Source organism: Lytechinus pictus, chromosome 14 (assembly GCF_037042905.1).
Source record: "Lytechinus pictus isolate F3 Inbred chromosome 14, Lp3.0, whole genome shotgun sequence".
NCBI classification, from domain to species: domain Eukaryota; kingdom Metazoa; phylum Echinodermata; class Echinoidea; order Temnopleuroida; family Toxopneustidae; genus Lytechinus; species Lytechinus pictus.
In genome coordinates, this window is record NC_087258.1 from 21,409,109 (window position 1) to 21,476,555 (window position 67,447).

The window sequence follows — 67,447 nt, forward strand, 5'->3', positions numbered from 1 at the left end:
AGGTGTCTTTTTTACGTTTTATCTATTTGCCTGATTTCTTACCTGAAATTAAACCCAAAATAAATATTTAAAAAAATCAGATCAGTTGGAATCAGAGATATTCAGCATTTGTGATTATTATGACTAATCGTGTTCAATTGTTCTATGAAAACTTAGAATGAGGGCAAGTTTACAAATTTTCTGATGTATAAATGCATAGCCAAACGGGAGGTTTTGGGTGCAAGCCCCCCCCCCCCCCCATTTGTCATGATGCAGAAGGCGCCGCTAAACAAAAACAAAAAAGGAAAAAAGAAGAAAGTGAGAGAACAGGAGAAAGAGCAATATAAAAGAGAAAGAAAAAGTTATTAACGTAAGATAAAGAAGAAAATATTTCGGAAACCTGGAGAGAAGGGGGGATTTTCTGAAGGTAATTGTCTGGGGGGTAATTGTCCGGGGTGTAGTTGTCCGGGGGGGTAATTGTCCGGGGGGTAATTGTCCGGGGGGTAATTGTCCGGGGGGTAGTTATCCGGGGGGTAGTTGTCCGGGGGGTAGTTGTCCGGGGGGTAGTTGTCCGGGGGGGGTAATTGTCCCGGGGGTAGTTATCCGGGGGGTAGTTGTCCGGGGGGTAGTTGTCCGGGGGGTAGTTGTCCGGGGGGTAGTTGTCCGGGGGGTAATTGTCCGGGGGGTAATTGTCCTCGGGGGGTAGTTGTCCTCGGGGGGTAATTGTCCGGGGGGTAATTGTCCGGGGGGTAATTGTCCTCGGGGGGTAATTGTCCGGGGGGTAGTTGTCCGGGGGGTGATTGTCCAGGGGGTAGTTGTCCTAGAACCCATCAAATGATAAAGAAGTTATGCCCGATAACACTTACCTGAATGGGCACTGACATAGCTGCTGTAGTTTATATGTTTGATCTACAGGAGCTATTTTTTTTTCTCCGATTCTCAGAATAGGTTTACCGTTATCTGCATTTATTACATTTTTCCTGAAATACAAGTTCCACCTGTCCAGAGTTTCGCTTTCTATTTCAATGCATAACAAAGTTAAAGGGTGGGGGGCTACTACATACAGATGCATGTAGCATTAGCAATTGTTTTTTGTTTTTTTTAATTACTCATCAAATTTCGTGTTTTTGAGGAACGAATTCCTTTTTTTTCTTCTCCTGTATTTCTTTCAAATTCCATATCTCAACCCCTTTATCCCTCCCCGTCTCTTTCTGCCTCAAATATTGATATGTGTATATATATATATATATATATATATATATATATATACATATAAACAGTTGTTTTTTCACGACTGTTTCAGAAACGGAATTTGAATTCTCTTTTTTTTTTGTCACATCATGGGCACCGACGAAGAGTGTGACTTTACCTTTCATTTTTTAGAGCTATGCTCCTTTTAAAATCTACTATTTTATTTCTACTGCATTTTCTAAACTATTTGTGATTATTTTATTCCATATGCCGAAGCAGACTATTTCTATTTTACTTATATATATATATATATATATATATATATATATTTGTTTTATCCCGATGGTTCAATACGTGTGTATCTTGCAAATATAAGCGGACCATAGAGATATACGCAGCTATGTACATGTATATACCAGCAAAGCTACCTACGTCTTACTCGTTAGTTCGCCTGTGATTCTTGCCAAAACAGCAATGAATCTTGAACATTAGACTTTAATAGGATTTCAACAAACATTTCACAAAGTCGTAACTAAACAGGACTCATCGGGCACGTTTTAACAAGTCTTGTTTTATCTGACAGTTGCCATAGTAACATTGCTTCCCAGCCAATCATAGTCCAGGAAAGTTGTCAGACCCGACAACTGTGACAAAAATGTTGATGAAACGCCTTCAGTTTGTAATTTCATTGGGAAAACCCCCATCACACTCCTCCATTGCACATCACAGTACCACACTACAGCCAACTTTCGACTCCTTCTTTTGGAGAGAGTCAAAAGCCGGAGGGAGGGTCTCAAGTAAGGACTTGTTGGACTTTTAATCTGACAAGTCCTCGTTAATCCGACAGTTACCATAGTTAAAGTGCTTCTAAGCCAATCAAAATCAAGGAAATTTGTCCAATCAAAAAACTTGTCGGACCAAAAATACTGATGAAATGCTTCTACGATCAAGACAACACTAGCATTGTTTTTGTTTCGCAACCCTTTGTTGCCCATCAATGAAAATATCAACATGTGAAATATAGATAACCATTCCTCGCTAGTAATATGTTAGCAGAAGGGTGCAGCCAGGGTAATAATATCCAAGTCCTTTGGAAGCGCAAAGGGACGTTATGGACATAATGCAATGTGCGCTATATACAAGAACTGTGTTTTTATTATCATTATGCATGTCCAAACCCACGGCCCCTGGAAGAAGGGGATGCTGAAGCACCACCCAAGCAGGGTGCTGCCTATGTTACACACCATAAGCAGCACCCCATGGGAATCAAATTTAAAAATGTAGAGCTGTGACCAAAATCAACTTCATGTTGAACTGAAAACCTCCACCGCCTTCTCCCTTTATATATATATATATATATACATGTGTGTGTGTGTGTGAGATTATACATGTACAACAGCTTTGGCAACTCTTTTATTTAAATATTTTGTGAAAGAAATGGATGAAGAGAACAGTGGTAGGCGTAGCTTAAATCAAGGTTCCCCAGAGCTATCTGCCCTTTGGAAAAACTGGTAATGCCGAAAAAATGTCTCTGCCTGGAATCGAACCCGGGCCCCAGCTTGGAACGCCGGTGCCTTAACCACTAGACCCGGGGGCCCGGGTTCGATTACCGGCAGAGACATTTTTTCGGCATTACCAGTTTTTCCAAAGGGCAGATAGCTCTGGGGAACCTTGATTTAAGCTACGCCTACCATTGTTCTCTTCATCCATTTCTTTCACAAAATATTTAAATAAAAAAGAGTTGCCAAAGCTGTCGTACATGTATAATCTCACACATATGTATACTTTCTCCCATACTTGTACGGTATAAAAGCAATAGCTTTGATCCAGCTGAGGCATGGCATGGCGGCTTGTCATTGTTCAAAACCCACCTACACCCGACAAAGTAAATTATAATTGGTATAGTGTCGAAAATCTGTCTGACGGTCAATCGGATCGGGGTCGCCCTAGCCACTAAAGCCCCCATCACACTTATTCGGAATCAGCAGGAATCAAGCAGAAGCTGGAAAGAAAAAAATATTCAAAAAATCTAGAAATTTTTGGGAGGAACTTATGAATTCACCAAACTGGAGTTGAAATTCAGTAAATTGACCACGTGTATCATCATACACTAGTCAAAATGAACCGCAATGGAGTCAGATTGATAATTCGTGCTACGTTCTTGGACATTCTAGGGGCATTCTAAATATCCTGACTGCATTCTGAGTGCATTCGAAATATTTTTGCCATTTCTTTTGGCCGTCCCGAAGGTTTTGGTCATGTTCAAAACATTCCAGGGATATTTTCGAACGGTGTTCGAAGTAGATTTAAATGACCAACTGGTGGTCAAACTATAGTCCTTTCATTCAGGCCAATTCTGCTTGATTCGGAATAAGTGTGATGGGGGCTTAACCCGTCTCTGTGGTCTAGTGGTTAAGGCACCGACGTTCAAAGCTGGGGGCCCGGGCTCGATTCCCGGCAGAGACATTTTTTCGGCATTACCAGTTTTTCCAAAGGGCAGATAGCTCTGGGAAACCTTGATTTAAGCTACGCCTACCACTGTTCTCTCTCTCTCTCTACATATATATACATACATACTAGCAAACCTACCAGTCTTGCTTGTTAATTCACTTGTGATTCTTATCATAACAGCAATGAATCTTGAACATTTGTCTTGTAAATAGTATTTCAACAAACATTTCACAAATTCGTAACTAAACATAATTGTTGGAACTGTAGGCCCTTCCATGCATTTATTTAGTCTAAATCCGGGGAGCGTTTAATCATAATGAAAGGCCCCGTCACAGATTTTTTTCTGACAAGTCCCATTTTATCTGACAGTTACCATAGTAACATTGGCTCTCAGCCAATCGTATTCCAGGAAAGTTGTCAGACCCGACAACTTGTCGGACGAAAATGTTGAGAATGAAACGCCCCGTAGTTTGTAATTTCATTGGGGAAGACCCCACCAGTCATTCATTGCACATCACAGTACACACTACAACCACCTCTCGACTCCCTCTTCTGGAGTTAAAAGCCGGAGGGAGTGTCTCAAGTAAGGACTTTTTGGACACTTGAACTTTAATCTGACAAGTCCTCGTTTATCCGATAGTTACCATAGTTACAGTGCTTCTAAGCCAATCAAAATCAAGGAAATTTGTCATATATCAAACAACTTGTCGGACCAAAAATACTGATGAAATGCTCCAACGATCAAGACATCATTAGCACTGATCTTGTTTCGCAATCTTTTGTTGCCCATCAATGAAAATATCAACATGTGAAATATAGATAACCATTCCTCGCTAGTAATATGTTAGCAGAAGGGTGCAGCCAGGGTAATAATATCCAAGTCCTTTGGAAGCGCATAGGGACGTTATGGACATAATGCAATATGCGCTATATACAAGAACTGCGTTTTTATTATTATGCATGTCCAAACCCACGCGGCCCTAATCTGGCAAAAGGGTCTATCTGCACATTCGCCCTCGAAAAACTTTCTGAGAAAATCAGCTTTGAAGTTTGAGCATTTAATTTACTTGTAGAATACTTGAGAGTTAATTTTAGCTGGTGGACTCTATTCTATCACTTAGTTTATCTTTGAAAAATTATTTTTAGTCCCTTTTTATTATTTTAATCCCTTTACTTTTCTTGTAAGATCCAATTTAATGCAGATAGACCCTTTTGCCAGATTAATCTCGGGAGCAAAGACAGTGATATTTATCTGGCAAAAGGGTCTATCTGCACATAAACCCTATAAAAATTGGCTGTAATCTGGCAAAAGGGTCTATCTGCACATAGACCTTTTTGCCAGATTAAATGATGGCAGATAATATGTTTATTTTATCAGGCAAACGGGGTCTATCTGCAGATACACCCTGTTACAGAGGGAAATTGTGTTAATTTAACCAGGCAGAAAGGTATATCTGCACGGTTGGTAAACTATTATAATATTGGACAGGCTGCGCAGGACTCTCAACTTCATGGTCTACAACCACTTGGTTTACTATCCATTTTGTCCAAAACCATTTGTTCTACTGACCGTTTGGTCCATAACCATTTGGTCTACTAGGCATTTGTTACAAAACCATTTGGTCTACTAGGCGTTTGGTCCACAACTAAAGGCGTTGTTACAAAACCATTTGGTCTAATAGGCGTTTGGTCCACAACCATTTGGTCTACTAGGCGTTTGGTCCACAACCATTTGGTCTACTAGGTGTTTGGTCCATAAGCATTTGGTCTACTAGGCATTGATATATAGTATTTGGAAAGAGGTCGGATTTTTCCTTTAAGATTTACTTACAAGAGTTGGACGAAGAGGGTGTAAAGTGTTTGTCTTATCACAACATTGAAATGTACATCTCAGAACAAATAGTTCCATTTTTGTAAAGTTATTATATTGAATATGGACTGTTATTAGAAATGAAAATTATATATAATTATGTAAATTGCTTGGGATAAAGTATACTTCCTTTTTTATGAAATTATATTACGGAATGGTGTTATAACTTAGTAAAGAGGAAGGATCTTGTGAAAGTGATTATGTTACGCGGGAAGAAAACCCGCTTGGTCAGTAGAGATCGATTGTTTTGAGGTCATTGGTCAAGCTACTCAGTGAGGAGAGCGATCAGTCAGAGAGTCCTGTAGGATCCAGATAATTTAGATCTCAATCCTGTCGAGGTATGTTGATTGATATGTGCTATTTTATAAGAGAAGGATATCTATGTTTTGGAATATATTATCTCTAAATCATGAACTAGAATTAGAGCATTGAATCGTAATTTTTCTGTTAGGTCAAGGATACCTACTACGTGGCATGTTACGTAACAATGAATGTGTGTATATATGTATCGGGTACCTATCGATTCAAGATGGTATCACTCTTTCCTTTTTGTCTTGGAATTGCCGAATTGGAGGAATATATTTATGTAAATGTTTTTCTTTAACGCTCGATAAATTATTTACCTGGTGTATGTAATTAGACGAGGAGGAGAATTATCAATGTGAATAATTCGTAAACCGGGAGATTTGGTAAATGGTAGCCTCAAGGTTAGGCAAGGTCAAATCGTTTCGTACTGATGGTTTCGATTAATTATCGATTTAACTTAATATTTTCGCCAGTTCAGTTATATATTTTAGATTTTAAAATGATACGTGATCAATTGATATTATACAATCATATATATTAAGGATTGGTGTATCGTTTATTTATTTAGGAGTTCGAATGTTCATTTGTTGATGGAACTAGCTGGATTGTGATGATTTCTGGGTTTTCTACGAAGGTACGAAAAGTTATGAATTTTCCTTGTAATTTAATGACTGTGTTGTTCGAAGTGATATCTTATAATATTAGGATAAGAATGATTGGTGAATTTGATTTTTTTCCTTCGAGCATTGAAGGCTTAAATGATAACTTTTTCATTAGATCACGGTGTTTGAATTAATAATTCTAATTTTTTGTCAATATGATGTTAAGACATTTACAGTTAATCGATTGTAATTTCCCTGTAAGATGTATAGAAACCTAAAAGGTATTATGATATAGTTGAATAGTTACTCATGCAAATGTATGTTATTATTTATTTTAGATTGCAGTGTTGGGTACCGGAATCTGACCCTAGAAAGTGATTGTTTTGGTCCTTGGTATGGTTTTTAACCTGTATCTGCCCTAGTCGGGTGAGTCAAGATGGCCGTACTTATAAGATTGAGACGTGCAGTATTTTTACCAAAATTAACGGTGTTTTGTGATCGATTACGAAAGTTTGAATTGGTGACATATATAAAAGATTGATATATTTGGAAGAATGTTTCCAAAGTTTGCTATATAAATTGTGAATTCATGTATTTTACAATGAAAGAAAGTATTGCAAAAGAGGTCGATTTAAGCTTAGAAACATATAATATCTATGATATTTGTGACTATTTAATTATCGATAGTTGTATTAATAACTTGTTATAAATATTATTACTTTTCGCATATTATCGAGCGCAGACTGACATCATATCATATGATTGCAGATCAGTTTTAAAAAATTACACACATTGTAGTGACCTGCTCAGTGATCGTAAAGTGTACTCGTAATATTAAGAGTATATATTCTGTCTTGACATGTAAATGCTTTATTTCATGCTGTAATGATAATTTGAACATTATTCTCATGTTCTTTATTGTTTCTCTCTTTTCTGCTTGCAGAGGTTTTCTTTTCCAATTTGTTATATACTGAACAACTGTTGTGCTCAAGTGGGAAATTAAATTCCGCTCACAACCTACAACTCTCGTCGTATCGTGTCTTGTGTTCTGGAGTGTCCTGACAACTTCCCCCAAAAATCCAGAATACTACAAGTGGTGTCAGAAGTGGGATAGAACTTGAGCATCGATAGACGGCAACTAAGAAGCAAGAAAAGAAGAACATCATTAGACGGAAACCAAGAAGCAAGAAAGAAAACCTCCGACTTTGGTTGTATGGTAAACGTAGTGTAATTTTACTGTGGAAGAAAATACTACTTTTGAAACAAATGCCATAGTTTTTTTTCCTAATTGTAGACAGCAGGTTCCATTTGTTTGAATCATACTTACTGAGTGAGGATGCCAAGGAACACTAACTCAGAGGATGATGCTCCAAGGGGAGCTACGGCCCAGCCCTTAGCTCCAGGTCTAGCTGAAATGATGGCAGCATTGACGGGGGCTTTCCAAAGTCTGCAATCACCGAGGGGTTTACCAGCGGTAAAGCTGAGTAAGTTTGGTGGGTTCCCCCGGAAACATGGAGACCCGACAATCAATGAATGGCTCCAAGAATTTGATGAATATTGTAGCTATTATCAACTGAAGAGGAAAGAAGAGGCTCAGGTACTATTGACTCATCTGACAGATTCGGCCAAAGACGAAGCGAGGCTGTATGACTCTACGGTCAGGGAGGACAGTACGGCATTGAAGCAGGCTTTGAAGTCTCGTTATGGCCTAAAGGAGACTGTACAACCATTGACCACGGAATTACATGCCAGAGTACAAAGGCCAGGTGAAACGTTGGCAGATTTCAGTAGTGCACTTATTCGCTTGCACGATCGAATGGAAGCTGCAGCGACAGGTGATGAGCGATCAGCATTGATCATGCTGAGGAACAATACATTGAAAGAACGGTTTGTAACTGGTGTGAGAGACAAACAGATTCAGAGGGAGATTCGACGTATCATGTTTAGCACTGAGGATAAATCCTTTATTGATATGCGAAGAGAAGTTCTGCGAATGTTCCAGGATGAGGACACAGTTTCTCCTAAAGCTAGTATTAGGGAATGTGAAGTAGAGGCGGCGAGAGCATCGGTAAATACTGAGGATCAGACAATTCAAAACATGAAAAGTGAGATCACCGAGTTAAAGGAGACTTTGAAAGAGGTTGTTCAAGTGATGAAAGGCATGAAAAGCAATCCTAAACAAAACTCACCACCTTTTTGCTACAACTGTAATAAGAAAGGACACTTGAAAAGAGAATGTCGCTCACCTCCTCTCTGCTATGGATGTAAGCAAGTAGGTCACATGAGAAAGGACTGCCCCAATGGGTCAGGTACACGACAAAATCAAAGAAGTCCTCAAGGAGCAGACATGATGCCTCAAGAAGAACAAGTTCAAGGAAATGTCAGAAGCTTGTCAGCTGGTGGGAATGAGAAAACACTCAGCTTGGTATCATCGTGTCCAAAGTCAGTAGTTGGAATAGCAGGGATACCCACAGGCTGTATTCTAGACACAGGAGCAGAAGCTAGTCTTATTCCGGTATCCTACTATGAAGGGAAACTGAGGGAAGTTATTGGTCCTCTTGATGGTAGTGGCGATGGTATTAGAGTTGTTGGGATCCATGATAGCGTAGTACCGGTGGTAGGATACATCCATACCACCATGACCCTGAATGGCGAATCCTTTGAAGTAGGCTTTCTGGTCGTCAATGACGAGTTGCAAACCAAGAAGAAGACAGACTATCCTGTTCTCCTCGGCTGCAATGCACTTTGGCCAGTAGTCAAGAAGAAAGTCTACAAAGATGATGATGAGAACTGGAAACTTGTTGAGGTGGCTCTCAAGTTGTCACGTGAGAACCGAGAGGTTGCTACCCCAAACACACTCTTGACCTCCAAAGAAAGGAGAATCCTCCCGCCGTTGACAGTTCATCGAGTAGAATGCCTGATGAATGATGCACCTTCCTTTGAGTATACTGAGAAGAGTATTCTGATAGGCACAGACTGTCAGGTCAACAATATCAATCCTCTAGTAGGGAAAGGACTGGATGTCTATGACACTTGTTTGGAAGCTGACGGACAAGACCTTCAAGTAACTGTTGCAAATAGGTCCACTCAACAATTAGAGATCACTCAGGGCATGGTTCTTGCATCGGCTACTCAAGTGAAGGAGCGTGATGAAATAATTATGCAGGAGAAAAACGGACTTATCGAAGTTGACATCATGAAGGTGATGGTTGAGTCAGGAGCCAATGTAGCTGTGATTGAGAGAGAAACTCAAATCCAATCTCATCAGGAAGGTGTTGATCACCTTTGCATGGATGGGAAGAGTGTGAAATTACCAGTTGGAGTGAAGATTGAACATCTCTCAGGTGAAGAAGCTGATACTATTGCTAACCTCCTGTCGAATCATAAGTCAACTTTTGCCGAGAGTGATATGGATCTGGGAAACTGTACCGCAATACCACATCAGATCCGGACATCAGAAGGACCACCATTCCGACTGCCCTATCGTCGAATCCCCCCAAACCATATCCCAGAGTTAAAGGCACTCCTTCAAGAAATGTTGGATAAAGGAATTATCCAACAATCGACCAGCCCTTATGCGAGCCCGGTGGTGCCAGTCCGCAAGAAAGATGGGACGATGAGAGTTTGCATTGACTATCGTCAGCTGAACGCCAGGACGGTTCGGGACTCATTCCCCTTGCCAAGAATAGATGAAACACTGGAAGCCCTCGGAGGAGCTAAGTTCTTTAGCTCTCTTGACCTTGCTAATGGCTATTTTCAGATAGCAATGGATGAACGCTCGATCGAGAAGACAGCTTTTAGAGTCCCCTGGGGCTTGTTTGAATTTCTACGTATGCCCCAAGGCTTGGTGAATAGCCCAAGTACGTTCCAGAGAGTCATGGAGCTGGTGTTAGGCGATCTAAATTTAGCACAGTTAGTGATTTACCTTGATGACATACTTGTTTTCTCAAGTACCCTGGAGGAACATTTAACCAGATTGGAAGCAGTCTTCAGACGTCTAACAGAGTATGGCCTGAAATTAAAGGGAAAGAAATGTCAGTTCCTTCAACGAAAATTCCACCATCTTGGACATGTTGTCACTGCTTCAGGAATATCAGTTGACCCAAAGAAGATTGACACAATCAAAACCTGGCCTGTACCGAAGACTGCCACTGAGTTGAGGTCCTTCCTTGGACTGGCCTCATATTATCGCCGGTTTGTTAAGGGATTCGCAAGCATTGCTGCTCCCTTGCATGCTTTGCTTGGTAATTGTCTTCCACCTTCTAAGAAATCAAAGAAGAGACATGGCAACATGGCTGGTAGACTGAAAGAATTCGTCTGGTCAGAGAAGGCAGACGAGGCATTCCGTAAGCTTAAAGACGCCTTGACGTCTACACCTGTTCTTGGATATCCACAGTTTGGGAAGAAATTTGTAGTTGAGATTGATGCCTCGCTAAAAGGACTGGGTGCTTGTTTTTCTCAACATGGAGATGATGGAAAACTTCACCCTGTGGTGTACGCAAGTCGGGGACTACGCAATGCCGAAAGAAGTTATCCCGATTACTCTAGCTTCAAGTTAGAGCTCCTGGGCTTGAAGTGGGCGATTGCTGACAAATTCCGGGAATACCTCATAGGAAGCCAAGTTGAAGTTCTCACAGATCACAACCCACTGGCTCATCTGGAAACAGCAAAACTAGGGGCAACCGAACAGAGATGGGTCGCTCAACTCGCCCCGTTCGATCTTCAGATTAAGTATAGACCAGGAAAAACCAATAAGTGTGCGGACGCTCTCAGTCGTCGACCTATGGTTTGTGATGTCATGGACACCTTACAGCCCGTTGTTGAACAAGTACTTCAGTGTTCAGTAATGCCAATAGAAGTAGAGCAAGAAATAAACGTCAATCGATTGGACATGGATGTAATGGCACCTGGTGTGTTCCCTTCCTACGATCTTAAACAGTTATCAGATCTGCAACAGAATGACAAAGGGTTGAGTGTCATCTTCAAGATGCGGAAAGCTGGATGGAAACCAGGAGAACCAACACCAGATGACAGTCCTGAAGTAAAGAGTTGGCTTCGAGAGTGGAAACAACTCGTAGAGAAGGATCAAGTGCTATTTCGCCGAATCGAGGTGCAGGGGGATGTTGTTGACCAACTTCTCATTCCAGCTAGCATCAGGCATACTATCCTACAGGCTACACATGAAGGATGGGGCCATCAAGGTGTGACTCGGACACTCGGATTGTTACGCACAAGATGCTTTTGGCCTGGTCTTCAAGAGGACGTTCGACGACATATAAAGAAATGCTTCAACTGCACAGTGGTAAAGGCGCCTACTCCTACAGTGAAGACGCCGATGAGACACCTTCTTGCCTTCAGACCTTTAGAAGTCCTTGCAATTGATTTCCTTAAGATGGATCGTGGAAAAGGAGGCTACGAGGACATACTCGTCATGTCAGATGTGTACACCAAGTATGATCAAGCGATCCCATGCAAAGACCAAACTGCCCAGACGGTAGCAAGAGCCCTCAGAGACAACTGGTTTGTCCACCATGGAATACCCCACAGACTCCATTCGGACCAAGGAAGAGATTTCGAAGGAAACCTTGTCCAAGAACTATGTCGGTTGTATGGTGTCAAGAAGTCAAGGACCACCCCATACCACCCAGAGGGGAATGGACAGGTTGAACGTTTTAATAGAACGTTGTGTAGCATGATTCGATCGATGGATCCCTCAGAGAGAAGAAAATGGCCAGAGACAATATCCCATCTAGTGTTCATTTATAACACTACTCCCCATCGATCGACTGGATTCTCACCATACAGGTTGATGTATGGAAGAGAACCATCTCTACCCCTCGATCAGCTGTTGTCTCGTACCCGACGGTCATGGGATGAGGATTTCGTAGAGACACAAGCTGCTGCTCTGAGCAAGATGAACGATCTTGTTGAGAAGAATCTCAATGCCAATGCAGAGGAGAATAAAACCAAGCATGATAGACGGGTACAGTCCTCTCCCCTTGTAATTGGGCAGAGCGTATTGTTGAAGAGGATGGCATTCTCAACAAGACATAAGTTGAAAGACAAATACTTTAGGGAACCTTATGTCGTTGTTGACATCAACAAGGAAGGCGACGTCTACAGTATCCGTCCACTCCATGGAGGAACACTCAAGACTGTTAACCGAAAACTACTGATAGCTGATCCACGGACCCAGGAGCTCTGTGACTTGGCAGATAGCCATCCTAATCACATTCGTCAGTCTAGTGATGAAACTGGAAGTCTTTCCTCGGAGAGTGAAACTGGTGAATTCAATAGTGATGATGACGGGGACGATTGGTTCCAATACCATCCTCCATCTTTCAATACTGAAGAGAATGCACGACCAGAAAATTATCAGAATCTACGTCGGTCAAGTAGAGTTACTAAGGGCGTACATAGAAATCCTTATCACCTACCGAGATCAACACTCTCGAATTGAAGAAAAAAAAGAGATAAATACACATGCATATATCAGATGAATCGTTGTCATTTTTCTTTTTCTTCCTTGTATATGAAGCCTTCTCAGCATTTTGCTATTCGCCTCCTATTTGATATTTTATCCAAACTTAGTGGAAGCTATTAAATATTTATAACTTATGTGTCAAAGTATTATAATTCAATTGATGATATTATTGAGGACAATATGGTTTTGTCAGGATGGATTATAGTATTTGGAAAGAGGTCGGATTTTTCCTTTAAGATTTACTTACAAGAGTTGGACGAAGAGGGTGTAAAGTGTTTGTCTTATCACAACATTGAAATGTACATCTCAGAACAAATAGTTCCATTTTTGTAAAGTTATTATATTGAATATGGACTGTTATTAGAAATGAAAATTATATATAATTATGTAAATTGCTTGGGATAAAGTATACTTCCTTTTGTATGAAATTATATTACGGAATGGTGTTATAACTTAGTAAAGAGGAAGGATCTTGTGAAAGTGATTATGTTACGCGGGAAGAAAACCCGCTTGGTCAGTAGAGATCGATTGTTTTGAGGTCATTGGTCAAGCTACTCAGTGAGGAGAGCGATCAGTCAGAGAGTCCTGTAGGATCCAGATAATTTAGATCTCAATCCTGTCGAGGTATGTTGATTGATATGTGCTATTTTATAAGAGAAGGATATCTATGTTTTGGAATATATTATCTCTAAATCATGAACTAGAATTAGAGCATTGAATCGTAATTTTTCTGTTAGGTCAAGGATACCTACTACGTGGCATGTTACGTAACAATGAATGTGTGTATATATGTATCGGGTACCTATCGATTCAAGATGGTATCACTCTTTCCTTTTTGTCTTGGAATTGCCGAATTGGAGGAATATATTTATGTAAATGTTTTTCTTTAACGCTCGATAAATTATTTACCTGGTGTATGTAATTAGACGAGGAGGAGAATTATCAATGTGAATAATTCGTAAACCGGGAGATTTGGTAAATGGTAGCCTCAAGGTTAGGCAAGGTCAAATCGTTTCGTACTGATGGTTTCGATTAATTATCGATTTAACTTAATATTTTCGCCAGTTCAGTTATATATTTTAGATTTTAAAATGATACGTGATCAATTGATATTATACAATCATATATATTAAGGATTGGTGTATCGTTTATTTATTTAGGAGTTCGAATGTTCATTTGTTGATGGAACTAGCTGGATTGTGATGATTTCTGGGTTTTCTACGAAGGTACGAAAAGTTATGAAAATTCCTTGTAATTTAATGACTGTGTTGTTCGAAGTGATATCTTATAATATTAGGATAAGAATGATTGGTGAATTTGATTTTTTTCCTTCGAGCATTGAAGGCTTAAATGATAACTTTTTCATTAGATCACGGTGTTTGAATTAATAATTCTAATTTTTTGTCAATATGATGTTAAGACATTTACAGATAATCGATTGTAATTTCCCTGTAAGATGTATAGAAACCTAAAAGGTATTATGATATAGTTGAATAGTTACTCATGCAAATGTATGTTATTATTTATTTTAGATTGCAGTGTTGGGTACCGGAATCTGACCCTAGAAAGTGATTGTTTTGGTCCTTGGTATGGTTTTTAACCTGTATCTGCCCTAGTCGGGTGAGTCAAGATGGCCGTACTTATAAGATTGAGACGTGCAGTATTTTTACCAAAATTAACGGTGTTTTGTGATCGATTACGAAAGTTTGAATTGGTGACATATATAAAAGATTGATATATTTGGAAGAATGTTTCCAAAGTTTGCTATATAAATTGTGAATTCATGTATTTTACAATGAAAGAAAGTATTGCAAAAGAGGTCGATTTAAGCTTAGAAACATATAATATCTATGATATTTGTGACTATTTAATTATCGATAGTTGTATTAATAACTTGTTATAAATATTATTACTTTTCGCATATTATCGAGCGCAGACTGACATCATATCAGATGATTGCAGATCAGTTTTAAAAAAATACACACATTGTAGTGACCTGCTCAGTGATCGTAAAGTGTACTCGTAATATTAAGAGTATATATTCTGTCTTGACATGTAAATGCTTTATTTCATGCTGTAATGATAATTTGAACATTATTCTCATGTTCTTTATTGTTTCTCTCTTTTCTGCTTGCAGAGGTTTTCTTTTCCAATTTGTTATATACTGAACAACTGTTGTGCTCAAGTGGGAAATTAAATTCCGCTCACAACCTACAACTCTCGTCGTATCGTGTCTTGTGTTCTGGAGTGTCCTGACAACTTCCCCCAAAAATCCAGAATACTACAAGTGGTGTCAGAAGTGGGATAGAACTTGAGCATCGATAGACGGCAACTAAGAAGCAAGAAAAGAAGAACATCATTAGACGGAAACCAAGAAGCAAGAAAGAAAACCTCCGACTTTGGTTGTATGGTAAACGTAGTGTAATTTTACTGTGGAAGAAAATACTACTTTTGAAACAAATGCCATAGTTTTTTTTCCTAATTGTAGACAGCAGGTTCCATTTGTTTGAATCATACTTACTGAGTGAGGATGCCAAGGAACACTAACTCAGAGGATGATGCTCCAAGGGGAGCTACGGCCCAGCCCTTAGCTCCAGGTCTAGCTGAAATGATGGCAGCATTGACGGGGGCTTTCCAAAGTCTGCAATCACCGAGGGGTTTACCAGCGGTAAAGCTGAGTAAGTTTGGTGGGTTCCCCCGGAAACATGGAGACCCGACAATCAATGAATGGCTCCAAGAATTTGATGAATATTGTAGCTATTATCAACTGAAGAGGAAAGAAGAGGCTCAGGTACTATTGACTCATCTGACAGATTCGGCCAAAGACGAAGCGAGGCTGTATGACTCTACGGTCAGGGAGGACAGTACGGCATTGAAGCAGGCTTTGAAGTCTCGTTATGGCCTAAAGGAGACTGTACAACCATTGACCACGGAATTACATGCCAGAGTACAAAGGCCAGGTGAAACGTTGGCAGATTTCAGTAGTGCACTTATTCGCTTGCACGATCGAATGGAAGCTGCAGCGACAGGTGATGAGCGATCAGCATTGATCATGCTGAGGAACAATACATTGAAAGAACGGTTTGTAACTGGTGTGAGAGACAAACAGATTCAGAGGGAGATTCGACGTATCATGTTTAGCACTGAGGATAAATCCTTTATTGATATGCGAAGAGAAGTTCTGCGAATGTTCCAGGATGAGGACACAGTTTCTCCTAAAGCTAGTATTAGGGAATGTGAAGTAGAGGCGGCGAGAGCATCGGTAAATACTGAGGATCAGACAATTCAAAACATGAAAAGTGAGATCACCGAGTTAAAGGAGACTTTGAAAGAGGTTGTTCAAGTGATGAAAGGCATGAAAAGCAATCCTAAACAAAACTCACCACCTTTTTGCTACAACTGTAATAAGAAAGGACACTTGAAAAGAGAATGTCGCTCACCTCCTCTCTGCTATGGATGTAAGCAAGTAGGTCACATGAGAAAGGACTGCCCCAATGGGTCAGGTACACGACAAAATCAAAGAAGTCCTCAAGGAGCAGACATGATGCCTCAAGAAGAACAAGTTCAAGGAAATGTCAGAAGCTTGTCAGCTGGTGGGAATGAGAAAACACTCAGCTTGGTATCATCGTGTCCAAAGTCAGTAGTTGGAATAGCAGGGATACCCACAGGCTGTATTCTAGACACAGGAGCAGAAGCTAGTCTTATTCCGGTATCCTACTATGAAGGGAAACTGAGGGAAGTTATTGGTCCTCTTGATGGTAGTGGCGATGGTATTAGAGTTGTTGGGATCCATGATTGCGTAGTACCGGTGGTAGGATACATCCATACCACCATGACCCTGAATGGCGAATCCTTTGAAGTAGGCTTTCTGGTCGTCAATGACGAGTTGCAAACCAAGAAGAAGACAGACTATCCTGTTCTCCTCGGCTGCAATGCACTTTGGCCAGTAGTCAAGAAGAAAGTCTACAAAGATGATGATGAGAACTGGAAACTTGTTGAGGTGGCTCTCAAGTTGTCACGTGAGAACCGAGAGGTTGCTACCCCAAACACACTCTTGACCTCCAAAGAAAGGAGAATCCTCCCGCCGTTGACAGTTCATCGAGTAGAATGCCTGATGAATGATGCACCTTCCTTTGAGTATACTGAGAAGAGTATTCTGATAGGCACAGACTGTCAGGTCAACAATATCAATCCTCTAGTAGGGAAAGGACTGGATGTCTATGACACTTGTTTGGAAGCTGACGGACAAGACCTTCAAGTAACTGTTGCAAATAGGTCCACTCAACAATTAGAGATCACTCAGGGCATGGTTCTTGCATCGGCTACTCAAGTGAAGGAGCGTGATGAAATAATTATGCAGGAGAAAAACGGACTTATCGAAGTTGACATCATGAAGGTGATGGTTGAGTCAGGAGCCAATGTAGCTGTGATTGAGAGAGAAACTCAAATCCAATCTCATCAGGAAGGTGTTGATCACCTTTGCATGGATGGGAAGAGTGTGAAATTACCAGTTGGAGTGAAGATTGAACATCTCTCAGGTGAAGAAGCTGATACTATTGCTAACCTCCTGTCGAATCATAAGTCAACTTTTGCCGAGAGTGATATGGATCTGGGAAACTGTACCGCAATACCACATCAGATCCGGACATCAGAAGGACCACCATTCCGACTGCCCTATCGTCGAATCCCCCCAAACCATATCCCAGAGTTAAAGGCACTCCTTCAAGAAATGTTGGATAAAGGAATTATCCAACAATCGACCAGCCCTTATGCGAGCCCGGTGGTGCCAGTCCGCAAGAAAGATGGGACGATGAGAGTTTGCATTGACTATCGTCAGCTGAACGCCAGGACGGTTCGGGACTCATTCCCCTTGCCAAGAATAGATGAAACACTGGAAGCCCTCGGAGGAGCTAAGTTCTTTAGCTCTCTTGACCTTGCTAATGGCTATTTTCAGATAGCAATGGATGAACGCTCGATCGAGAAGACAGCTTTTAGAGTCCCCTGGGGCTTGTTTGAATTTCTACGTATGCCCCAAGGCTTGGTGAATAGCCCAAGTACGTTCCAGAGAGTCATGGAGCTGGTGTTAGGCGATCTAAATTTAGCACAGTTAGTGATTTACCTTGATGACATACTTGTTTTCTCAAGTACCCTGGAGGAACATTTAACCAGATTGGAAGCAGTCTTCAGACGTCTAACAGAGTATGGCCTGAAATTAAAGGGAAAGAAATGTCAGTTCCTTCAACGAAAATTCCACCATCTTGGACATGTTGTCACTGCTTCAGGAATATCAGTTGACCCAAAGAAGATTGACACAATCAAAACCTGGCCTGTACCGAAGACTGCCACTGAGTTGAGGTCCTTCCTTGGACTGGCCTCATATTATCGCCGGTTTGTTCAGGGATTCGCAAGCATTGCTGCTCCCTTGCATGCTTTGCTTGGTAATTGTCTTCCACCTTCTAAGAAATCAAAGAAGAGACATGGCAACATGGCTGGTAGACTGAAAGAATTCGTCTGGTCAGAGAAGGCAGACGAGGCATTCCGTAAGCTTAAAGACGCCTTGACGTCTACACCTGTTCTTGGATATCCACAGTTTGGGAAGAAATTTGTAGTTGAGATTGATGCCTCGCTAAAAGGACTGGGTGCTTGTTTTTCTCAACATGGAGATGATGGAAAACTTCACCCTGTGGTGTACGCAAGTCGGGGACTACGCAATGCCGAAAGAAGTTATCCCGATTACTCTAGCTTCAAGTTAGAGCTCCTGGGCTTGAAGTGGGCGATTGCTGACAAATTCCGGGAATACCTCATAGGAAGCCAAGTTGAAGTTCTCACAGATCACAACCCACTGGCTCATCTGGAAACAGCAAAACTAGGGGCAACCGAACAGAGATGGGTCGCTCAACTCGCCCCGTTCGATCTTCAGATTAAGTATAGACCAGGAAAAACCAATAAGTGTGCGGACGCTCTCAGTCGTCGACCTATGGTTTGTGATGTCATGGACACCTTACAGCCCGTTGTTGAACAAGTACTTCAGTGTTCAGTAATGCCAATAGAAGTAGAGCAAGAAATAAACGTCAATCGATTGGACATGGATGTAATGGCACCTGGTGTGTTCCCTTCCTACGATCTTAAACAGTTATCAGATCTGCAACAGAATGACAAAGGGTTGAGTGTCATCTTCAAGATGCGGAAAGCTGGATGGAAACCAGGAGAACCAACACCAGATGACAGTCCTGAAGTAAAGAGTTGGCTTCGAGAGTGGAAACAACTCGTAGAGAAGGATCAAGTGCTATTTCGCCGAATCGAGGTGCAGGGGGATGTTGTTGACCAACTTCTCATTCCAGCTAGCATCAGGCATACTATCCTACAGGCTACACATGAAGGATGGGGCCATCAAGGTGTGACTCGGACACTCGGATTGTTACGCACAAGATGCTTTTGGCCTGGTCTTCAAGAGGACGTTCGACGACATATAAAGAAATGCTTCAACTGCACAGTGGTAAAGGCGCCTACTCCTACAGTGAAGACGCCGATGAGACACCTTCTTGCCTTCAGACCTTTAGAAGTCCTTGCAATTGATTTCCTTAAGATGGATCGTGGAAAAGGAGGCTACGAGGACATACTCGTCATGTCAGATGTGTACACCAAGTATGATCAAGCGATCCCATGCAAAGACCAAACTGCCCAGACGGTAGCAAGAGCCCTCAGAGACAACTGGTTTGTCCACCATGGAATACCCCACAGACTCCATTCGGACCAAGGAAGAGATTTCGAAGGAAACCTTGTCCAAGAACTATGTCGGTTGTATGGTGTCAAGAAGTCAAGGACCACCCCATACCACCCAGAGGGGAATGGACAGGTTGAACGTTTTAATAGAACGTTGTGTAGCATGATTCGATCGATGGATCCCTCAGAGAGAAGAAAATGGCCAGAGACAATATCCCATCTAGTGTTCATTTATAACACTACTCCCCATCGATCGACTGGATTCTCACCATACAGGTTGATGTATGGAAGAGAACCATCTCTACCCCTCGATCAGCTGTTGTCTCGTACCCGACGGTCATGGGATGAGGATTTCGTAGAGACACAAGCTGCTGCTCTGAGCAAGATGAACGATCTTGTTGAGAAGAATCTCAATGCCAATGCAGAGGAGAATAAAACCAAGCATGATAGACGGGTACAGTCCTCTCCCCTTGTAATTGGGCAGAGCGTATTGTTGAAGAGGATGGCATTCTCAACAAGACATAAGTTGAAAGACAAATACTTTAGGGAACCTTATGTCGTTGTTGACATCAACAAGGAAGGCGACGTCTACAGTATCCGTCCACTCCATGGAGGAACACTCAAGACTGTTAACCGAAAACTACTGATAGCTGATCCACGGACCCAGGAGCTCTGTGACTTGGCAGATAGCCATCCTAATCACATTCGTCAGTCTAGTGATGAAACTGGAAGTCTTTCCTCGGAGAGTGAAACTGGTGAATTCAATAGTGATGATGACGGGGACGATTGGTTCCAATACCATCCTCCATCTTTCAATACTGAAGAGAATGCACGACCAGAAAATTATCAGAATCTACGTCGGTCAAGTAGAGTTACTAAGGGCGTACATAGAAATCCTTATCACCTACCGAGATCAACACTCTCGAATTGAAGAAAAAAAAGAGATAAATACACATGCATATATCAGATGAATCGTTGTCATTTTTCTTTTTCTTCCTTGTATATGAAGCCTTCTCAGCATTTTGCTATTCGCCTCCTATTTGATATTTTATCCAAACTTAGTGGAAGCTATTAAATATTTATAACTTATGTGTCAAAGTATTATAATTCAATTGATGATATTATTGAGGACAATATGGTTTTGTCAGGATGGATTATAGTATTTGGAAAGAGGTCGGATTTTTCCTTTAAGATTTACTTACAAGAGTTGGACGAAGAGGGTGTAAAGTGTTTGTCTTATCACAACATTGAAATGTACATCTCAGAACAAATAGTTCCATTTTTGTAAAGTTATTATATTGAATATGGACTGTTATTAGAAATGAAAATTATATATAATTATGTAAATTGCTTGGGATAAAGTATACTTCCTTTTGTATGAAATTATATTACGGAATGGTGTTATAACTTAGTAAAGAGGAAGGATCTTGTGAAAGTGATTATGTTACGCGGGAAGAAAACCCGCTTGGTCAGTAGAGATCGATTGTTTTGAGGTCATTGGTCAAGCTACTCAGTGAGGAGAGCGATCAGTCAGAGAGTCCTGTAGGATCCAGATAATTTAGATCTCAATCCTGTCGAGGTATGTTGATTGATATGTGCTATTTTATAAGAGAAGGATATCTATGTTTTGGAATATATTATCTCTAAATCATGAACTAGAATTAGAGCATTGAATCGTAATTTTTCTGTTAGGTCAAGGATACCTACTACGTGGCATGTTACGTAACAATGAATGTGTGTATATATGTATCGGGTACCTATCGATTCAAGATGGTATCACTCTTTCCTTTTTGTCTTGGAATTGCCGAATTGGAGGAATATATTTATGTAAATGTTTTTCTTTAACGCTCGATAAATTATTTACCTGGTGTATGTAATTAGACGAGGAGGAGAATTATCAATGTGAATAATTCGTAAACCGGGAGATTTGGTAAATGGTAGCCTCAAGGTTAGGCAAGGTCAAATCGTTTCGTACTGATGGTTTCGATTAATTATCGATTTAACTTAATATTTTCGCCAGTTCAGTTATATATTTTAGATTTTAAAATGATACGTGATCAATTGATATTATACAATCATATATATTAAGGATTGGTGTATCGTTTATTTATTTAGGAGTTCGAATGTTCATTTGTTGATGGAACTAGCTGGATTGTGATGATTTCTGGGTTTTCTACGAAGGTACGAAAAGTTATGAAAATTCCTTGTAATTTAATGACTGTGTTGTTCGAAGTGATATCTTATAATATTAGGATAAGAATGATTGGTGAATTTGATTTTTTTCCTTCGAGCATTGAAGGCTTAAATGATAACTTTTTCATTAGATCACGGTGTTTGAATTAATAATTCTAATTTTTTGTCAATATGATGTTAAGACATTTACAGTTAATCGATTGTAATTTCCCTGTAAGATGTATAGAAACCTAAAAGGTATTATGATATAGTTGAATAGTTACTCATGCAAATGTATGTTATTATTTATTTTAGATTGCAGTGTTGGGTACCGGAATCTGACCCTAGAAAGTGATTGTTTTGGTCCTTGGTATGGTTTTTAACCTGTATCTGCCCTAGTCGGGTGAGTCAAGATGGCCGTACTTATAAGATTGAGACGTGCAGTATTTTTACCAAAATTAACGGTGTTTTGTGATCGATTACGAAAGTTTGAATTGGTGACATATATAAAAGATTGATATATTTGGAAGAATGTTTCCAAAGTTTGCTATATAAATTGTGAATTCATGTATTTTACAATGAAAGAAAGTATTGCAAAAGAGGTCGATTTAAGCTTAGAAACATATAATATCTATGATATTTGTGACTATTTAATTATCGATAGTTGTATTAATAACTTGTTATAAATATTATTACTTTTCGCATATTATCGAGCGCAGACTGACATCAAATCATATGATTACAGATCAGTTTTAAAAAAATACACACATTGTAGTGACCTGCTCAGTGATCGAAAAGTGTACTCGTAATATTAAGAGTATATATTCTGTCTTGACATGTAAATGCTTTATTTCATGCTGTAATGATAATTTGAACATTATTCTCATGTTCTTTATTGTTTCTCTCTTTTCTGCTTGCAGAGGTTTTCTTTTCCAATTTGTTATATACTGAACAACTGTTGTGCTCAAGTGGGAAATTAAATTCCGCTCACAACCTACAACTCTCGTCGTATCGTGTCTTGTGTTCTGGAGTGTCCTGACAACTTCCCCCAAAAATCCAGAATACTACAGATACAAAAAAAAACTATTTGGTCTACTATGCGTTTGGTCCACAAGCATTTGGTCTTCTAGGTGTTTGGTCCACAACCATTTGGTCTAAGAAGTCATTTCATTTGGTCCACAACCATTTGGTCTACGAGGAATGTTACAAAAACCATTTGGTCTACTAGGCGTTTGGTCCGTAACTAATTGGTCTAAGTAGGCATTTGGTCCACAGCCAGCCATTTGGTCTACCAGGAATGTTACAAAAACCATTTGATTTACTAGGCGTTTATAACTAATTGACTTTGTTCTGAAAGCAATTGGTTGGATGCACAGGGTGTCTTAGCGATTGGAAAATGTAAAACCTAACCCCCCCAACCAAAAATACATAAATAAATAAATAAATAAAATAATAATAATAATGATGACACTATCCAAGATTTTACACTTAATTGGCTAGGATATTGTTGATTATACAAAATTAATCAATTATAAAGTTGGGCATAACAATATTTAAAAAAAAATTAATCCATCTTATAAGATCTTCATTAAAGGTCAAGTCCAGCCCAGGAAAATGCTGACTTGAATAATTAGAGAAAAATCAAACTAGCATAGTGCTGAAAATTTCATCAAAATCGGATGTAAAATAACAAAGTTATGACATTTTTAAGTTTCGCTTATTTTTCACAAAACAGTGATATGCACAACTAGGTGAGTCAGTCGATGATGTCCATCACTCACTATTCCTTTTGTTTTTTATTGTTTGAATTATACAATATTTCGTTTTTGATAGATTTGACAATAAGGACCAACTTGATTGAACCATACTTATTAAACAATGCTATTTCCACATGTTCAGGGAGGAATTAATCGTTGTATCACTTTGAGGATGAGGAGAAAATTAGAATATTTCGAATTTCATGTAATAAAATACAAAAGAAATAGTGAGTGGATGACGTCATAGTCTCCTCATTTGCATACCAGCCAGGATGTGCATATAACTGTTTTGTGAAATTAAGCGAAACTTTAAAATGTCATAACTTTCTTATTTTACATCCGATTTTGATGAAATTTTCAGTGTTATGTTTGTTGGATTTTTCTCTTTTTATTCTAATCAAATTTTTGTTGGGGTGGACTTGTCCTTTAATCATAACCAATTGTATTTTGATTTCTCTTTCTCATGCCACAGACTGACGAAGAGTTTTACTTTGCCTTTCATTCTTTAAGAGCTATCTGTTTTCTTCTAAAATCTATGATTTTAATTTTTATATGGCAGTCTAACATCTACCAATTGTGTTTTTTCATTTCTTCTATTTTTTGCCTTTTTCTCCTCTCTCCCTTGCTCTCCTGTTCTTTTTCTCTACTCTTCTTCTTTCGTGCTATCCTTCTTTTCTTAAATCTGTATTCGTGCACCTTTTGCAATGTTCTGCGGCATTGCACTTTGACATATAGAAGTAGTGTGGGGAGCTTATTTCAAATATTGCTGGCCCTCAGCGATCTGATCCCCTGAGTCAGGGTTATACGGGCGTAATTACAACTGGCAGGCCAAAGATATTCATTCGAGCAAACCCATTTTAAATCTTTAATTTTGATATTGCTGATTGACAAAAATGAATGAATATGATTGATAATCTTACACTGATTCTAGGGAGGGTAACTTTACTGAACTTTCTTTTTTCAAATTGGGATGATATATCACCACTTTGGAACTATTTTTATACTGGCGGAAGAAGTATTGCCATTTGACTGTCTCAAGTCATGAATTTGATCCTGTCAGGTGTAGTCTTCATAAATTCCGATTTATTTTTAAAATGAGCTACTCGAGGTACCCTTTTCTGGTCAGATATGGAATGTCAGACATGTATCCTATCCACTGGTGGTAAACATTCAATTCTCGAATTTCATCCTTTTTTTGAGCGCCTCTTTAACACACGAGTCTATGGGAAATGTTTTAGGCCCGTGATACCTCAGCTGCAAACTGGCAGCCATCTTGAAATCCAAAATGGCTGCCATGAAAACAAAATTATTTGAAAAAAATCAGGTATTATAATTATAACGTAGATATTATTTTGAAATTTGACACTTGGGGTATTGAAATTTCCCCCAGTAGTCTGTCCAATAGATAGGCTGCAAAATGGCCACCATCTTGAAATCTAGAGAGGATCGACTGTCATGAAAATCCAAATTATTTTCTTGAGTTTTAAATAATTTGAGGCACTGCATTTTAGACATACATGTACAGGCAGGTTTTGGCCTGCTGGTTTTAGAATATTGCTGCCCCAATGATTGATCCACCAGGTCAGCTGAAAATGGCCGCCACTTTGAAATCTAGGATGGCTCATGTGACACTGTAAATTGGTATTATGTACATGTATGTATTTTGTTTTCATGGCAGCCATCTTAAGAAAAGGGTACCTCGAGCAGCTCATTTTAAAAATAAATCGGAATTTATGAAGACTACACCTGACAGGATCAAATTCATGGCTTGAGACAGTAAAATGGCAATACTTCTTCCGCCAGTATAAAAATAGTTCCAGAGTGGTGATATTCTTCCCAATTTGAAAAAAGCAAGTTCAGTAAAGTTACCCTCCCTAGAATCAGTGTAAGATTATCAATCATATTCATTTTTGAAAATCAGCAATATCAAAATTAAAAATTTAGGGTGGGTTTGCTCGAATGAATATCTTTGGCCTGCCAGTTGTAATTACGCCCGTATAACCCTGACTCAGGGGATCAGATCGCTGAGGGCTGGCAATATTTGAAATAAGCTCCCCACACTACTTCTATATGTCAAAGTGCAATGCCGCAGATCATATAAAACTCAACGAAATAATTGCAAAATTTCTATGGCAGCCAGCTTGGATTTCAAGATGACGGCCATTTTTCCGCCGACCAATTGTCAGATTCCTTGGAGCCAGCAATTTTTTTTATTAACGCACCCAGATACCCATATACTACAAATTTTAGTGGCACATATGTGAAATTCAAGAAAATTAGTTCAATGATTTTTCATGGCGGCCATCTTTGATTTCAAATGGCGGCTGACCCGATGGTCAAATCGCTTGAGGCCGGCAATATTTGAAATCAGCGCCCAAAATTAAGCCTATATGCCAAATTTCAACACCGCAGTTCATATAAAACTCGAGAAAATGATTGCAACGATATTTCATGGCGGCCATCTTGGATTTCAAGATGGCGGCCATTTTGCTGCCAACCAAATGGTCAAATTGCTGGGGGCCGGCAATATTTGAAATCAGTGCTTTAAAATACCCCTATATGCCAAATTTCAGTGTCACATGTCATGTAAAACTCAAGAAAATGACATTTAATGATTTCTCATGGCGGCCATCTTGGATTTCAAAATGCCAGCCGACCTGATGGTCAAATCACTTGGGGCCGGCAATATTCGAAATTAGCACCCCAAATTAAGCCTATATGCCAAATATCAATACCGCAATTCATATAAAAGTCGAGAAAATGATTGCAATAATATATCATGGCGGCCATCTTGGATTTCAAAATGGCGGTCATTTTTCCGCCGGCCGAATGGTCAAATTGCTGGGGGCCGGCAATAATTGAAATCAGTGCCTCAAAATACCCCTATATGCCAAATTTCAGTGTCACATGCCATGTAAAACTCAAGAAAATGACATTTAATGATTTTTCATGGCGGCCATCTTGGATTTCAAAATGGCAGCCAACCCGATGGTAAAATCGCTTGGGGCCGGCAATTTTTGAAATCAGCGCCCCAAAATACCCCTGTATGCCAAATTTTACACTTTCTGTCAGATTCGAGCATCTTTTTCACATATCTACTGGACTAGATAGACCCTTTTGCTTGATTAAATAAATACGCCTTCTCCACCATGTAATCTGGCAAAAGGGTCTATGTGCAGATAAACCCCTTTGCCAGATTACTACCACTTTTTATAGGGTCTATGTGCAGATAGACCCTTCTGCCAGATTAGATATCAGTAAAATGATGGAATTTGATATTGGTGTCCTCTGGTATCTCGAAAACGAAAGCTCGAGCACCACTGAGAGTTGGCCAGATGAAAATTTTGGCCTCATAAACCCTAGATATGAAAAAAAAAAAAATTCCAAAATTTTGCAGATAGACCCTTTTGCCAGATTAGGGCCGCACGGCCCCTGGAAGAAGGGGGTGCTGAAGCACCACCCAAGCAGGGTGCTGCCTATGTTATGTACCATAGGCAGACCTGCCAACCTCTGGGAATGAAAAACTGTATTCTGTGATACAAATAACTGTATTTTCCCCCAAAAAAGTGTATTTCATAATAAAATGCTTGGCGCACTCGCCCATCACGGCGCTCAAGCTGCATGCAAGCTAAAATGCGCACTGCTCTTGCAGATGAAAAAAAAAAACCATTGAAACTTTTGTATATCTCACCCTGGTGTTTACAAAATGATTGAAAAAAAAAACAAGTTACCTGAAATTACATTGATCTAATAACCAATTTGTGTACGTTTTATGAAATAGAGACATATAGAGATGATTTTTCTCAATAAATTACGATTTTGTAAAAGAAAAAAAAAAAAAAATTTTTTTTAAATACAAAAAACGTATTTTTTAAAGAAAAAATGTACTGCCGTACTTTGGTTGCAAAAACGTACTAAATACGGCTAAAACGTACTGGTTTGCAGGTCTGCATAGGCAGCACCCCATGGGAATCAAATTAAAAAATGTAGAGCTGTGACGAAAATCAAGTTCATTTTTAACTGTAAAACTTTTTTTTTTGGCGGGGGGGGGGGGGGGCTTGTCATTCCCCCAAACCAGCAACCCCTCTCCAAAAACTGTTCCCAGGCCCCTGTCCAACTGCTTAATGTTGGACATTCTTAAAATCATTTTTTCTCTGTTATCTAGTTTGTAAGACAAGTTTGAATGCTCTCGTATTATGTTGGCTGGAGTTGTTGTAAAGTGAAGTAAAATTGAGAAAATGGTGGTTGGATGGACAAAATGGTGACTTCATGAAATTTCCCAAAACTAAGTGAACCAAAATAAATAGATTTACACATGTAAATAAACATTACTTTCAATTTAATTCAATTGCCATCAAAATAGTGTAATAAAGAATTCAAATTCATGATTTTCAATACACGAATGTAGCAAAATACATTACTCGACTTTTAACCGACGTGGTAGAAATGACGAATCTACGACTAAAACTTCACACAATTGAATATTTAAAAAAAGGAATAAATTAATTAGAATAAAAAATCAACACATTTTCCAGAAATTACATGTAAGAATAAAATATTTGTGTCCTTTTATATTCTACTCAGCACATCAACATCAGTCTCTCAATACGCCTCTAGGCGTAAACTGCTTGCAATTTTCTGATTGATTATTTCGATTGACGAAAACGACGAGTTAAACACAAATCAATTGCTATTACCGGTGAGCACATGATTTGTGCACTTACTGAACATTAATTCTTATTTTTCAAATATGCATTATGGTGGGTATGCTACATAGTCTGAGGTAAAAATGGAATATTTATATATAACTGAATGATAAAACTAGCTGCAGGACAGCTTCCGATCCACACATACAAACTGAACTTGTTCTATTTCTACATATATCCAAACCTCATTGACAAGCTTGGTCTTTAAAACGCTCCCTAATCGTATTTGCAACAACATAAAAAAAGAAAGAAAACCATCTAAAAAAGTACTCTTACTCCAAAGAAACACTTACTGTAAACTACATCTTACATACTCATGATTAATATTTACATATCAAAGTTTGACATGGGCGGACTGGTGCAAAATCAAATCTCCAACTCTATAGCATATTGATCTTTTACTATGTTCAGCTGTGAAAACTGATATCTACCATTCCTTATATTGACCCTCATGAAGGAGTGAGTATATTCTTTTGTTTTGTTTTTCCAACTCTCGGATATATTTTTTTAAATTTAACTTTGGTGGTTCCCTGCACCACAGTACAACTTTCTTCCTTGTGGTTCTAAACAATATTGCATACGATATTGAATCAAGATTAACATCATTTCACAGTTTACTTTATATATCATCCTTCATTCAAATTTAGTTAAAAAAAGAATGGATAACGTTTAAAAATGGATGTCAAATAAGCTAACAAAACATTTGTGGACGATCTGTATTCAAAAGTACACTTACATTTGAGATAGAGCCAAGTACTATTATATAGCATTACCATTTATATCCAAATGCAAAATGCCCCTATACCCCATATCCAATGCAGCATATGAAGATCATTCATTAAAATTCAGAGAAAGGATAAAAATGAACACCGCGAAATAGAATATACTAACCTCAATACCGTTCAAAAAGTGGTAAAATCAAATTTCATTACAATAAAAACGTGTATGTATCAATTGGAAAAAAAAAACCCTTAGAATAAAACAAATCCTGATTTTAATACAAAACTTAAGGTTTTTGGTCTCTGGTTTCTATTACATCCCCATGTGTGGCACTCGTTGCTTTTTTCATATTTGTAATTGACTCCTTTATAAAATCAAACATCATGGACTTAATTTGTATAAAATAAGAATGGTTTAAACAAAAATATTCGCACCCCGTTTTCACTTGGAGGAAGGAGAAATTAACAAATCTTTAAAATTTATTTCAAGATTCTACCAGAACCTTGGACTGAATCAAAACCATAGATTACACATGGTCAATTAAGAAGTGTGCACATATATGAAATTAACCCTTTGAATACCCAAATGACATTAATTCTATGACAATAAATTGGTAATTTTAAAATTCATTCATATGATTATTTGAAATCTCAGAATGGTAAATTAGGTGAATTGTCATTTAATCTGGATTCTGCATGACAACCAACAGAACAGAATTATCTCTGTCATTCCTGCATGTAAAGATCCTCATTCATCACCGTACTGGTGGTGCTACACTTCTTAATTTCCAAGTTTAAATTGCCTCCCATGCACTCTAGATTTACATAGTTTTATTCTCTTTTAAAAAATCTCTGTGAGTATAGTTCACTCCGTTTTCCTAACCATAGCTAATTTGCTTGGTCATTTAATAGCCACAAGTAGACGATAGATTCTACTTTTTATCCGATTTGCTGCTTTTTTTTTCTGCCCTCGCCACGATGATAGGCACTAAATTCGACGCCCCCAACAGGAACCCTTCTTGGGAATTCCGATAAATCCTTAAAATCTGGGCCTGGTTCTAAAACTGCCCGAAATGCACGAAAAAATTTCAATTCAAACGATTTCGATGGAGAAAATTCTGAGCTCGGCGCTCGCTTTAATTTTTTTTGCTTCTTTTTGCTCACTTACCAGGCAAACAGTTCTTTACTCTACCGTGTGGCTCCTAGCTTACTCATTTTTGCCACGAATTTTAATGCTTCAATTTCTGCGTTGTGTATGTATATATGTCCATTCTTCTGTCTGCGTGTTGGTTTTCAGTGAAATGACTTGCTCCTCTTTATAATCTGCATAATGTCCACCAGCCTCAATGGCCATGCAATCAATAGCCATTGTATCCGCCGCTGCGATTGTCGCGATAGCCGCCGCCTCCACGACGTCCACGGAAGCCTCCACGACCTGTAATCACAAATATCACAAAATTACATTTTCACCTATAATACGTGGTAAATTGCCAATTAATGATAATCTACAAATGCTTTCTCTACTTTCCGTTTGGTCCAATCTAATATGATCTAATCCTATTTCATCAACAACTACACTGCAAAAACGCCAGTGTTAATTTAACACCAGCCTGGTATCTATATTGGTCCACACCAGAGAGGTGTTGAAACAACACCGATTTGGCATTAGGCTAACACTAATTTGGCATTTAAACAGCACCAATAAGTGTTAAACCAATATCGGTTTGATTCTTAACTGGTGTTGTTTCAACGCTTCTCTGGTGTGGACCGATATAGATACATGTACCAGGCTGGTGTTAACCCTATCTAGGCCCCCCTCAACGAATCGTGCGATATTTCTTCCGTGCGAAATTTTTTGACCGCCGCTGGCTGACTTTTTACTTTCAAGTCTTGCGCAACTTTTGAGACCAATTTTGCTTCACCTGGGCACATAACATGGTTCCGAAATTACGCAACATTATGTACGTGCATGTCAGACCAAAAATTGCTAAAAAACATGGTTTTGTGTACAAAGTCAATGCAAATTGTGTTTTCAACCAAAATTCATAAATGTATGATTATTTTTAGTTTTGCTGGTCTAAATGTATTTATTTTATGCTTTTTATGATCTCCCCAACAAATTCCACTGAAAAAACAATGAAAAACAAAAGGTCAAAAAACAAAGAAATACATAAGAAATTGCAAAAACAATGTAATACATAAGAAAATGATTTGATATCACAATTTTTTTCATGTACACTTGCTAAGAACACCACAAAGAGTTTCTATACCAAATATTCGAACATTTGGAGCTTTATTTAGGAAGTTAGAGGGAAAACTATGATTTCGCATACTAATTACGCATAAATTAGCATAATCACTTAATAGCGATTCGCATGAAATAAATTACTATACAATTTTGTAGATTATGTCCCAGGCAACCTGCGTACCAATTTTCGGCGCAATCGTGCGGTCGACGGCCGAGATCTCAAGGGGGGGCCTCCCCCCCCCCCCCGGCCATATGAACTCCCAAAATACCCCGGCCTAGATAAGGTTAAATTAACACAGGTGTTTTTTTGCGTTGCAGTTTGTCTATCAATCACTTTGACTTGTTGCTATTTAGCTCATTTACTATTTTGTCTAATTCCAGTTAGGGTATAACCATTAAGTCTAATATTAATATCCTCTTGGTCAAAACACAATTTAGTATGGTGAGCTCACTGAGCAGAATAGGGACGTTGATATCCCGTTTTAAAAAATGGTCTTTTCCAGTTCTGAAAACCTGGAATTCCATTCCATTTCAAACTTGATCTAAAATTTTAATTCAGATTTGTCATGGAAGATATACACAGCAAAAATATGAACTCAGTTTGACCATGATGAATTCAATGAATTTTCACATGAAATGTGAAGAACCAAAACAGATTTTCCGTTTTGATTTACTAGTAAATGGAAAATCAATGTCCATGGATGAACTGTTTATTTTTTTTATAAACCAAGTTTGTGATTATGAAGCCAAGGTTTCAGTAACATCAAACTTAGAAATTGATCATAGGGGTGCATTCTATATGATCAATCGCAAAAATCAATCCTGGGATCAAATGCTAAGCTTAACCCTAACCAGACCGGGCTTTTTTGGTCATTATATGACGGGGGGAGGGGTTGATTCAACCCCCCCCCCCCCTTTGAGATCTCGGCTGCCGATCAAGCCAACGCCGTGAAAATTGGCATGATAATAGTGTGGGATGTAACCTACAAAGCTGTATGGCTAATTTTCCCGAAATCATCAGATTTTTAAAAATGAATTAATTATGCTAATTTATGTGTAAATCAGAGTCTTTGCTCTAATTCATTATAAAAAGCTCTAATTCATTATAAAAAGCTCTTAGAATGCTAATTTTTGGTGTAAATATTCTTTATACCATTGCTAACAATGACAAATGAAAATGATTTTTTAAATGTATTTTATTGTTTTATGATTTTCTTATATATATTTCTTTGTTTCTCAATCTTTTGTCTTTCTTTGTTTTTTCACCAAATTTATAGCAGAAACTTTTTGAAGCATAGTTAGGCTAAAATCAATTAATTTCAGCGGATGAAAGTAAAAATGACCGTGTCTTTATGAATAAGGTGAGAAAACTCGATTTACATTGACTTCGTACACAAAATCACATTCTGGAGCAATTTTGGGTCCGACATCCACGTTAGGGTTAACGTCTCGGGGCCTTGGTTAAGGTGAAAAGAAAAAAAGAAACTCACGTCCGCCACGTCCTCCGCCCCTCTCGCGAGCAAACTCCAGCATCAAACCATCCGTTCCATCCACATTGTCGATGGCTTTCTGGGCCGATGCTCTGTCTTTGAAGTCGGCATACGCAAACCTGACGACAAGAGGTATTAACATGCTTAAAATCAATCACCAATTGTAAAAACATATGGCATTTCATAAAGCCGTTTAACTAACAGATTTATGCACGACCGGTGACCATTTTTTGAGATAAATTTATCCCTTATGTAGTTGACATAAAACCCAAGAACGTGTTCCAGTCTTACCTAAGGTCATGGTTAATTTTTAGGAACAGCTTCATTAAAAGTCCACCTGTTGTGCTAATGATCTAAAAAATTACATATTCATCACAAACCCCAACGAGGCCTTTTAGGTCTTTCTTGAGGGGCGTCCTTTTTCAAGCCTTTGTGCTTATGACTGTCCCCTCCGATGCAATGATGTTTATTGTTATTTTACCGTGAAATATTGTCAATATATTTTATGTTGCATGGAAATAAAGAATCAATCAATCAAACTCACCCCTTGTTTTCATCGGTGTCCCTGTCACGGGGAATTCTGACCTCCGAGCACTGAAGAAGATCGGCAAGCGAATCCTCGTCGGTATCCAGGGAGATTCCCTTGATGTAGAGAGTTCTCTCAGATAGGTTGTCTGATGATAGATAAACAAATGGAATGAAAGATCAAATCTATCATAATTCACATTAGATGCACTCACTCGATCTTCTTCTCAAGAGAGCATAATTGGCTCAGTTGGTTAAGTGTCTGCCTGTCGAACCAAAGGTCGTGGTTCTGAGTCCACCCCAGGTGGATGACAGAAGCCTGCGTTGTGTGTAAACATCTCTCCCCTGTTCCATAGATGCACGCCATGAACCAGAGGAGAACACTCCATCCCTCTCGGATAGGAGGTTAAATGGAGGCCCCGTATAGAGGAGAGTCACCACCATGGCACGTTAAGAACCTACTGCACTATTTGTATGATAGGGAGAAACCTTGGTGTAGTGGTCCATCTGCAATATCCCAATCAGATATATTGGGGGGAGAGACCTGCGGGTCACAGCGATTCAGCTTGTCGCCTCCCACGCAAGGGTGATGCCAAACAAATAATAATAATAACAATATTTAGTGGGAATGTTGTTGGTGGTATCTGTGTAAGACACACATTCATGACTTCACTATTATCATGTTGTTTTTAATTCCAACAAAGCACATACATGTTCCTTTTCTATTACTCTTTAACATTATGTTTCATGAACAAAAATTTAAAATTACATGATGTGATTTTTTTTCACAACAAAATTGTACTAACTTCTCATACATGTACATATTTACAAATGTTCATACCCATTACAAAAATTCAGAAATTATTGATCTTCAAAGAAGACTGCTAGTACACTTCAATTAATAGCTTTCTAAATCACCTCATGTATTTCAAGAATTTGGATATTAATGTTTGTGTTTTAACCTTAAATCTCCCGGGGAATTTTTATTCTTGTCATTCCGGGGGGGGGGGGGGGGGGGGGGGGGGGCATTATGGCCCCCCCCCACTTAAGATCTCAGCGGCGGATTGCGCGATCACAACAAAAATTTGCATGATGGTAGAGAATGACGTAATCTATGCAGTTGCATTGGTGTATTTCACTGAATTCATATATTTTTATTTTATATGAATTAATTATGCTAATTTATCCATGAAATCATACTTATTGCTCTGATTCACTAAATAAAGCTCCTAGAATGCAATTTTTTGGTGAAAATATTCTTTATAGCATTCCTAACAATTGTGAATGAAAAAAATTCTGGTACCAAGACCGATTTCTTATGTATTTTTTATTTTTTTTTTTATTTCTTATGTATTTCTTTTTTTTACTTTTTGTTTTTTTATTGTTTTTTCGATGGAAATCGTTCCAGACTTAATTCTGATCATAAACAAGTCAAAATTAATTAAGTTTGATCAGTAAAAGTAGAAATAATGATATATTTATGAATTTTGGCTAATACACAATCTGCATTGGATTTGTACATGAAATCACGTTTATGAGCAATTTGGGGTCTGACATGCACTTACATAATGTTGCTAATGTCGTAACCGCGTACCCGGGCGTCACAAATTTGGTCTAAAAATTTGCGCAAGACTTGAAAGTAAAATGTCAGTGAGCGGCGAGGTCAAAAAATTTTGCGCAGCAGATATATCGCGAAAATTGTCGAGGGGGGCCATTATGGCCATTATGCCCCCCCCCCCCCCCCCCCCCCGGGAGAATTAGGGTTAAACAATCAAGACCAAACATGGAATCATTTTCCTCTCACATTGCTCCACAAAATGACGTTTTAGAGCAGATTTTTTTTTTTTTTTTTTTACATAAATGAACGTATAGAACGTAGTTGAGGACTTTTCTGCTGACGAAACAAGCTAACCAAATTTGGAAAGCAAAAATAATTCCCTGAATAAGTAACGGAAGCAGATGTTTATCAATTTCAACAAAACCAAAAAAGAGATTATCTTGCAGTTGCATCGCAAATGGTGAGCTTTATTACCTGAGCGATCCCTACCGCCGGTGGCACCACCGCCGGCACCACCACCGCCGCCACCACCACCACCTCCTCGCTCCCGAGCAAACTCCAGGAATAATCCCTCTTCTCCGTTCAGAGTGTCAATAGCAGACTGGGCTGAAGCATGGTCCTCAAAGTCTGCATAGGCGAAGCTAGAATATGAGAAGATGATGAGAAGGATGATAACAATAATGATACATGTAATAACAAATTAATGAATTAACAATTAATAGCAATATCAATTTTTTCCCTTCAGGGGCTTAAGCTTTCTTCTTTAAGGGACAAGTCCACCTCAACAAAAAGTTGATTTGAATAAAAAGAGAAAAATCCAACAAGCCTAACACTGAAAATTTCATCAAAATCGGATGTAAAATAAGAGAGTTATGACATTTTATATTTTCGCTTAATTTTACAAAACAGTTATATGCACATCCTGGCTGGTATGCAAATGAGGAAACTATGACATCATCCACTCACTATTTCTTTTGTATATTATTATATGAAATATGAAATATTCTAATTTTCTCCTGATTGTCAAGTGATACAACGATTAATTCCTCCCTGAACATGTGGAATTAGCATTGTTTAATGCTGTATGGTTCAGTCAAGTTGGTCCTTATTGTCAAATCTAGAAAAAAAATGAAATATTGTATAATTCAAACAATAAAAAACAAAAGAAATAGTGAGTGATGGACATCATCGACTGAGTCACCTAGTTGTGCATATCACTGTTTTGTGAAAAATAAGCGAAACTTTAAAATGTCATAACTTTCTTATTTTACATCCGATTTTGATGAAATTTTCAGCACTATGCTAGTTTGATTTTTCTCTATTTATTCAAGTCAGCATATTCCTGGGGTGGACTTGACCTTTAACCCTAAAAAGACTGGGGGGGGGGGCTGATTCAGCCCCCCCCCTCGACATTTTTGGAGATAAATCTGTAACGCGAAAAGATGGCGCCGCGCCGTTCCTTGACTTTTTTCTTTCAAGTCTTGCGCAACTTTTGAGACAAAATTTGCGATACCCGGGTACTTGGTTCCGAAATTACGCAACATTTTGTAAGTGCATGTCGACCCGAAATTGCTCAAAAACATGAATTTGTGTACAAATCCAATGCAAATTGTGTTTTTAGCCAAAATTCATGAATGTATCATTATTTTCAATTTTACTAATCAAACTCAATTAATTTCATCCTGTTTATGGTCAAAATAAAGTAGCGGACGATTTCCATTGAAAAAACAATAAAAAACAAAAAGTCGAAAAACAAGGAAATACATAAGAAATTTCAAAAACAATAAAATACATAAGAAAAGAATTGTGATATTGAATTTTTTAAAGTACATTTGATCAGAATCCTTCAAAGAGTCTGTGAATAAGAAATTAGCAGTTTAGAGGCCTTATTTATTTAATTAGAGCAAATCTTTGATTTTACGCATAAATTAGCATAATTAATGAATTATGAGATTTTTCGGAAAATTTGATCCTACAGTCTTGGAGATTATGCCATGGGTAATGCCCGTGCCAAATTTTGTCGCGATCGCACGGTCGACGGCCGAGATCATAGGGGGGGCTGAATCAGCCCCCCCCCCCCCCCCAGTCTTCTTAGGCATCAAAATAGCCCAGTCTATTTAGGGTTAAGACCCCTAGAGCTGGGCTTGCCTGAGGCTCACCCAGCTCCGAGTCTGCCATCGGTTGACTCCATTTTTAATCCTTTTTATTCATCAATTTTTTGCGATCAAGAAAAATACGTTTCGGCGGAACTGCGGTAGAAACGAAGATGGCGGTTGTGCATGGAACGGGCTCTCATGTGACTTGATTCAGCCAGTTATTGGCTGAACAAAATAAAATAATGATAACAACAACAATAGTAATACAGTGTTCATAGAGTGCACATATACACCATGTTTAGGTGTTCGATACACTCCCCTATTACCCTCCAAACTTGTCAGACAGCAAAATGTTGATAAAACGGTATCTGCTGCATCAGACCTGCCAACCTTCTACAACAAAAAGAAGTATTCTTAGGAGGAAAATAGTATTTTTTGACAAAATAAAGAGTATCTTTAAAGATTTGTCTCAACGGAAAAATCGGCAGCCTGTTGTAGTGAGATCGGTGAAAAAATGTGATATGACTCTACTTGAAAACTTGATAATTCACCATTTCAAACATGTGCTCGTAGGCAAGAATTTACTTTACAAGTTACTGGCCCGACAAGGATTTTTACCGGTCTGGGACCGTCGGACCGGCTCTAGTGTTGCGCGCTGTGTATAATACATACTCCATGATCGGAAATTTTAAAAAAAGTAACGAATACTCTAAAAAGGGAACGGTTGGCATGTCTGCTGCATCATTTGCTGACCTGAAGAAATCTGTAAGGCAGCCTACCACATATCCAGAAGCCAACAGGTTTACATTTTCCTTACCAAATTTAATTAGAATTTTGGTTATTGGAGAAGAGCTCTCAACTAATTTATGTTCTGTACAGACTAACTACGTAGCAGTCTTTACAAAAACGTGGAGCACATTGCGATGTGTAACCAGGATAAATCATTTGTCTTTGAGGGGGGAAATTCTCGCATAAACAAGGTGGTTCGCAAACCACGAGTCTTGCCTGATTTGGTGATTAACAAAATATGCAATATGATCTGACACCTACATGTACATTGACCTTTGACCCCATCACCCTCCACGACACACATGTAGTATTACCCAAGGATCATTTTTACCAAGTGTGAACACAATTGATGGAGAAATAAAGAAATGAGAGCTAGTTAAAGATAAAGAGAAACTTTAACACTTTTGTAACAGACCAACAGAAAAAGCAAATACTAGGCGTCTACCAAACATTGTTAAAGGAGAATGAAACCCTTGAAACCAGCTGAATCCATATCAAAGAGAAAAATCAAAGAAACATATTGTTGAAAGTTTGAGGAAGATTGAATGAATAATAAGAAAGTTATGAGCATTTGAATATTGAGATCACTAATGCCATGTAGATCCTCCAATTGGCAATGCGACCAAGATCTGTGATGTCACACACGTACAACTCCCTCATTACTTTAGTACATATTTCACTTATATTCTCACTTTTATAGAGTCTGTCACAAGGTGAGGTGTTCTCTTTATGAGAGGACAAGTACAGAGGTTTCACAACATTATATCATTGATGAATCGTTTGTCATATGATTAGAATGAGCAAAAAGAGATGTTTTGGGGGATATTTTCAGCGTCCAAAAGGGGAGAGTTGTTCATCAGTGACATCATAGATCTTGGTCGCATTGCCAATGGGAGGATCTACATGGCATTAGTGATCTCAATATTCAAATGCTCATAACTTTCTTATTATTCATTCAATCTTCCTCAAACTTTCAACAATGTGTTTCTTTGATTTTTCTCTTTGATATGGATTCAGCTGGTTTCAAGGGTTTCATTCTCCTTTAAGGAGAGACGAAACTGATGGTGATACTTACCCTTTGATTTCATCAGAGTCCCTGAATCTAGGAATCCTAACAGAAGAACATCCCAGAAGGTCCATGAGAGAGCTCTCATCCGAGTCAGGAGCGATGTTTTTCACATAAACTGTCCTGTTCTGGGGGTCTTAACATGAAAATAACACATTTAAAACATAAACATTGAATAGGGAAATGCAACAACATCAGAGTCAGGTGCGATGTTTTTCACATAAACCGTCCTGTTCTGGGAGTCTTAACATGAAAATAACACATTTGAAACATAAACACTGATCTAGGAAATGCCACACAAATATTTACAAGTGATTAGGCCTGGGAAGAATTCCCTTTTTGCCATTCGATTATTCGCAAGGGTAAACAATCGATTAGTTCATACAATCATGATTCCTTGATTATGAAAGAAAAAAAAAAGAGTTGACCTCCTATCTTGACCTAGCAGTAGTCACACATAATGAGCTAGCTCAGTTGAGTATCCCAGTACAGCATCTATGACATGCACATCACCATCTAGCTATTGATGCACAGCTCATTTACCTAGCACTTAGGTGTCAAATATCAAAGATTATAGCCATGAGCTTTGATAAATGAATGTCTCAAAATAGTAATCAACATCTGGTGAATATTTGATTAGTGTAAACTAGCACATCAATGATGTGGAGCTCATTCGGCACCTCGCAACGAAATTTAACACAATTTCAATTTGAGCCCAGTTGACACTATACAGTGCGTCCCAAAAAAAACTATACACTTTTGAAATGGCTGCCAAATAAAAAATGTATCATTTTGGGGGAAAAGACTTATAGATATGGAAAGCCTATAACGTCAACTTTCAAATGACACCAAAAAGTTTGAAAACTATTCATGCTTGAGCGAGCACTGCCCACTGAAACAAAGGGTATGAAAATTAGGGTGGGCTGGAATTAGCCTTCCAATTTCTTTCAGGTTTTTTTGTAGGTACTTGCAAAGTTGATGGTTATTTGGTGAATTAAAGATCAGTTGTGATCAGTTTGTTGTTTGTGACAATTTAATGCGTTATTAAATTGAAATTTAATGCATGAGTGATCGTGAATTGGGTGCAGCATTTTGTCTTATCGTGTGGATCTCAACAATGTGTTCACGACAGTCAGGAGAAGAGGGGGTAATATGACTTAGGTAGGTGAAGTACGTTGATGGGATAAAGGTCAACAGAACATTTAGCAACCCCTCTCTCTATCTCAACCCCCCCCCCCCCGCTTCTCTCCTCCTGAGAGACTAAGCTCAGCTAGGCTGGGCAGGAATTAGCCTTACAGTTTTTTTAGTGGTTAGTCCTTTGGAACTTGTTAAGCTAAATTGATGAGTGAGATAAGTTTGGGTTTCTTAGGCAAATTTCATGAGTTACTAAATTGAAATTTAATGCATGAGTGAACAGGAATTGTGATTTTATTGTAGCATATTCATCTCGTGAACCTCAGAAGTGTGTTCGTGAGAGTCAGAGTAATGTGATGGTACCCGTTACAAGCAAGAGGGCGAGATATGCTAAGACTTGGTTAAAAGGGCATTCCTCTTCTTTTTTTCCTTTTACAAATTAAAAGTCATATGTACCCTCCCCTCTCCACCTCCATTTCCCAGCCCCCCCCCCCCCTCTCTCTGTCTCACTTCCTGCATTGTAGTCTATTCAAAACTTAACTGCCAAGTGACTGGTGGCTGATGGTCAGTTTTTTTTTTTAATGATTACCAAGAAATTTAATGATTAATGAAATAATTAATTGAAAAAAAAGGAATGTTTGATTGATCACCTTGCACATTGAATAAGTTGATTTACTGATAAATTGTTGATTAAATGATTGATAGGAAAAAATTGATGTCCCAATTCAGAATTAATCATAATCAACATTCTGCTCTGGACTCCACGCGTACATGACAATAGCCATCAATCTCTCAACAGGAGGGGAGGGCGGGAAAGAGGGAGGGGGCGGGGGCTGAATGTTCTGTTGACCCTTATTCCATCAACCTACTTCTCTCACTTAAGTCCTATCTCACCCCCTATTCTCCCGACTCCCATGAACACATTGCTGAGATCCACATGATAAATTTGAAATGCTGCCCAAAAGAGATCCAAATGATAAAGTTGAAATGCTGCCCAAAAAGTGCAATTTGTGTTCACTCATGCATTAAAGTTCAATTTAATAATTTATAAAATTTGCTTAAGCAACCAAAACTGGTCATGGTTGATCATTAATTTATCACATCGCCCTTAACTTTGCAAGTTCGAAAGGATTTGCCTCTCAAAAACTTACATAAATTGGAAGGCTAATTCCAGCCCACCCTAATTTTCATACCCTTTGTTTCAGTGGGCAGTGCTCGCTCAAGCATGAATAGTTTTCAAACTTTTTGGTGTCATTTGAAAGTTGACTTTATTGGCTTTCCATATATGTAAGTCTTTTCCCCAAAAATGCTAAATTTTTTATTTGGCAGCCATTTCAAAAGTGTATAGTTTTTTTTGGGACGCACTGTAGTGAATTATATTGGTGACATAAATTGAGGATATAGAATTGAAATGAAAATGAAAAGCAAACAAAATTGAAATTGATCAACAAATGAAGAAGAAAAAACATTTTTGTGATTTATTAATATATTTTGCATAAATTAGCATAAATAATTTCCTAGAAAAAATTTCAAAGTTTTGTGTACAAGTTTGGTGAACCAGATGGAAGAAAAAAAATCAAAATCGGTCAACAAAAAAAGAAGAAGAGGCATTTTCTGTGATTTATGAATGAATTTCACATAAATTATGATAAATATAAATAATTTTCTACTGAAAATTTCAAAATTCTGTGTAGAAGTTTGGTGACCGTCATGATGTTCTCCCAGATGGAAGAAAAAAAATCAAAATCGGTCAACAATTAAAAAAGAAGAAGCATTTTATGTGAATTTTTAAAAATATGCATAAATTAATTTCCCATAAATTAGCATAAAAATTGTTCTAGTCAAAATTTTAAAATTCTGTGTAGAAGTTTGGTGAACCTCACGAAGCTCTATCAGATGGAACAAAAAATTCAAAATCGGTCGACAAATAAAGAAGCATTTTCTGTGAATTTTTGAAAAATGCGCATAAATTAGCATATTTAAAAGAGTTTCAAAATTCTGTGTAGAAGTTTTGAATCCCCCACCTATTGCTATCATATAAAGCAAACAGAATTGAACTCGGACTTGAAATGGCGAAGAAAAAGCATTTTGAAATTGTGGATGGACGACAGACGCCACGCCACGCCACAGCATATCATCTGGCCCTTCGGGCCGGATGAGCTAAAATGTGGTATTCGTTTGCGGATTGTTGGGAAACTGATTGCATGAATCGACTTTTCAAGTTTTACTCCCATGTCTAGAAGCGACAGTAAATTTAAACTAAGGTAAAGTCCACCCAAATGTGACCTACCACCCCAAAACCACCAATAAGTCGCCAGGTAAGGTTCTCTGTAAATAGCCTAAATCGTAATTTTGTCTCCAAAAACCAAAAATATAAATATAAAAAATAGCTAATCTGAAAGAGCAATTCTTCTTCTTCATACTGTGAAAATTTGAAGTCGTGAAGTTGAATAAAAGATACGAGAGTTTCTTGGAGACTACTTTTTCGGACTGCTTGGAAGTTTCACTGAGATTACACAGTATGCACATCTCATGCTTGAGTGAACCCTAAACTTCAAACCTTGTTTTCTCCTTATTTTTTTAAAGCTCTTGCTGAATTTCCTCTGCATTCAATCAAGTACTTGTAATGGTTATTGTTGGTCAATTTCAACATATAAGATATCATTTTAAGGCTTAGGAATTGAATTTTTTAAGCTCAATAAAAATCTCAATATTCATTTTGGTCGATTTATTGTTGGTTTTGGGGTGGCAGGTCACAAATAAGAAGTTAAGTTGCATAAATAGAGAAACATTGAAGCATAACAGTGAAAGTAATCATATGGCGATGTCAAAATGGCCATGTGTTGGGACTCCCCAAACTAAAATGGCGCATGATTACTCACCGGATCCACGGCCACCTCCCCGCGGCGGCCTCGAATCATAGTCGCGTCCTCCAGACTGGAACCCGTAGCTACCTCCTCCTCCTCCTCCTCCTCCATAGCGACGGCCACCATCACGGCCACCATCACGGCCGCCATCACGGCCACCATCCCGGCCGCCATCACGTCCACCATCCCGCCTGCCACCGTCTCGATCTCGCCTTCCTCCATCGCGTCTCCTGGATCCGCCACCATCGCCAGATTCGTCAAAGTTCTTCCTCTTGCGTCCAACGTAGTCCAGGGCGAGGGTCCAGCCGTCGATCTCGATGCCGGAGTGTTGTTGCAGGGCATCCTCAGCCTTATCCTCATCCTCAAACTCGATGTAAGCAAATCTGTTGATAAAACATCACCGATCAGAATGCACAAATGCTTTGACATCAAACAAGGCATGAAGACAATCGTCCACATCAGTCATGGCTAAACTGAAAAAAATTGCTATTTGGTAGGAATTTCGGTTACAGCCCGATAGTCCGCGGGTCCAATAGTCCGCGCGTCCGTTAGTCCGCAGGTTCGATAGTCCCAGTGTGTGTAAAATTATGATCAGGATATAGTGAGATCCAATGTCATCGGGAGGTCAAATGATACGAGTCCATGGGGTTCTATAACGATAACCCAAAGGACAATCGCCCCTTGACAACTGCTTCAAGGAAAATATTATTCCCATATTTTTATCGCCGCGGGTTCGAGTCCGCGGTGTGTGTAAAATTATGATCAGGATATAGTGAGATCCAATGTCATCGGGAGGTCAAAGGTCAAATGATACGAGTCCATGGGGTTCTATAACGATAACCCAAAGGACAATCGCCCCTTGACAACTTCTTCAAGGAAAATATTATTCCCATATTTTTATCGCCGCGGGCTCGAGTCCGCGGTGTGTGTAAAATTATGATCAGGATATAGTGAGATCCAATGTCATCGGGAGGTCAAAGGTAAAATGATACGAGTCCATGGGGTTCTATAACGATAACCCAAAGGACAATCGCCCCCTGACAACTTCTTTCGACTTAATAAGCTTATTATGTCGACATGGCAAGATATACGTTATCTTGCCAAGTCGACTTTTGAAAAATTGCATGTTGACATGGCAAGATACGTTATCTTGCCAAGTTCACTTATAAAAAGTTATATGTCAACATGACAAGATATTTTATCTTGCCAAGTCAAGTTATAACATGTTATATGTCAACATGGCGAGATATCTGGATTCTCGCCGGGACTTGTACACTTCATGTCTCGCCATGTCGACATATCGACTTGGCAAGATAGAATATATAGCCATGTCGAAATAATAAGCTTATTAAGTAGACATGGCAAGATAAAGTATCCCGCCATGTCGTCACGTCGATGGCATTTTAAAGGCTCCGTACTATAGGGGTAATTATCCGGGGTAATTGTCTGGAGGGTAAATTTCCGGGGGGTAACAGTCCCCGGTGGTAAAAATATGGGGATAATATCTTCCTTGAAGTAGTTGTCAGGGGGTGATTACCCTAATTGGATTATTGTTATAGAACCCAGTCGTGGATCCAGGATTTCGTGGGGAGGGGGGCCCAAATTTGACCTGATTTTTGGCGCCCTTGTGTACTTTTCGAAAAATGGCGCCCCCTTCCTCCCGGCCAGGCAAACTAAGTGCCCTAAGTGCATTTTGAATTGTCTTATTACATAATCACATTTTTTAAAAAGGCAATTGAAGACCACTTTTTTAATGTGTTCTTATAAAAATCCTTTATATAATCATTGTAATATCAATGCAAGCGCGTAACGCGAGCTGAATTTGATATTAACCCCTTTTTGTAACCCTGAAAAGGATACCTATCTCGCTAAACAGACTTTAAACTCGAGCACATTGTTTTTCTCTATTATCGCAAAAACGGGATATTTTAATTCAGCCGCATTAATTTAACCTTTATGGGCAGGACATGTTTTTCACTGTAAACAGGCAATACAAGCAATGTTGCGCCCCCGGCCGAACATGAATTTGCATGGAGCCCCCCAAGGTCAAGGACAATTTGACGCCCTCGGCTGAACATGAATTTGGTGCCCCCATGTGAAATATATAACTTTGCCCCCCCCCCCTTGTCGCCTTATGGTCAAACATCAAATTAGCGCTCCCCTAATTAGAACATCAATTTGGAGCCCCTAGTTTGAACATCAATTTGACACCCCCTCCTAGTTCGAACATTAATTCGCCCCCCCCCCCCCCTTGTTCAAACATCAATTCGGCGCCCCATAGTTCGAACGTCATTTTGGCGCTGCCAAGTTCGAACATCAAATCGACGTCCCGGTGAGGCAAGGCCCCCACGGGCCCCCCATGGATCCGCGCCTGATAGAACCCCATGGTCTCGTATCATTTGACCTTTGGTCCTCTCGATATCATTTGATATATCCTGATCATAATTTTACACACAATGCCGACTATCGGACCCGCAGACTAACGGACCCGCGGACTATCGGGATGTCCCCGGAATTTCATCCTCCCTCAATCTTTTGAGGATCAACCTAAGCTTGGCCAATGCCTGAATGACAATACATTTATATTCCTGATACATTGAGCATCATTTGAGCTGGCAGCCCTGTATGGGTTGATATTTCATGAAATCAAGGCTGTCACAATCGTACTCATACATGTAGATCAAGATCTGGTACATGTACATACATGTAGTTTATAAATACTGTAGGCCTTGTAAAAATCATGAAACCTTAAGCTGAAAAACATCACACTCAAGATCACCAACCAACACAACACAGATACAGACATGTGGGAACGTGTATTACCATTGCTTGCAAAAAGGTCAGAATAACGTGCTTAATTTGCTAAATCCTTAGCAATCACACATTTTCTGCCAGAGTCATTTGGCACATAAATGCAATTTGATGGTAATTTTACTTGATTCTGATCGAACACATAACTGATGTTGATGTTTACACATGTAACTTAAGAGCAGCAGACAATTTTTTTTTTTTTCGAGAGCTACTTTACACAACTTACTCCCTCAAACTGCAACATTGGATAAGCTTTAACACTGCAACAAATGGGGAGTTTCCAGGGTTCCTTTCTTTTGAGTTTACAGGGCTCCTCTGAGCATTTCAGGGGCAAAATCACTACGAGCCCCCATGATCTATTCCCCCTCCTTAGAACTTTCAATGCTGTCTATTGTCAGAGGTGTTTTCTTACCATTGATGTAATGAGGCAAACAATTTTGAAGGACCCCGACATGTTTGCTCATTATTACACAAAAATCTAATTAAGTGATAGATTTTGACACATTGTTTAGAAAATTGCACTGTATTTCCTTTTCTCTGATGTGAGTGATCAAAAATAAAAAGGGCTGAAAAAACTGAAATTGTAAGAGCCACCATATCTTTGTACGGAGAAAAGCTAAAGACGCCGAAATCATGCTGAAAATAAAAAGCAAAAATAGTTGAAATCAGCTAAAAAGCTGAAGTCTCACACCCCTGTTTTCTTTTCATTCCTTTTCTCCCCCTATTCTTGGTCATGAAAACTTTTGTGGGGTCCACCTAGTCTGCAGGCACAGACCCTGATTGAAACTTCAATCAGCAAATGTGTCTCCACACAAAGACTAGCACGTATACAAAAATTGCTGTTTCAATTCAGGCCTTAAGTACACAAGGCATGAGTAGGCTGCACAATCAGACCCTTAACTCGAGTGAAGGGTTTGCACAGCAGACAAGGGTCCACCCCCCCCCCCCCCAATCTGTCCCCAACTGTTTCTTACCCTTTAGATCTGCCCTGGTTGTTCACAGGTATCCTGGCAGATACCGCCCCAAAGGTCTCCACCAGGGTCTCTTCAGTGGTGCTGTAACAGAGACCCTTGGCAAACAAGGTCCTGTCATCTTCGCTATCGCTCCGTCCTGATAAGGTAACACAAACACACCACGAGATGATTTAACATGACACATCTAGTTTCTCATTAATATTCTTAACACTGGCAAGTACAAATGGAATATGGTTTATAGATAGGACGAGAAAAACGACACCATTCCAGTACTGAATACGGATGTGTTGCCGTTCCTGAATAAAAACTTTCAAAAGTGAGCTACATGTAATCATTTCCAAGCTCTAACTTAGCAACGCATTTTTTTTAAATTTCTTTTATTCCGGGGGGGGGGGGGGGGGTCATCTATCACTTCTTTCTTCTACTATAGGCTTAGTTCTAAAACTGCGAATCCAGTTGTCTCATACTCTCTCCTTTTCTATTTCTTTTTTCTTTGAAGTTAATACTATGTACAGTGTATTGTCTTTTTATTGGCTTTGTAATTGGCAGATTATACGATATAACAATTTAAAGGAAAATAAAACCTTTGAAAACAAGATAGCTTGTGTGAAAACAGAAAAATCAAAGAAACAGATCAACAACAAAATTTTAAAGAAATCAGACAAATAATGAGAAAGTTATGAGCATTTGAATATTGTGATCACTAATGCTATGGAGATCCTCCTATTGGCAATGCAACAAAGATGTGTGATGTCACCTTGTATCACCATAAGAGAAAAAAGATACATTTTAGGGGTATTTTATAGTCCACCAAAGGGACTGTTGTTCACATGTTACATCACAATATTTGTCGCATTGCCAATACGAGGATCACCATAGCATTAGTGATCGCAATATTCGAATGCTCATAACTCTCTCATTATCTGTCTGATTTTTCTCAAATTTTCTTTGTTCTTATTCTTTGATTTTTCTGTATTCACACAAGTCCACATTTTCCAAAGGTTTCATTTACCTTTAACCCCAACTTTATCTTTCCATCTCTTTCCACATAATAAATCTTTGTATTTACATGTACATGTAATTTTATAGTCATCCATTCATATTTCAAATATTTTGAACATCCAAGTAGTATTAGGAGTGGGCTATACATGGGTCAAAAATACTTTTTTTGTAATTTCAATATGACAACAGTTTTTTTTTATTCCTTGTAATGTATCTCAACATGAAATGACAATATTTTTTGTCTCGGGTCCGAGAAAAAAGTGTGCCGGGCCAAAATCCAAAATGGCTGCCAAAACCCCCCAAATCACAGTTTTGGCCACAACTTTTTTTATTTGGTGGTCAATTTCTCTGGTTTTGGTGTCTATTCATATGTTTTGGGGGGCAGGCAATTTGTTTTTCCTATAATTAGTACTTTTTAAACCATTATTTGTAGAGTTATAAGGTAATTATACCTAAATTTTCCCATTTTTGTAGCCTTTTTCAGCCAAAAAGTAGGTTTTATCATCCTGGGGTTCTGGGATATTAGATGATACGAGGTCAACAATAGCAAGCAGCTTCATATAGCTATATTGCTTTTATTCCTCCACTTTGGGTTTTACGGGTATTTGTGAAATATATTTTATTAAATATAAAAATGTCAATTATCCATTGGGGCTATACAGTATACAATGTACTGTACATACATACTGTAGGCCCGTTTCGGGTACACGTGTACACGTGTACACGCACGGTCAAGTCAGTGCACGTGTACTAAATTCCATCACCGTGTACACGGTAGCATCTGCATAAAGCTTGCATGGGACTACAAAATCAGTGAACAAGCTCACAGCCTCACATTAAATCATAGTTCCCAGACACTGCACATATTCTAATTACTAATATGTCAATATATTTCAATTAATCTAGAGTGAGTTCACTTCCAAAATCGCCGATTTAATCCACATACATTCTGGAGACTCAAGTTTTTGTACCACGAAATGGGTCTGCTCCGCCTCCGGTCTCGAAAGTGTTGCTCAATTACACTCATAGCCAATTTGAGAATCACCAATTGCAACAGCGATCATTGCTACAACTTACGTGTTATACGCTCGTACACATGTGCTACAAGCCTACAAACAAACGCTCCTCAAATTGGCAACAAAATAATGAAAATCAATCGATAACTTCAGTTACACTTCATTCTGCAGCGATCTGTGCATGCACGTACGGTACAGTATACAAAATGCGCATCCAACGAGCGTCGGCGCTAGCAGGGCCCTGCACTGATTTTCTTTTGCATTCTTTATTAATTTAATGCGCTGCTAAGCTGAGTAAACTTTTAATTTGCACCAATTTTTGTGGATTGATACTTCAAACTTCTCTGGTAAGCTTTAAAACCGTGACTTAGGCTATATAGACCCCCTTTTTAATGACATGTTGATGCAGGTCCGTGTCGACATGAAAACAACTCGCTCTCAGAGTGTTTACAACGTGTACACGTGTACACGACCGAAAAACACGCCGTGTACACGTGCATCAAAAATGGACTTTCAAAACGGGCCTAACATACTGCACTGCATAAATGCATTGACCACCATGACAGATAACAAGGCTTGTATAAACTATAGTGTCATAGAAATGAGCTCTCAGGTTTAGAATTAGATGCCTCAGAAATTGAAGATATGTTTTGTCTCAGAAATTGAGTCCATGTTTTGTCAAATATGCTAATTCAGGGGGCGGAGAGAGGTAACATGTAGCTATTCTGGGCCCCGTTGTATAAAAATTTACCATTATGTTAACTTAACTAAATGGTAACTTGCATGCAATCCTTGATTATGATTGGCTGTTGATCAGCATTACCATGATACTAGTAGTTACGTGACCCCATAAACATAGGCCAGTTAGACACCAGAACCAGGTTTTAAAAAAAAAGCCTCCAAATGAAGAAGATATGGCTAAAAATGTGATGTATGTATATGATATATGATATATACATGTACATGTATGTGATATTTAAGTGCAATTTACGTTGCTGGTTTCATCATGTACATCAGCTGACAAGGAATCAAATTCACAATCTAATTCTAAACCTTTGAAGCTCATATCTATGACACTATAGTTTATATACAGGCCTTGTCATATGCCATGGTGGTCAATGCATGGATATACATGTATGCAGTGTAGTATGTACAGTGCATTGTACACCGTATAGCCCCTATGGATAAATGACATTTTCTTTTATTTGATAAGATGTATTTCACAAATATCCGTAAAACCCAAAGTGGAGGAATAAAAGCAATATACAATGTAGCTATATGAAGCTGCTTGCTATTGTTGACCTCGTACCATCTAATATCCCAGAACCCCAGGATGATAAAACCCACTTTTTAGCTGAAAAAAGGCTACAAAAATGGGAAAATTTAGGTATGATTACCTTTTAACTCTACAAATAATGGTTTAAAAGTACTAATTATAGGAAAAACAAATTGCCTGCCCCCCAAAACATATGAATAGACACCAAAACCAGAGAAATTGACCACCAAATAAAAAAGTTGTGGCCAAAACTGTGATTTAGGGGGGTTTGGGCGGCCATTTTGGATTTTGGCCCGGCACACTTTTTTCTCGGACCCGAGACCAAAAATATTGTCATTTCATGTTGAGATATGGTAAAAGGAACACAAAAAAACTGTTGCCACAGTAAAACCAAAAATCACCCATTTATAGCCCACTCCTAGTAGTATTCAATATCTCTCTCAGCAACCATTACACAAGATATAGTCATCCATTCATATTTCAAATATTTTGAACATCCAAGTAGTATTCAATATCTCTCTCAGCAACCATTACACAAGATCCTCCTCTGCCCCCTCCCCTTCCACCCTCAAAGGTAATACAAAGCCATTCAAGAAGGGAGCTATTGATCCTTACTTCTGCCTCGTGATCCCATAGTGACTCAGGTAAAGTAAGTTTCAAATCTGTGATGAGAAGAAAAGAGAGGGAACATGAAATTGCTTCATAATTTAATACTAACTCAACAAATCATGAGAAAACAAAATCAAATTCAGGTTGACGAAACAAATCGTCACCCTGCATTTGAGCATGAATAAAATGGTGAAGAGGGGACAGCCATAACTTTGTATATATACATACTGTAAGAAGTACATATATGCAACTTCAAACTCAATATGCTGCAGTTTTTGTTCCCGATATTACATATACATGTATATTGATCTAATTTCAAGTAATATATTGCACCTATAGTTCTAGCTTCAAAATGAATTCTAATTCAACAAATTTAGTCATGATGCTGTGATGTATGTAGTAACAATTTATCCATGGCACCTTGTGAAAAATTATTCACCCTCCACCCTTTTTGCATACCCAACTGACATGTATGAAATGTGACCCAAAATCTAATAAAAAGTTGAGAGAAATACATGTACAGTATATCACTTTCTTCGAAAACACATTGGCCAGTCATTTTCTGATTGAACAAAAAAAACAATTGGTGCTTCATGTCTTTCACTTTACACATGATTTTGGGATTTCTTTTTTTTTTTGTTAAAGGCTGCATTTTGTAAGTTACGTGAAATACAGATAAATCATTCAATTTTTTCCACCGTTTTGAATCAGATACAGATCCTGATCCAGATGTAAAGCAGAAGGAAAGCTTGGGTTTGTTACAGGCCTTGTTTTATAGAATAACGCCCGCAGATACTGCACAGACTTTACTGTACAGAATGGGAAAGGGTCAGGAAAATAAGTGGGGCCATGACTCACGTTGACTAGAATCATATTCTGGAAACGCTCAATTCGCAAACTCCAAAGTTGATCATGTTCATGTTCGGATGCAGCATGCATGCGCGATTTGCACATAGACACAACCCGCACAAGAATTGATTAGATCTAGATCTAGATCTAAATTTTCATTACCATTTTATCTACCACCCATCAGAGCAATTCACTTCTAGATAATAAATGGGGGCGGCAAGTATGGATATCATCATCATGAAGGTGACATGTGTTGTTCATCTAAATCTCAAGAAGCCGGCCACATGCTTCACACTTTAGAGAGAAAGGAGTTTCATTTCATCTCACTCATTCACTACCAAGGCAACTTTACTAACTTCGTTTATCTTGATCTAGATGATCATATTCATACTGCAACCAAAAGACACTCACACAGCAACATCCAACTGTTACTGTTAGATCTAAATATTCCACAACTTTAATACAAGTTACAATACAAGGCACAACTACAAAAATCTCATTCATTTTTGCAATTTTGGCTTTTTTCTTTTTGCCAAGTTTTTAAATTAAATCGAGGTCAAGTTTAATTTTATTTTACGTTTGCTAAAAAAAAAATTGATCTACAAATACATGTACAGTAACATGCCCAAGATTCGACATGTTAAGCTTTTCTGCAATATTTTTTTGTATATAGGCCTAGGCCTATGTCTATTTTTAATTGTAATGTTCATTTTCAAATTCCATCTCAATAATTCATAAAATCTTGAAATGTATAGACTATCGCCATGTTTCACGGCCGAGATTCGACATCCCCTGCCCTTCATTTCATTCGACATCGCGCGTTCAAAATTAAGTCAATGTGTGCGAGATGTGCATTGCGTCGCACCATGCGATGTGCAGCCCGGAAGTTGCAGTGGTCATTCGCTCCCGCACTGCGATCGGGGCCCGTCGAATGAAGGCCAGGCTGCCGCACGCTGTCGTCGGGGCCCGTCGAATGAAGGCCACGCTTCTGCACGCTGTCGTCAACTCGATTTCTGTGCAAATTCAATGCCGTTGAATTTTTCTTTTTTGATTGGAAATTTCAAGATACGATCCTAAAATAAATTTGTGAGAAAATTTTTGGCGACCCACCTTAAATCTGTGCTAAGAAGCCACTGCGTGCTCAGCCTCTGGATATAGGCCCCTACATGATGTATGGCACATATTCCAGCTTTTTTTTTTTTAAGGAAAATTTTGACTTTTTAATTTTTAAACAAAGGGGATTTTTTAGTTTAAAAAACTTAAAATGAGGACTTTCTGGAGATTTAGTGATACTAAAGCGCCTTTGTAGGCCTAGGCCCTATTTAAAAATGTGTTTGGTGTTTGACTGTGCCGGCTTGTGAAATTGGTTTGCCATGTCGAATCTCGGCACATGCCGGCCATGGCCACCATGCTGTCTGCAATTTCAGCAGCGCAACGTCTTTACTTTAGCGACTCATCATCCTGATTCTGCTGACAAACTATAGATTTTAGATCTTGGCCTAAAATTGAGGATCGCAGGCAAACTATAGTACTAAAAAAACCTGTTACACGTTGGTCGGTTCTAACCTTTTTTGTACTGAAATTTGTAAAAAGCGTTCACAACACATGTTCAGAACTTCACGACTCCGATTTACCATGTTTACGCAGCAGTAAAGTCAGTGCGTGGGACTAAAAATATCAATATGGCAACAAAAAAAAAGAAGATACGGTCGAACTTGACAACATAATGTTAAAAATAGCGATAAATTTTGTCTCTTTAAAACTTTTTACCAACTACAATATAGTTTATTTCCAATTTTTAATCCCTCTGTACATATATTTAGGCTTAAAATATGCAAAAATAGGCATAAAACAAGATCAAATACTCACGTGGCGTGTGCAAAAGCAAAGTTCAGTGACGCAAATAAAAGCGCGATTACGTAGATCACGTGATCAGAAAAAAATCAATGTGCCGATCACGTAATAGCAGGAGGCTCTGGAGGTGGATAAATTGAAGGAAAAAAATGAATTGAATTAATTGAATAACTTTATTGTCCATATAGGAAATTCTTATTTCACTGTCATGTAGATGCAATATACACAGAACAAAACAAAAAATGATAAAAACATGTCAATGAGGAAATAAAAACGAAAAATTTACAATACACAAGTATTTGAAATACAAGTCGAAAGTTAATCAGGTTTAAGAATAAATTCATATTCTAGAATAATCATGTTTAGTTATACATGTACTTTAGTTATCGGCAAGTAATTGGACCAAGCTGTTAATAAGGGAAGTGCAAGAGTGGTGTGTCTGATTCTAAGAAAATCTCTAATTAAATGGATGGTCCGGGCTGAAAATATTTATATCTTAATACATATAGAGGAGAATTCACTGAGCAAAATGCCGAAAATTTCATCAAAGTCGGATAACAAAATAATAAAGTTATTGAAGTTTTAAGACTTAAGTTTAGCAATATTTTGTGAAAACAGTCGTCATGAATATTAGGTGGGCTGATGATGTCACATGATACATCCCCACTTTCCGTGTTCTTATGTTATTACATAAAATCATATTTTATTCACTATTTTATACTTCTGTAAATAATATGTCTCCCTTATCATAGGCGGATCCAGCTTTTGGCGAAAGGGGGGAGGGCGCACTGCCGAGCGGCGCACATATTTTTGCACTTTTGAACACCGGCGCCATATAAAAGAAAATGTTGAAAAAGGGGTAAAGTCTGACCCTGTCAAATGCTCTTTTCAAAATGTAGGATTTCCAGTCATGCCATTTTGCATGACCACACGCAGATAATATTTCCGGGGGGGGGGGGGGGCAAGACTCGAACAAATTTTTGAAAAAAAATAAAAACGATAGAGTAAACGGACCGAGCTGCTCAATGCATGGGGCGATTATTTTTTTTACAAGTGTAATAAAAGTATTTGGTGCACATCTCACATTTGCACATTTTTTATAGTTTTCATGAAATGTTAAGGGAAAAAAAATTGTTTTTCACAACAGCTGATCGCGAATTTGCCCCCCCCCCCTTTCCCCTTGCTGCGTACGACCATTCCCTGAAGTCCACTTAAACATATCTCATTATAACAGAAAATATATATCAATTTAAACATATAATCTTTCTAAAACATAAATAGAGAGAGATTGAGAAACTTATTAAAGAAAGAAACAAGCAAAAAGTAACACAAATTATGCATGTTATGTGCGATTTCAAAATCTCGTGTATTAACCTTTTTATTGCGATGAGGCCAATACTTTTGTATATTAATAGAGATACAAGTTTTTTTTTTACTATCTGTATATATATATACACAAGGGGGTCGATCCTTTTTTCAGATTTGGGGGGCAAAATCATGAATCAACTTTCCAAAGGCGCTCGATATCACACAAAACAAACAAACTCACACACACAAACACACACACACATATGCATATACATATCTCACCAACAAATTAATGCGGGCGCGAAGCGCGAGCTGAAATTTTTAAGTATACTGACCTGAAAACAGGAAAAAGGTGCCTGTTTAGGACTGTTTGTAGTAACTCATTAAGAGGATACATATCTCACTACACAGATAATGCGAGTGCCAAGGGCAAGCTGAAATTTCTTTATATCCTGACCAGAAAGCTTGATATTCTATGCATTTTTGGTACCAATGATTAAGATGGGTATCTAAAAAAGCAATAGATGCGAGCGCGAAGCGCGAGCTTAAAATTTTGATATTTCGATCTGAAATAACATGACAGTTTAATGGACGTTTGTAATAAAGAACAAGATTATATCCAACAAAGGATTATTGCAAATCGAAGCGGGAGGTTTTTTGACGTTTAGGAACTGAAAACGGGACATTCTATTCACCTATTTAATCATGAAAAGTATGGGGTTTTGCTACAGAAATGATGCGAGCTGAAAATTTTTATATTCCAATCTGACATGTCTGAAAAGCGGACAATTTGAGCACGATTTTAAATAAAGAACGAGTTGTGTAGCTCAATCTCGCTTGCTGATTTCTGTGTATAAATACCATCTTATTTTATTTTTGCACATGCGGAATTATTGGGGGGGGCATAACGATATGTTTCCCCCCCCCCCCAATATGTACATTGGTGGGGCGATCGCCCCCCCCCCCCAGGATCGACGCCTTTGTATATACAATGATACTCCATCATGAATCATTCAGAATACATCACCAATCCAGGTTTATATAATTATCATTCAATTTTCATGTACATGATGTATAGGCCTATATATACACAGAATTTGGTATATATTGTGATGCTTTTCACTAAATCTAATGCAATTTGTAATGATGAGTAATTTTTATCTAACTACTTTGATGAAACTGAATATGATGCTTATGACCTGAATTCATAAAGAGATCCTTCAAGACAGAGCTTTGGAAATAGTTCTCCAGTTTTACAGGTATCGTTATCTTTGTTTTTAACTTCTTCCTGAGTGATCAGATGAATAATATTTAAAGGAGAATGAAACTCTTGGAGCAAGTTAGCTTTTGTGAAAGCAGAAAAATCAAAGAATAAGATCAACAAAAGTTTGAGTAGAATAGAACTAGCAATAGAAGAGTTGTGAGCATTTGAATGTCGAGATCACTAATGCTATGGAGATACTCCCATTGGCAATGCGACCAAGATCTACATGATGTCACAGATGAACAACTCTCCCCTTTTGGACACTGAAAATATACCCCAAAACATATCTTTTTGCTCATTCTAATCATATGACAAACGATTCATCAATGATATAATGTTGTGAAACCTCTGTACTTGTCCTCTCATAAAGAGAACACCTCACCTTGTGATAGACTCTATAAAAGTGAGAATATAAGTGAAATAAGTACTAAAGTAATGAGGGAGTTGTACGTGTGTGACATCACAGATCTTGGTCGAATTGCCAATAGGAGGATCTACATGGCATTAGTGATCTCAATATTCAAATGCTCATAACTTTCTTATTATTCATTCAATCTTCCTCAAACTTTCAACAACATGTTTCTTTGATTTTTCTCTTTGATATGGATTCAGCTGGTTTCAAGGGTTTCATTCCTCTTTAAGATTAATAAAGCTATAAGAATGTCAGGCTTTTTATTAATGCATATAACGACATAAACGAAACAACTGCCCCATAAATGCATAAATTTACTTTTACTGGTTCGTGATGAGTTGATTATCATTTTCTTTTTAGGAGCTGGTGCGAAAAGATCGTCGTATACTGAAGCACTGGCGGATCCAGGGGGTACAGCTGGCCCGTGCCCCCCCCCCCCCCCTTGAGAAGCAAAATCAAAATTTGTAATGTAAAAATGCCATTAAAACAAAGGTGTGCCCCCTCGTTTTTTTTTTGCTTGTCAATTTTTTTCGGGTACGAAATATCTTTAATTCTTAGTTAAAAACCTTTTTTTTTCTTGTCAAATATTTCCTCCGAAAAAATGTGCCCCCCCCCCTTTAGAAAATCCTGTACTGAAGGTGCAATAAAATATATATTTTTTTAATTTTCAGAGAAAATGACATTTCATTGATCTTTTATGTATAGGAAAGCTGCTCGCTAATAATTTTTTTTATTCTTTGATAGATTTTCCTTAAATCTTCTCCAATATTTTTTTTTATTTATTTCTTCTGCTATTTTTACGATAAACTTTTTGTCAGGGTGAACTTCCCCTTTCTGCAAAAGTATGTGACCCTGGATCGCTGCCCTGTACAGCATGGTGTATATTGTAGAGAATAAGTCACTCTAAACTCTATACGGGGAAGGGGGCTATCACCACATGAACAATATTGGGGGAGGGGAGCATATCCCTCTCCAAAAAAACCCTGACAACTTGAAAACTTAATAAATTGCAATGCAAAAATAATTCATGCTTGAATGGAGCATCGTAAAGCACTATATAAACCATTGACAACTTGATGTAAAAATACCATCGAACACGCGAAAAAAAATCTTCATTAGGATTTGGCGAAAGCCCCCCCCCCCCTCCCATCCGAGATGTGCATTGGATCGACACTGTCTTGTCTAAACTATATACACTCTAAAATGGTTTAAAAGGATGGTCTGGGCTGAAAATGTTTATATCTTAATACATAGAGTAGTAATTCACTAAGCAAAATGCTGAAAATTTCATCAAAATCGGATAATAAATAGTAAAGTTATTGAAGTTTCAAGTTTAGCAAAATTTTGTGAAAACAGTCGTCATGAATATTCATTAAGTGGGCTGATGATGTCACATCTCCACTTTCTGTTTTCTTATGTTATTATATAAAAATCATATTTTTTTCATTATTTCATACTTGTGTGAATAATATGTCTCCCTTATAATGTAATAAGTTGCAGCAATAAATATCTAATGCACTAAATCAGTTGTCAATCCAATTTTTCTAGTTCTTGGAGGAAAAAAATTGAATAAACCTAATTTCATATAGTAAAATACAAAAGAACAAGTGGAGATGTGACATCATCTTCCCACCTAATGAATATTCATGACGACTGTTTTCACAAAATATTGCTAAACTTTAAAATTCAATAACTTTGTTATTTGTTATCCGATTTTGATGAAAATTTCGGCATTTTGCTAAGTGAATTCTACTCTATTTATTAAGCTTAACATACTTTCAGCCCGGACCATCCCTTTAAATATGTTAAGTCTCGGGTCAGGGAGAATATAGCGACCGAGCCATTTTCTCAAGAACAAAACTATAAAAAAACATATCCCAATTCAAATTCAGAGCGCTTTGACAAAAATAGAAAATTTAGTGTTGACATTTCAATTTTAAGGTGTTATTATGGTGGGTGAAAGGGAGGGGGATGTAATAAGAAAAATAAAAGCACTGTATGCAGGGAACCATATTGAGTTGCTATATATAGCACAAATGTATTTTGCATTTAGATGTTATTTTGTGAGGGAGCGTTTAGCGACCGACCCAGAAATTTTTAGAATTTGAATAAAGCTTTAATTTTAGAGCATTTTGAATGGAATGGAATTTCGCATTTATTCAATAATTATATACATATAGAGGGCCAACATGTATAATAGTCTTTTTCGGAAATTTCCAGTTCAGTGATCTACACCCACGTTCCTGCAAGTCTCATTTCATCTCTAATGAGTTTTCATACGAAGAAATCTTGACGGTTTCATCTGCATTTTCTCACTTCGATTCATGAAAATTGATACTTTTTTGGACACCTTTAAACTGACTTAGAAACCCGGTAATGAATTTGCTCGCTCTCTTCTCTAACTCACATATTAATTTGCACAGTCAAGGTATAAAAAAGGAGGCCAAGTAACTGTTTGAGCGCATGCGCATAAAGTCTGCTGCCTCTTATCTTTGCGAGTTGCTGATGGTTCATCGATTGTCAATCGTACGTGTTTTCTTACCTAATTCTAAATGTTAATCATAAGACAAGAATTATTCTGGCAGCCATTAGTCTCATTTGTTAATTCATCCTATCTCACATGTTAATTAACTTTGCACCAGCCGTCTGTAACCCGGACTTCTTTCCAGTTCGTGTACGCCCACTACACCAGTACCGGTACCAACGGGTGCCGAGCTCCCCTGACCGGCGAGGCGGGCGGGTAGCATAGCCTGGGATTCCGTGCCGTGGACGTGTGTAGTTATTCGCTAATATTAGTATCGGGATTGAACCGCGGCCGCGCCGCGCCGTCTTCCGTCATGTCCGTTGCCCGGCCCGTTGCGTTGGCGTGTAATTTTATGCGCTCCTTACGGCTTAAGTTTAACCATTTTCAGTTTTGTTGTTGTATTACCTTCTGGGTACTTGTATCTTTGAACGTGTTGAATATTGTTAATTTTGTTAGTTTTTAAACATGTACCGGTATTGTAAAATAAAAATTGTTGAAAATAATTTGACATTGCCATGAATCAATTTCAATTTTCAGTTCACCAACAGCATCATGACCTCTCATCCTACGAACACTCATTCAATGAACAAGGTTATGATGGTTGGTTGGTGTTGGAGTTAAGTTGGCGCTCATCAATAAAAAAAGTAGATTATCTGCGCCAGGTCGTTTCTGAGTTAGTTACTTAATTCCCGCTTCAATGTCCTCGGCGTTAGACTAGTCTGACCTGTCATATACTATAGCGAGGTCCAATATAATTATGATTAGTTACCTCCACCATAAAATTGTGCGTTTTTGTACTTCATAGACAGTATGCAAACTTATATAAGAAGCTAGGTCGAAGCTCAATTTTAGTAGTCTAAGAATTATCACTAATCATCAGACATCATAACAAAAGGAAGAGAGATCAGTGGAATATTCTTAATCTTATTTGAATCTCTTTGTTTTTTTCACATAATTCAAGATGACTTTATAATCTGCATTTCTTTCCAATAATTAATGGAGCTAGATCTGATATTGGCTTGTTTAATTTCAGGCTTTGCATAATTCTTCTTTCTCTTTCATATTTTTTACATTGTAGTAAAAAATGTTCTATTGTCTCAGGAACCTGACAAAACAATGGGAACATAGACCATTTTCATGTTGATTACATTTATACAGATAATAATTCAATTTACATTTTCCGAGTCTTAAACAGTGTATCATAGTCTCTTCAAACCGAATGAGACCTTGATAACTAATTGTATCTGCCACGTTGGGTTGGATGCTAAATAAATGTCTTCCTTTAGATGAGGATACCCATTGAGCCTGCCAGATTTCTTTATAAATCAAAGACATGTGGGTTTTCCATTCCTCTTTGATATATGGAATCTTTAATTCAACTTGTTCTTTTGATGCTCCTTTTTTTGCTAAAAGGTCTGCCACTTCGTTCCCGTGAATACCACAATGGGATGGTATCCATTCAAAATTGACATAAATATCTGATGATTGTAAAACTTTGATTTTAATTTTTATACAAGATATCAACAATAAGATTGTTTTGTATACGATTGCTTTCGAGTGCTTGAAGAGCAGACAACGAATCTGTAAAAATTACCGCGGTCATACTTCTGTTATCTTCTAGCTCCAAGGTTATGATATAACCTTGTTCTCAGTTATATATCCATGTGTGGCAAAATAAGGGTGGCAATGTTTGGCTTATTTTCTCTTTTTCTTTGGGACAAATGCTTTATTATTTTTACACTGACAGTTTCCATTACACCTATTCGTAATACAACTTGGCTCTTAAGTAAATTTGATTCTTTAAATTATTTTTTTCTTAATTAAAAATGGTTACAGCCCGATAAACCGCGGGTCCGATAGACCGCGGGTCCGATAGCCCGCGGGTCCGATAGACCGCGGGTCCGATAGTCCGCGGGTCCGATAGACCGCGGGTCCGATAGTCCGCGGGTCCGATAGCCCGCGGTGTGTGTAAAATTATGGTCAGGATATAGTGAGATCCAATGCCATCAAGAGGTCAAAAGGCCAATGATACGAGTCCATTGGGGTTATATAACGATGACCCAAAGGACAATCGCCCCCTGACATCTACTTCAAGGAAAATATTATCCCCATATTTTATCGTCAGGGACTGTTACCCCCCCCCCCCCCCGGAAATTTACCCTCTAGACGCCATACGGAGCCATCGACTTGACGACATGGCGAGATACTTTATCTTGCCATGTCGACTAAATAATGGCGCGATACGTTATCCTGCCAAGTCAGTCCACTTATAAAAAGTTATATGTCAACATGGCGAGATATTTTATCTTGCCAAGTCGACTTAAATAAGTTACATGTCAACATAGCGATATATCGGGATTCTCGCCGGGACTTGTACACTTCATATCTCGCCATGTGGACATATCGACTTGACAAGATAGAATATATCGCTATGTCGAAATAATAAGCGTATTAATTACTTAGGCGGCGGAAGCGGGGGGGGGGGGACCTTTCCTCCTAAATTTGAGGTGGGGGACGGTCCCCCCTAGATTTTTAGTTGAGAACCTTTTTTTTGCTTGTCAATTTGTTTTCTACGTCCCCCCCCCCTAAAATCCTTTTGTCCCCCTAATTTCGGTTTATAACCTTTTTTTCTTGTCAAATTTTTTTCAAAATTGGTGGTCCTTCCTATAAATTTTGGTTGATTTGCTTGTCAATTTTTTTACCTGTGTCCATCCCAAAATTTCAGGTGGACCCCCCTAAATTTTGTTGCCTTCCGCCGCCAATGATTAATTAAGACATGGCAAGATAAAGTACCACGCCATGTCGTCGCGTTAATGGCATTTTCAAGGCTCCATACTAGGGGTAATTATCCGGGGTAATTATCTGGAGGGTAAATTTCCGGGGGGGGGGGGGGGGTATCAGTCCCCGCCGGTAAAAATATGGGGATAATATTTTCCTTGAAGTAGTTGTCAGGGGGTGATTGCCCTAATTGGGTTATTGTTATAGAACCCAGGCGCGGATCCAGGATTTCGTGGGGAGGGAGGGGGGGGGCAAATTTGACCTGATTTTTGGCGCCCATATATGTGTACTTTTCGAAAAATGGCGCCCACTCCCTCCCGGCCAGGCTAACTAAAGTGCCTTAAATGGATTTTAAATTATCTTATAATCACATTAAAAAAAAACCAAAGACCACTTTTTCATGTGTTCTTGAAAAAAAAATCCATAAATATATAATGTAATATCAATGGGGGGGGGGGGTTCAATTTGGTTTAACTTCTTACCAGAGTAGGCCCCACTAGAATATTCTGTGAACGGGAGCTGTAGTTTCTGTACTGTTGTGTTAGAGTACCCTTCAATAATATTAATGATAACCTCTTGGGAATAATGCAATCTCGAAGCAATCGACTAATTCTCCTCATCAGTGGCGTATTTATTCAGCATGGGTGCACGGAGGGGGGGATGGGTGGGTGGCGAGGGCACCAAGTTAAAAAAAAATGAATGAAATGGGGGGGGGGTAGACGTCAAAGAAAATCTGATATTTCATTCTTAAAAACAAATTGAGGTATCTCACAAGGCCTAAATAAATAATGAGAACGCGAAGCGTGATCTGATTTTTTTTTTTTTTTTTTTTTTAGATTTATCATGTATTATATCCTGAAAGCCTAAGTCAGGGGCGGACCCAGCTTCCGCCATTAGGGTGAGGGGCCATTTTTTCACCCATATTTTCCCCGATCGGCCGCTCAAAGTTGATTTTTTTTTTGTTTCTTTGAAGGGGTTGTCCCAGTGCCGTAATGAGCCAACAATATCGAGGGGGCTCGATATGGTGTATCGCATAAAATTAATAAGAAGTTGCCAGTGAGCGAAGCGAGCAAGCAAATATGCTGACATTTTTATTACAAAAATACAAGGTTGTGATAGATTTTGACATAATATTTGGAAAATAATATTATATTTCATCCTAATCCCTTACATTTTCTCTCTATTTTTTCTTAGTCTTGATTCTCTCTTCTTTTTTTTTTTTGGGGGGGGGGGCAAAACACCCATGTCCTAACAGTCATTTCCTAGCTTTACTTTATAAGCAACATAAATGTGTAATAATCTCTTAAGCCCTATGTAATCTAAAAATGAAATTTCATGTATTTTGTCCTGAAAATTGAACATTTTGGGCAATGTTTGTGAACCTGAACAGCGTATGTAACTAGATAATTACCACGAGCGCGAAGCCGAGCAGAAATGTTAAATATTCGTTCTGGCCTGGTCAAAAAGGGACATGTTAAGGATGTTTTGCAGTTAGCCATTAAGACGATACATATTTCAACGATTAAATAATGCGAGCGCGAAGCGCGAGCTGAACATTTTTGATATTCCAACCTAAAAAGATGAGATTTCAAATCCCCCAATGGGACATTCGATTCATGTTTGTCAATCATGAAAAAGGATGGGTAATTTTTGGTATCTTCCTATAATAATAATGCGAGCGCAAAGCGCGAGCAATTTTTTTTTTTTATATTCTGATTCGAAACTGGATAATTTTAGCACGTTTTGAATAAGATCAAGCTTTGTATCCTAAAAACATGCGTGCGCCTGTTTTAGAGTTAGACAGAATCCTGGCAATCTGAATACATTTCATTTTTCATCATAAAAATCAATAATGCGAGCGCAGAGCCCGAGCTGAAAATAATATTTGAAATTCCGATATGAAAAGGGTCAATTTAAGCACTGTTTACAGCACTGTGTATATAGGGAAATTTGATAGCACTATATAAATAATGCGAGCGCGAAGCGCGAGCTGATATTTTATTATTTATTTGACCTAGGATCGAGACATTTTAGGCCTAAGGACATTTTGTCATCATATAAGAATGATGACTATCTTCTCTTTCTTTTATAAAAATTTATTTCTGAAAAAGGGACAATTTAGTTATAATGAATTTATACAAATTTTATTTCATATTTATTAATCTGTTAAGCCCAATGAGTGTGTGAAATTTGTTGACAGTGCATGAGGCCTGAAAACTGGATATTTTAAGTATTTTTGTAATCATGAATAGGATTCATTGGTTGATATATTTTTAGCAAATAATGCGAGCGCAAATCGCGATCCGGATTTTTTTTAATGGGGGGATTTAAGTAGTTTGTTATAAAATTAATATATAGATATGCATAACTCACCAATCAAAACGCGAGCGCACAGCGCTAGCTCATAGGCCTTTATTATTTTTTTTACAATCGAGACACCTGAAAAGGTATATTTAGAGAATCTTATATGAAATATAAAAAGACAATACGTAGGCCTACTTGGCATATAGTGCGAGCGCACAAAATGTTGATTCAAACCATAAAACGGACATTTTCCAGAGCACTTAAACATAAATTGGTAAATAAAACAAAATAATGAAAGATCAATGTCCGAGCTGAATTATGTTTTGTATATTGATATCAAAACTTGATATTTTAAACTACATATCAGCCTATTGAGCTGTATTTATATACTGACTTAAGAAGGACTATAAGGTATAATTCCTATTCTATTTGCTTGTCCTTTTCTCTTCCTTTTTTTTGTTTCTTACCCCTTTTTGCGCCACCATGGGGGGGGGGGCAAAATCTTTGCCCCCTGGATCGATCTATGTATGTTGACTTGAAAAACACTAACACTTACATGTGGGATTGAAGCAGAGGATGCATACCTCATTTATCAAATATTGCGAGCGCGTAGCGCGAGCTGAATTTGATAATAACCCTTTTTTGTGACCCTGAACAGGGTATCTATCTCGCTAAACAGACTTAAAACTCGAAAACGTTTTTTTTTCTGTTATCGTAAAAACGGGATATTTTAATTCAGCCGCATTAATTGAAGTTTTTTGGCAGGACATATATTTTACTATAAACAGGCAATGTTGCGTCCCCGGTCGAAAATGAATTTGCATGAAGCCCTCTAAGTTCAAGGTCAATTTGGCGCCCTCGGTTGAACATAAACTTGGCTCCCCCATCATGTGAAATATAACTTTGCCCTCCCTCCCCTCTCTGAAACATGTATTTGTCGCATTATGGTCAAAATTCAAATTAGCGCTCCCCTAGTCCGAACATCAATTTGGTGCCCCGCTAGATCGAACATCAATTCGGCGCCCCATAGTTCGAATGTCATTTTGGCGCCATCAAATCGACGTCCAGGTCAACATCTCCCTCTTCCGTTTCCCATTTCCTTTTCTTTCTTTTATCCTCATTCCCCTTCCTTCCTTTCTCTTTCTTTCTCTCTTTCTTTCCCCCTCTTCTTTTCCCCCCTTTCTTCTCTTTCCCCCCATCTTTTCTTTCCCCCTTTTCTTCTCTTTTTGCTGTCTTTTCTTTCCCTCTTTTCCTCTCTCTTTTCTCGTTTTTCCTCTCTTCCTACTTACTCTCTCTCTTTTTCTTCTTCTTTTCCCCCTTTTCCTTACTCCGTTCTTTTCTTTTCTTTCTTTTCCCTCTTCCACTTTTTTTCTCTTTTCCCCTTTACTTCTCCCTTTTTCTTTTTCTTTCCTTCTCCCTTTTTTCTCTTTTAATATTTTTTCTTCTGTCTCTCCCCTTCCTCCCTCTCTCTCTTTCTTCTCTTCTTTTCCCCTCTTCCTCTCTCTCTCTCTTTTTTCTTATCTTTCTTCCCATCTTCCTCTCTATTCAAATATTCTTCTCTTCCTTCCTCTTTTTTTTTCTTCTTTTTCCTCCTTTTCCTTTCTCCTTTCTTTTCTTCTCTTCCTTTTCCCTCCTCTTTTTTCCCTCTTCTTTCCCCTTTTCTTTTCCCTTTTTTCTTTGTCTTTCCTTTCCCCTTTTTCTTCTCTTCCTTTCTCCTTCTTACTCTCTTTTCTATTCTCTTCTTTTCCCATCTTCCTCTTTCTTTTTTAATTCTCTCCCTTTTCCCCTCTTCCCCCCTCTTTTTTTTTGAGCTGGGGGTGGGGGGGTGAGGCAGTTCCCCCTCGGCCCTCCATGGATCCGCACCTGATAGAACCCCATGGCCTCGTATCATTTGACCTTTGGACCTCTCGATGACATTTGATATATCTGATCATAATTTTACACACACTGCGGACTATCGGACCCGCGGTCTATCGGACCCGCGGACTATCGGACCCGCGGTCTATCGGACCCGCGGTCTATCGAACCCGCGGTCTAACGGACCCGCGGTCTATCGGACCCGCGGTCTATCGGGATGTCCCCTTAAAAATAGAGATCAAAAAATGAAAATTTTCTTGCCATATTACTTTCCACCAATAGAGGGTGTACACAAAAATATGCCCCAACATCAAGTTTTTGAGCGCTCTGGTGAATTCAAAAATTATTCCCAAGTTACTAATGAAAAATAAATTGCAACTGTATGGAAATTAGTAATTTTGGTCACAAAAGTGATATTTTAATGATTTTTAAAGTGTGTGCTCTGTACAACATTGGCATACCATAGTCTAGACCTAACCTCGTACTAGTGTGAGTGAGTCTAGACAGGAATAACCATAGTTTCTGGGGATTTATTAACCCTTTCCACGCGTACTTCGCACCAATGCACACTCGGTGCCGTGCGAACTTCGCATTTCACACTCAACAAACAATGCATTGTTTCCCTCCCTGAAAATAATTCAGTACAGATGGGTTCATGGTCCAGCGCACAAAGAGTTAAACAACTTTTGACATTTTACTATCATATTGGTGAGTGGAGCCAACGTAGTTCAGCGGAACAACCAAAATACAGAGACTGAAGCTTTTGGTCTAACCATATATAGTTCTACCTGTAGATTCCCCACAGGCAGGATGGTTGCAGTGAACAAGTGCCTACGAACGAGGTTATAATAATAATCATGACCATGGTCACTGATATTTAATGTTTCAACAATTTCAAAATGAAAGCATAAAAATTTAACATGTTTCAAACTAACAAGTTAGATCAGAATCATATTCAAATTAATTTCAAACTTAAATAAATTAAAAATAAAAGGATTTATGTGGTGTTTTATGTTGCATAGCGTCCGTTCTCTCCCATTCAAAAGTGCACACAAAATGGCAAGCTGTAGCCTTGAGGACTTCATGATGATATTTTTAAATATTTTGACATATACTTCTTCATCACGAAGCCTTGAACCCCCTCCCATATACATATAAGAGACACATGTAAACAAAGATGGACTTCCCTATGAAATCCGTCTTTGAAGATAGAAATCACGTAAATTTCTATCATTTTATTTATCTATACACCTTCAGGGGCAAAAAATATGTTAATAAAAAGGTTAAAATAGAGAGGTTTCTTACCAGACCGATCTCGTGTAGATCCCTCGATCCATTCGTATACACCGCAAATACAATAGGCTTGACCCTTGAACCGCTTCGTTATGACGTACATAGCTTCAACCGCGTGCCAACACTTACAGAGCGTGCAAAGTGCGCTCCCTATGGGGTGGGTGCAGGGAGGGGGAGTTTCCCCCTCCCGAGCAAAGCTTTTGGTGTTTCATAAATTAAAATGAAAAGGAGCCGTCTCTCTTGTCTCTAGTACCTATATCGTCTCCAATTCAGTTGACTATATTGTGATTTTGAACCTTGTTTTCAAAAGTGATTGTGAATGCACAAAAAAGGAATACAAATGAGGAAATTAAAATAATAATAACCCCGCGCGGAAGCTAGAGCGTTTTATCAATTTTTTTTTGCAAAGAAAAGGGTCCCGAGAAAAAGGTATTCTCTAAGATATATTGAATACTTCCCTTGGAAAGATCAGATTTGATTACAAACAATTTAGCGACAGTGCATATCTTTAACTCGTAAAACAGAGGAGAAGAAGTGTGCCCCGCGCAGAGCAATGAAACTCTGAAATTTCAAAGGGCGGACA

At 38.4% G+C, this 67,447-nt stretch overlaps 1 protein-coding gene and 2 long non-coding RNA genes across 5 annotated transcripts; 2 read left to right on the top strand and 1 right to left on the bottom strand.

Moving 5' to 3' along the window:
• Nucleotides 1–7,350: 7,350 nt before the first annotated feature.
• LOC129275639 (uncharacterized) lies at nt 7,351–14,578 on the top strand. Its single transcript, XR_010295741.1, has 3 exons — nt 7,351–7,615; nt 14,044–14,109; nt 14,416–14,578. It is a non-coding gene; the product is annotated as an uncharacterized LOC129275639 (long non-coding RNA).
• A 450-nt stretch (nt 14,579–15,028) lies between these two features.
• LOC129258313 (uncharacterized) lies at nt 15,029–22,256 on the top strand. The gene is made up of 3 exons (XR_010295740.1): nt 15,029–15,293; nt 21,722–21,787; nt 22,094–22,256. It is a non-coding gene; the product is annotated as an uncharacterized LOC129258313 (long non-coding RNA).
• A 5,601-nt stretch (nt 22,257–27,857) lies between these two features.
• Nucleotides 27,858–53,215, bottom strand: LOC129276481 (nucleolin-like). 3 transcript variants are annotated; one of them, XM_054912859.2, is made up of 9 exons: nt 53,140–53,215; nt 50,428–50,474; nt 46,519–46,654; nt 42,749–43,116; nt 38,742–38,868; nt 35,256–35,422; nt 33,243–33,372; nt 32,699–32,817; nt 27,858–30,395 (listed from the first exon to the last, which is right to left on the bottom strand). In XM_054912859.2, the coding sequence occupies exons 2-9, from the start codon at nt 50,444–50,446 to the stop codon at nt 30,319–30,321; spliced, it is 1,143 nt and encodes a 380-aa protein (XP_054768834.2). In that variant the 5' UTR covers nt 50,447–50,474; nt 53,140–53,215; the 3' UTR covers nt 27,858–30,318. The 3 variants fall into 3 exon arrangements, with proteins under 3 accessions (XP_054768834.2, XP_063965878.1, XP_063965879.1); XM_064109808.1 differs by having other exon boundaries at nt 53,041–53,141; XM_064109809.1 differs by having other exon boundaries at nt 52,837–53,141.
• Between the last annotated feature and the right edge of the window lie 14,232 nt (nt 53,216–67,447).

Excerpts from the sequence above, each read along its gene's own strand:
- LOC129276481 (XM_054912859.2), bottom strand. Across the intron at positions 33,373-35,255 it reads CGGCGGTAGGGATCGCTCAG|ACAACCTATCTGAGAGAACT; the intron begins GTAATAAAGCTC and ends ATCTATCATCAG. Across the intron at positions 30,396-32,698 it reads GGGCGGAGGACGTGGCGGAC|GTCGTGGAGGCTTCCGTGGA; the intron begins GTGAGTTTCTTT and ends TTGTGATTACAG.